This window comes from Zingiber officinale, chromosome 5A, assembly GCF_018446385.1.
Source record: "Zingiber officinale cultivar Zhangliang chromosome 5A, Zo_v1.1, whole genome shotgun sequence".
NCBI classification, from domain to species: domain Eukaryota; kingdom Viridiplantae; phylum Streptophyta; class Magnoliopsida; order Zingiberales; family Zingiberaceae; genus Zingiber; species Zingiber officinale.
This window is the reverse complement of record NC_055994.1, coordinates 79,719,134-79,791,222: the sequence shown is the minus strand read 5'-3', so window position 1 is coordinate 79,791,222 and position 72,089 is coordinate 79,719,134. Positions and strand designations below refer to the sequence as shown.

General features: G+C 39.2%; 2 protein-coding genes, 1 long non-coding RNA gene and 1 other non-coding gene across 4 annotated transcripts; all 4 read left to right on the top strand.

The window, feature by feature from the left end:
* The first annotated feature begins 1,037 nt into the window (after positions 1–1,037).
* LOC121979689 lies at positions 1,038–5,889 on the top strand. The gene is made up of 4 exons (XM_042531678.1): positions 1,038–1,125; positions 3,923–4,326; positions 4,409–4,558; positions 4,672–5,889. The coding sequence occupies exons 1-4, from the start codon at positions 1,038–1,040 to the stop codon at positions 5,887–5,889; spliced, it is 1,860 nt and encodes a 619-aa protein (XP_042387612.1).
* Positions 5,890–32,221: 26,332 nt separating this feature from the next.
* Positions 32,222–34,598, top strand: LOC121982936. The gene is made up of 2 exons (XR_006112337.1): positions 32,222–32,800; positions 32,897–34,598. It is a non-coding gene; the product is annotated as an uncharacterized LOC121982936 (long non-coding RNA).
* Positions 34,599–36,947: 2,349 nt separating this feature from the next.
* LOC121980704 (terpene synthase 10-like) lies at positions 36,948–39,427 on the top strand. Its single transcript, XM_042532868.1, has 7 exons — positions 36,948–37,249; positions 37,345–37,618; positions 37,697–38,087; positions 38,184–38,402; positions 38,489–38,627; positions 38,706–38,951; positions 39,040–39,427. The coding sequence occupies exons 1-7, from the start codon at positions 37,019–37,021 to the stop codon at positions 39,334–39,336; spliced, it is 1,797 nt and encodes a 598-aa protein (XP_042388802.1). The 5' UTR covers positions 36,948–37,018; the 3' UTR covers positions 39,337–39,427.
* A 7,433-nt stretch (positions 39,428–46,860) lies between these two features.
* Positions 46,861–46,967, top strand: LOC121983621. Its single transcript, XR_006112646.1, has one exon. It is a non-coding gene; the product is annotated as a small nucleolar RNA R71 (small nucleolar RNA).
* The last annotated feature ends 25,122 nt before the right edge of the window (positions 46,968–72,089 follow it).

The window sequence follows — 72,089 nt, the reverse complement described above, 5'->3', positions numbered from 1 at the left end:
TGCAGTGACCATCAGAAATAAGTACCCCTTACCACGGATCAAGGATTTGTTTGATCAACTCAAAGGTACATCAGTGTATTCTAGGATTGATCTGCGATACAGATATCATCAACTGAAAGTTAAAGATTCTGATGTTTAGAAGACAACATTCCCTACTAGACACGGGCATTATGAGTTTTTGGTAATGCTATTTGGTCTTACCAATGCTCTAGCGGTATTTATGGATTTGATGAACCACGTCTTCTTGGAGTATCTAGATTAGTTCGTTATCATTTTCATTAACAACATTTTGATCTACTCACGTTCCGAGGAGGAACATGCACAACATCTTCGCATAGTCTTGCAGAATCTTCGACAACATCATCTATATGTGAAGTTCAGCAAGTGTGCTTTCTGGCTATCCTCAGTTATTTTTCTGGGACACGTGGCTTATAGCAGAGGTATTTCCATAGACCCTCAAAAGATCGAGGCTATCACCAGTTGGGAGCATCCGAAATCAGTTTAGGAGATCCGTAGTTTCTTAGGATTGGTTGGATATTACAGATGGTTCATTGAGGGGTTTTCTCACATTGCTATGCCACTGACACGCCTGACCAGAAAAGGTGTGAAGTTCACGTGGTCAGAAGTCTGCAAGACTAGCTTCCAAGAACTGAAGCGGAGATTAGTGTCGGCACCAGTTCTGGTTTTGCCTTCTGGAGAGGACGGATTTGTACTCTGCACCGACGCTTCTCTATAGGGTTTGGGTGTTGTTTTGATGCAGCACGGCAGGGTAGTTTCCTATGCTTCTCGTCAGTTGAAGGAGCATGAGAAGAACTACCCAGTATATGATCTGGAGTTAGCCACCATTATTTTTGCTTTGAAGATTTGGAGACATCATTTGTATGGTATTACATTTGAGATTCTCACTAATCATAAAAGTCTCAAATATCTTTTCACTTAGAAGGAACTCAATCTCCGACAGAGGAGATGGATGGAGTTCCTGAAGGATTATGACTGTACCATTAGCTACCATCCAGGTAAAGCTAATGTGGTTGCCGATGCACTTAGTCAGAAGTCCAGAGGGCACGGACTTGATTCAGGGTTTCTCCAAGTTGGACCTTGAGGAGATGGGACAGACAGAGCAAGGTATCCTTATTACCATGGTTGCTCAGTCATTGATCAGGATGAGGATCCAAGAGGCCTAGGCCGGTGGTCAGCGCCTACAGTCCATTGGCATCTAGATAGCTTCCAGGCAGTCACTATGTGAAAAACAACTTTTTACTTCGCCACAATTTACTTCATCAATTTAAATATACGAAGTAAAAGTGTATAAGCAACTTCGCTGAAAAAATTGACGAAGTATATACAAATATAGACTTCGCAGATTTAAAAACACGGGCTTCGCTTTAAACTGAAATAAGCTATTACTTCGGAAAGTTGTTAAATACCGAAGTAGTAACGTCGTGAATAGAATTTTTAGTGTTTACTCCGAAGTAATAGTACAAGAGTTAACTTTTATTTTGAGACCACTTTTATTTCCCCCCACTTTTTTGTTTTCTTGGGTTAGGGCTTCCCTCTGCCGAAATAAGGTTGGACCTCCTCTTCCTTCCCCTTCATTTCAGTCCTCTCCGTTCCCCCTCGTTAGGGCTTCCGATTTGGAGTCTTAGGCAATAGAGACGAAGGTTTCCTCGTTAGGGCTTCCAAAATAAGGTTTGGCAACTTGAACTTTCTTACGCAGGGTTTAGGTTGCAAGTGTTTGAGATATACCGTATGTTTTCTTTCCTTCGATTTCTTTTTCTTATTCTTCTTCTTTTTCTCCTCCTTTATTTTGCAAAATCATGTTTTAGACGGTCTCCAATTTGTTGTAGGTTTGGTGTTATTCTTCCAACAAAGACAAGTGTTTGGAAATTTTTTTTTTCTTTTTTTTTCCAGTCTCTATGTTTACGAGGTCATTACCTAAAAATACGCATGCTTTCAAGTTAGAGTAAGACATGTGTTGTACTCTTACTCCTTCAAGTTGTCCCTCAAAATCTCAGTTCCACATGTATTAATTTTTCTTAAAAAAAAATACCTGCCTCCTAATGCAAGCAAGCATAGCACCAGTTGAATTTAAATATCAACTATAGAAGATGGATTGTTTTCCCATGAGATAGCAAAAACTAATGTAACTAATGTGTGTTTTTGTTTCCTTGTTCAGACAATTTGCTAAGCAACCATCAACATTCATATACAAATCAATATTGCTAGAACACTCACCTTTATAATTTCTATTTTGTCCTTGCTCTCTTGGTGACCACTACACTCCTATTCAAATCTTGATGATGAATTCCTCCTTTCTTTATATAAATATATGTAATAGTTTCAGCTTATCTTTTAAAATGTGATCAGATACTTTATCTTTGTCCTCTTGAAATGGATTGAAATAAAACAGAGATGCATCCAATTTCTATCTAATGCCTTGTGTTGTATACTCGATCCACACTAGGTATAATTTGATAAAGAGTGATTACATCTCTCTATTATTTGCTACTCTCTTTGGCATAGGATAGCTTAGCATTTTCTCCACTAGGTAGATGATGATAATAACTTTTAAATACAACATTCACTAATAGTTCAAGTAAATTCTCACCATCCTAACATAATTTGTCTTTGTGCTACCTGTTTCATCCACTATGAAGATCCTAAATACAGCATTTCAGAATCAGACAATCTCAACTATGCTATCACTTATTGAGATTAAATGTGTAACTGCTTCATCCAGCACAAATACAATATTTTAATTTAACAATTTCTAACTATGATACCACTTAAGATAAATAATTTAATAAAATTCAAAGTAAATCTTTGGCTAAAAAAAATATGAGAGTAAAAATAAAATAAAACTAAATAAAATTACTATTCACACTTTCTATAGTTACATCTCAAACCTTTCCTAACTCCTCAGGATGACAAAAAAAGTTCTAATAAAAAAACTTGTGTAAGCTCTCTGAAAATGTATCACACAACTTGTACAAATGCAACCCAGCATATCTCCTACATTCTGAAATGCTCCATCCATGAACAATTTATAACCACCATAAATTTCAAGAAATTTGGTTACAATTGGTTTAAACGAACTCAAAACTGCTTCCATCACAAATTTCAACAATCACAACAGCATGATTATGAAAAACTAACTTTAAAATCAGAAATTAAAGGGGTTTTCTTTTACTACTATCAGGCTGAATGGTCTCCGATACTGGATTGCTAACAACCCAATAGATTCAATCTATTTAAGAGCATTCATATGTCAAATGATTGAGTGTGCATGTTCGAAAAAAGACAAGTGTTTGGAAATTCAACTAGTGTCATGCTTTCGTTCTTTATATATCCACATATTGTACAAAATACGCATTATTTTTCTTCATGATGAGTAGAAAATATTGACAGCTGTTGGAATGAGTATAAAATATGGAACTGTGCTCGATATGAATTTGACTACCTTTTTGCAGTCTTACTCTAACGTTTGCTTAACATATATATAGTATCTTCAAGTTTTGATCAAAGAACACATTGAGCTAGCGGTAAATAATTTTAGCACGATAATTCTGAAGAAGTTTCTTGGGATTCTGTTGTACTATAATGGATAAATCCTAGATTTACTTAGATAGGAGGTCCAAAGAGTATGAGGAGGGTGTGGAACAATTCATTAGAAGTTGTTTGCAGAATTCACATATCGACCCCAATTTAATTCATTGTCCTTGTTGCAAATGTATGAATCTTAAAAAGGGAGTGGTTATGTGGATTCGGGAGCATCTTTACTTCAATGGTTTCAGTAAAAATTATTTGAATTGGATTTGACATGGCGAGGCTGCGGAGAAGGATAGATTAAATTTGAGTGTCAACCAAGAGTCAACTGATAATTGTCATGATGATTTTGAAACTGTTAATTTGTGTGAGGCAGCGTATGATAACCATACAGAAAATCCAGAAGCATTTATGAAGTTTTTGGAGGAAGCAGAGAAGCCACTGTATAAGGGATGCAAACGTTACACAAAGTTGAGTGCACTTGTAAAACTATACAATACCAAAGCAAGGCATGGGATGAGTGATGCTCTATTTTCAGATCTACTAGCAGATTTTGGGGACATGCTGCCAGATAACCACAATCTGCCATCGTCAATTTATGAAGCAAAGAAGACGTTGAGTTGTTTGGCTTTGAGTCATGAAAAGATTCATGCTTGTTCCAATGATTGCATCCTTTATAGGAAACAATATAAAGACTGCGTAAGCTGCCCGAAATGTGGCTTATCAAGATGGAAGCTAACCAAGAAAAATGTTGAGAAGAAAGGTGTTCCTGCCAAAGTGGTTTGGTATTTCCCTCCCATACCAAGATTTAAGCGCATGTTTAAATCTTTAGAAACTTCCAGAAATTTAACATGGCATGCAGATAGCACAAGAGTTGTTGGTCAGTTACGCCATCCAGTTGATTCACCTTCATGGAAATTGGTGGATCATATGTGGCCCGACTTTGGAAGTGAGGCAAGAAATATTCGCCTGGCACTTGCAGCCGATGGAATTAATCCTCACAGCAATCTTAGTAGTCGCTACAGTTGCTGGCCAATCATGCTGGCCACATATAATTTGCCTCCAGACATGTGCATGAAAAGGAAATTCATTATGCTAACGATGCTCATTTCAGGGCCGAAATAGCCTGGAAACGATATCGACGTCTACCTTGAGGTTCTAGTTGATGATTTGCAGCTGTTGTGGGAAGGAGTTGATGGAGTTTATGATGCTTATCGAAGGGAGGTTTTCACTCTTAAAGCAGTTCTTTTATGGACCATCAACGACTTTCCTGCATATGGTAACCTTAGTGGATGTACTACACATGGTTATTACGCATGCCCAATATATGGTGAGGATACTTATGCAAAGCACTTACAAAATGGGAAGAAAATGTCATTTGCTGGGCATAGACAATTCCTACCACGATTTCATCCATATCGGAGGCAAATAAAGGAGTTTAATGGCATGGAGGAACTTGGTGAAGCAGGTAGGCCATTATCTAGAATTAAGTTGTTTGACAAGCTTTCAGACATAACATGTGAGTTTGGAAAGAAAACAAGTGTGAAGGGGAAAATAAGGAAAAAAGCAAAGGAGAATATTGTTGAAGACATTGAAGAAGAAAAGTATGTTGGAGCTACAAATTTTAGTAAATGTTGGAAGAAGAAGTCAATTTTTTTCAATCTTCCATACTGGAAATACCTACATGTTAGGCATTGTCTCGATGTTATGCACATTGAGAAAAACGTTTTCGAGTCTCTGATTAATACTTTGATGAACATCAAGGGAAAAACCAAGGACAATGTGGTAGCTAGGTTGGACATGGTTCAGATGGGAATTAGGTCTCAATTGGCTCCTAAAATTGGTGAGAAAAGAACATATCTACCTCCTGCAGCATGCTCATTCACAAAAAATGAGAGATTACAAGTATGTAGGTCATTAATGGATATAAAAGTTCCGGAAGGTTTCTCATCAAACATGAAGAATCTTGTCTGCATGGATGAGATGAAGCTGAGTAGCTTGAAATCACATGATTCTCATGTTATAATGCAGCACTTCCTGCCAATAGTCATACGTAATTCTCTGCCAAAATATGTTAGATATGTTGTCATAAGATTATGCTTCTTCTTCAAAGATATTTGTTGCAAGATTATCGATGTAGCCAAGTTAGATAAGCTGCAATCTGACTTGATTGTTACACTCTGCTTATTGGAGCAGTATTTCCCCCCTTCTTTCTTCGATATCATGCTCCACTTAACAGTTCATCTTGTTCGTGAAGTCCAATTATGTGGACCAGTCTACTTCAGATGGATGTACCCATTTGAAAGATGCATGAAGGTGTTGAAAAGTTACGTAGGCAGTTGAAAATATCCGGAAGGTTGCATTGTTCGGAGATATGCAGCAGAAGAAGCAATTGAATTTTGTTCAGAATATCTCAATGACCTTGATCCTGTTGGGGTCCCTAAATCACTACGTGACCCAAACGCAAGCATTCCTGGATTCTCAGCAAGCAATTCATCAATCATCGTCCAACAAATTGATCTCCAACAAGCACACTTGACTGTTCTAGAAAATACAGAAGAAATATCTCCATACATTATGTAAGTGTACTACATAACTAATAATTATATGTACTTGGCAGTCCATATGTATTCATGAAAATAAAACTTTAGAAGTAAAATTCTTCAGTGAACACAAATCCTTCTTGAAGACAATGTTTCCCAAGAAACAGAAAGATGCAAGGTGGGTACAAGATGCTCATAATAAGAGGTTCATTGACTGGTTTCGTGCAAAGGTGATGTAGAAGATGCTAACATACAATATTTGTTAATCATTGTTTTGATCACACTAATTAATAGGAATGCATGTCAGGTGGCTGCTGAAATCGATAGTTGCAATGGTGGAATGACATCGTCATTGAGATGGTTGGCCCATGGACCACGTGTGCGAGTCTTAAAGTGTGATAGCTATGCCATAAATGGCAATTTATACTGTAAAGCCCGAAAAATTCCCGAATTTATTTTAGAATTATTCTACGATTTTTCTGGAATTTTTAGATATTTTTCCAGAATTTTCCGAGTAGCGGAAGCAGCAAAAATAAATAGAACCGCAAAATAGCTTAGGCGGGAATCGAACCCGAGACCTATGGTTTGCGGATAATGTTAGAAACCAGTGAACCCAGCAGGGCCGTGCTGAAAGAAAGGAGAACCAAATATATTTATATTAGAGTTGGGTTCATTAAACCACTTAATATAAATTAAGAACTTAAAGAGGGTTTGGTTTATTTTAGAGTTTGGTTCAGCACCTCCTCACCTCACGCCACTTTTCTTCTCCAAAACCCTCACCGACGCCAACCTCTCTTCCTCCCCTTTCTCTCGGCGCACCAAGGCTAGGCCCCAAAGACACCTTCCGGCGACGACTCCAACACGAAAGAGGTTCTTCTCCGTGAGAGGAACGCGAAGACGTGATCGGATCGTCGAGGAGGTCATCTCCACCGGAATTCTAGCGAATAGAATCGTAAGAAATTACGAACAAGAGGTAAGAAACCCCTCACCTGCAGTATAATAGCTTCCGATTGAGTTTTTATGATTTAGTTAGGATGTATGCAGATTTTTATCGATATCTAGGGTGTATTTAATTCTCTTCGCAGATTAGGGATTTAGTTGAACACCTCTAGATGGGACGGACACGCTTTCTCTCTTCAGATAGGAGGTTAGACGTTGTCGGGTGCCTAGAGGTGGTCTCCCTAATAGAGAGGAGAGTTAGGGCACACTAAGTGTTCGATAAAATAGCTAGTTTAGTAAAATGCACCCTATGCATCTCCAACAGCTTAGTTAGATACATTAGAAGTATCTATTCAGTATTCTCAGTTTATTACAGCTTATATGGATCAGATATCCAATGGGTGGGCTCCCACAGTCGCCTCTAGGTTTAGATAACCTAGCTCTAGGTTCAGATAACCTAGAAACAATAGAATAAGCAAGTATTAGCTATTTCAGTATTTTATTTTCGGTGGCACTGTACTGGATCAGATATCCATTGGGTTGGACTCCCACAGTCGTCCCTAGGTTTAGATAACCTAGTTAACCCTACTAAATTCGGGACTTGCAAACCCGGGTCTAGTCAGGGATGCGCGCACAGCAAGTACAGTTGCCGGGCCCAAACAGCATGATTATGTATTTTCACTTACTATGTATTAGTTTTCAAAACTCATATAAATCAGTTATGTTAGTTGAGTTTGAATTCAGTACCAGTTTAGCTTCAGTTTAGCTCTTCCTTGCTTACACATTATGATAGCTCATGTTCAGTTCTTGATTGCTATGCTTGTATAATCACATGCCATGTTTATATGTTTTAGCCTAGTCAGATTATTTCAAATAGCATGCTTTAAAAATCATATTGCATCGTCGCATATTTTTGTGAGGTAGATGGTTTCTTACTAAGCTTGTTAGCTTACAGATACTACTTTTCTTATACTGCAGATAAAGGTAAAGGAAAAGTGGACTAGCAGTGGAGGCTGGGGGTCAATGCAGATGAGGATGTGTGTGTATGGAACTGGAATCAAAGGTCCTTAGGGGACGTAGCAAATTGAGCATTAGACTCTTTAGCATTTACTTTAGCATTTTATTTATTGGTTTTGGTTTTCATGTTCTAGGCACTTTTAGTTGTGTGTTGCCATGAATTCCTAAACTATGCCATATGTTAAGTTAGATTACTAGTTTATGTCGTTAGAATGTTATTACATGTTGTTAGAATAGTTTATGATGCATTAGTTAAATGTTATGTGGGGTTTTGGCACGCGAAAGTGCTGAAATCAGAGTTCCCCGGGTGAAATTAGACTCTGATCGGTCTCCCGACCGATCAGGGCCTGGCTGTGTCACTGGATCGGTCAGCCGACCGATCCAGCCAGATACAGTATGCTACTGTATCTTCTTGGATCGGTCAGCCGACCGATCCAGTACAATACAGTAGCGAGTCCCCGGATTTCCAGGTACCTGGATCGGTCAGCCGACCGATCCAATACAACACAGTAGCGAGTCCCCGATTTCCAAGTGCCTGGATCGGTCAGCCGACCGATCCAGACATACCTGGATCGGTCGGTAGACCGATCCAGCTGGGGACAGAAGCGATGTAGCTTCGGGATCGGACAGCCGACCGATCCAGGGTCTTGTGACCATACCAGTATCAGCAGATCGGTCTGTGGATCGATCCGGAGGGTGTTACCAGTTGTAAATACCTCCCCTAGCATGTGTACAACTCCAAGGTACACCCGGAATGTTAGTGTCAGAGTTAACATTAATCAGATAATTAGCAAAACTCAAATTAGATCAGTTTTCCGCACAGTGTAGTTTAGCATTAACTGCAGCGATTCGCCTCACAGCCTAGTCAGTAGAAGGCGGGTCGTTACATATACCAAACAAAAGAGCGGGATGATGAGAAAGTTTGTCAAAACAGTGGTGTTTCTCTACTTGCCAACACGATGCTTGTTTGTAGTGCCAAAGATAAGAATCCCGTGTTAGAGAATGTGACTTTTTATGGAGTTATTGAAGAGATATGGGAACTAGACTATCATCAATTTCAAGTTCCTCTTTTCAAGTGCACATGGGTATCAAATGACAAAGGAATACAATACAATGATGAATGTGGCTTCACCTTAGTTAATCTGAACAAATGAGGCCACCAGAAGGATGAATTTGTGCTTGCAAGTCAAGTTAGACAAGTATTTTATGTTGCTGACCCACTGAACAAAGGGTGGTCAATAGTGCTTCAAGTTCCAAATAGATGTTACGAGGGAGAAGAGGATCTTTGGACCAGAATTCCCGAAGCTCGACCAATTGATAATGTTGATATTCATTGTATTCCTACACATGAAGGATACTTTAGATCTTCTAAAGAGGTTTTCTTTGTAACAAACAAGAAAAAAATGATGTTTTCCACTTTTATGTCATCTGCATTAATATTTATTATTTTTACTAGTATTATTTTTACTTGTTCGTATGTGTTAATGTTATTATTTGTATCACGTCTTCTTTTATTATATTGTCACTGCAGACTTTATATACCGTTATCTCATCATTTATTTTCCTATATGCAGGGAAAAGAACAATGCGTCCTAAAAAACAGTGAAAAATAGCAAAATATGATGAGCCACGTGTAGTTGAGGACACCGAACTACACCAAGATGCTGATGGGTTAGCAGCTGCAGAGCTACGAGGAGAGACTGAAATAGAAGAACCTCCTATTACTGGGCAGAAGAAGACTCGGGGGCCTACATCAATGTGCAGACTTATTGCTGCTGCAAGATGGGGAAAAAAGTCGACGATTGAATATGATGACATGGGACGACCTGTGTACAATGAAAATGGGAAGGCACTACAATCTTTCATAGGCTCTTTTGTTAGATCCATGGTGCCTATTAACATAAAGTCATGGCCCATTGTTCCAGAGAACATGAAACAGAAAGTGTGGGAAGAAATATCGGTGAGTATAATCCAATAATACACTTCCTTATGAGATTGCTTATGTTTTTTTTTTCATTGTGATTTTTTCAATATACAAACTGATAGCAATTACTGCTGTGTGTTATAGAATGTCTTCGACTTAGCACCTCAAAGCGAGGCGACAGTGATGAGTTCAGCAGGCCAGAAATGGAGAGACTTCAAAAACAAACTCAACAGTAGGTTTGTCTGGCCATATAGAGATAATCCTGAAAAACTGAGGTCACCACCGGAGCAGTATCAGATCCCATCTGCAATTTGGAAAACTTTTGTTGATGAGAGGCTACATCCATCTTGGGAGGTACTTGATGATATTATCATGTTATATTTAAATTATTATATGCACCAAGATTTAAATCATTTAGGGCATTTAATTAACAAAATGAAGTTCTGTACAGCAGGAATATATATAATAAGTTCATGTACAGTAGGAATATATATAATAAGTTCATCATACTCCATCCTTTTGTTTTTAAATTCTAGCCATTCTTCTAAAAATTTACTTTTTTTTACGTGACATAGGTCACTCATGAAAAACAAAAGGAACAGGCGAGCAATTGCAAGTATCATCACAAAATGTCTCGTAAGGGATACATTGGATTGGAGACTGAATTGGTAATCCATGGAACATTATATTATCCTTTTCATGTAGTACATCATGTTTTAAATGATCATTTTTTGGAATTTTAGAGGCAGAGAAAAATATTTAGGGAGGATGAGGAAGTTGATAGGTCATTCCTTTGGCGTAAGGCCCACGAAGACAAATCCGGAAACATCACAAATACAGAGGCTGCTGAAGTTGCTAAAAAAATTGTATTATTTTAGTTTTATTTCGAGTTCATTCATAATAAGTGAAAAAAGTGTCTTCATTGGATATTTAATGTTACCTCCATATTTTTAGGACGATTTGTTGGACAAAAAAAAGAGGGGAGAGTTCATATCTTCTGGAAGCAATGACGTATTAACTACTACATTAGGGAGCCAAGAGCCTTACGGAAGGGTTAGAGGTGTAGGGGGATTTGTGAAGCCCCAAGTCTACTTCAAAACTCCAAGGAAGAAGAGGGAGTTGGTGTCAAAGGCTTTGGCTGAAAACTTCAAAGAGCAAGCGGAGGAAACAAAGAGTTTGAAAGCTGAAGTTGAAAAACTGAAGGCTCTTCTTGCTCGATTTATGCCAGAAACAAGTGATCGAGTTTCTGAACGTGTAGCATCTAACAAGTCATCGCACATGGCAATTCAAATATTGGAAGATGATGTGGAAGTTTTTAAATACGACAATTCATTCAATCAGGTTTTGTATTATATTTGGTACATTAAATTTGTTTCCTAGCTTCAGATATTAAAAGATAATATCTTATTGTTCAGGGGGAAAAATGTCATTTGGCTCTGAAGAATAAGGGGAATGTGGTGGCATATGGCACGATAGTATCCGACGGAGGCCCAAATGTAATGCTGCACAATGCTCCACTTGGGGAAGGCAACTTAAAGGTGTCTGTTGATGTTGTTTTACAGGAGGAAGCAGAGCTTCCAATTCCACTTAAGTCCGGACCAACAGTAATGGTAGATGTTGTTGGAACTGTGGTTGGCTGGCCAAAAGAATTGGTGATATTTCCGACGACAAAGGTATTTTCAATTCACTTTTCTGTTGCTATAGTTATATATTTTGCTACAATTATTTAAAATTACAGAAAAAGGAGAAACCTGCACCACCATTTGCTATTTTGGAGGTTCCTGATGAGAAAAATAAATTCAAGGAAGTTGAAAGTGCTCTACCAATGCCATGCAAGTTTTTGTATTCTTTTGTTGTTAGACTGATGACTGAGGAGGAGACCATTCCTATCGAATTTGATGAAGCCATGTTTGGACGTAATGTGAGTACATCGTTGTTGAGAGAGGATGTCATGCGCTGTATGGAAATGAGAGAGATAGGGTCCAGGCAAATTTTGGTTTACATGGGGTAAGTTATGTCTTATATACAATTCTTCTCTTTGCATGAGTTCATGTCTTAAGTAACCATGTTTTTTATTACTTGAATGCAGTTACTTATACAAGTACTTGAAGGAAACACACAGGGCTGAGTATGTGTCGTTTGTGGATCCCAACAAAATATCAGCCGCTCAAGATGGCAGTACCTCTTCACAACACATTGCTAATCAGTTGAAAGCATCAAACGGAGACAGCATATGCCTTATCCCATACAACACTGGGTATATTTTTAATCCCTGCTCAATTCCTAATACATAGTAGCTTAGCTATATATTGGCAATCGTGCAGGAACCACTGGATCTTGACCGTTATAAACGAGGACAAAGATACAATTTATTTGTTGGACTCAATGGGTAATAGGAACCGAGATAATGCTTGGAAAACTACAGTGTGCAAGTATGTTTTAGATTATGTAGATTATGAATAGATTGATTAGCAAATATGAAATGAAATAAGTTCTATTTTTACAATGTAGTGGAGTGAGGACGTACCTTTGTATGAGGGGTAATCCAAAACGACCAACTTTCAAACAGTTGACGGTATGTCTTATTGAAAACATGCATTCTTGGTTCTTATATATTTGGTTTTTCACTTTGCATTAACTTTGATTCATTAGGGTAATCTCAAACAACAAGGTTGTGTTGAATGTGGATATTGTGTCATGCGGTACATGAAGGAGATTGTTGAATGTGAGGATCTACAGTTGGAGAGGAAGGTGTGTGAATTTCTTCCATTTTGAACAGGAATGCACATACTGAATCAAATCGTTCACGCCCTGCTACTGCTTTCTTCTCATGCTTTGATATGGCTTCTTTCCTTCTTTTTTTTCCTCGCCCTTAGATGATGTTTATGGTTTTATACAAAACTGTGTTATGCATAGTTCTATTAGTAGCTGGGGGAAATTAGTAACTGATTTGGGCATGGTTACCTTATAGACCTAATAAACTATTAAATTTCTGCTTGCCGATGATTTAGAATATAGAAGGCTGTCAAGGAACAACTATAATAGTCTTGCTATTAGCACTAATGTTATAAAATGCTTTTAATTAATACTAGTCATTTGCTAATAACAATGACAAAACCTTTCTAGACACGTGCTTAGTTTAAATCAAATCCAATAGAACCTTAGGCATCAAAATATAAACTATATTATGAGTTGAAATTCAGATGTTTTAAGATGAGAGACAAGGGATCATAAGTCATACCTCGATATTGAACATTATTTATGACCAAGGTGGGTAGAATACTGACATCTCCACGAGAACCATGCCCAAGCTACCATAAGAAAATGTTCAGCATATCAGCTAGGCTACTTGAAAGATCCAGTTATTTGTCCACACCGCTAATTCAGTACTTTCGTGTTGTGTGATTATTGAGCAAGTCTCATTGTACAATTTTTTGCTTTTTTGTCATAGTGCATGTGAAATTGAGAATGTAATACATTAATTTAACTGAGCATCTAATCACCATGCGATTGGAACTACTAAAACTTAAGGTTCAAAAAACTGTTGGATCATTTTTATTGCACATTTGATGAAATGTTATTGTTACTATAAGAGTGCATATAACAATACATATTTATTTGTCTTATCATGCTTTTGTTAATTTAATTCATGATTTTTTTGTCAACTTACTGTGTTTTGATTTAAAGTTTTCAGTTACAAAACATAACATGATGGTTCTTTCTAAATTGCAGTTTGCAGGTTGTGTGAAGAACTAGTACTATACGCAGACACAATATGATGAAGTGAGAATTGAATGGAGTGAATTTGTGTACTCGTATTTGAAGTGAATTGCAGGTTGTGTGAATGAACCAGTACATGTTTTTGGTTTTTTATGGCTTATTTTGATCATATTTAGGGAGATTTATTTTGTATAAACATATGCTGAAATCATGGCTTATTTTGATCAAGGCTTATGAAGTTACCTGTTGTGATGCTTAAAATTACTGAAGTCTAAAAATAATGAAGTAAAAAGAGAAAAAATACTTCACTTTATTCATAAAATCCGAAGTAAAATCTACTTATAACTTCGAAGCAATACAATTTGTTGCTGTAAAATAGTATCAACTACTTCCGTTACTACCAAAAATTTTAAAGTAGTATCTATCTATTACTTCGTTCCAGAATGAAGCTAAATGTAATTTAATCGATAATTACTTCAGGAATTAACGATATATGACGAAGTAAAAGTAATCCATTACTTCATTTTTAACCGAAGTTAAAGTAGGTATATTACTTCACAACACATACTAAACGATGAAGTCGAAAAGGATTTATTACTTCGGTGTTTTTAAAAATCGACGAAGTTATACGCACTTTTTACTTCGTAATATGTCCGAACCCTGTTGGTTGCTACTCGGAAAACCTATAGGTTCCACTGTACAAAAATTTTGTACAAAGGTCTGAACCTTTTCCTAGCTACCATGTGTTCTTTTAAATTAAATTTTGGATCACCTGCGGAACTTAACACGTTTGATCCAAAACTTAACCTATTTGTTCTTTTAGGTTTTGACTTGGATCTCCTGCGGAACTTAACACGTTCGACCCAAGTCTCCTTAAGTTACTAATTCCATTAAATATTAATTTCCATAAAAGGTTCCCAGTACTGACGTGGCGAGGCACATGGCCTTCTTGGATATGGGAGCAACCACCACCGACTAGACAAAACCTTTAATAGAAAGCTAATATTTAATTTCCTAAAATAACTTTAGGTTAACCAAAGAGAACAATCAAATCACAAGGAAAAGAAAGAAACAAAAGAACACAACTTCGAAAAAACATATTCGAAATACTAGAACGTAAGCCTCTTGTATTTGGTATTATTTCCATAAATAACTAGCATGATGCGGAAATAAAATTTACTAGTTATACCTTGTAGAAAAACCTCTTGATCTTCTACCGTATTCCTCTTCTAACCTCGGACGTTGTGTGGGCAACGATCTTCCGAGATGAGAAACCACCAATCACCTTCTTCTCCTCCTAGCTAGGTTCGCCAACAAAGAGGAAGCTTCACCAAGGAAGAAAACAAAATACTAACCAAGCTCCAAGAGATGCTAGCTTTCTCCTTCTTCTTCTTCTTCTCCGAGTAGTATCCGGCCACCACAAGAGCTCCAATAGAAGGGTAGGGTTCGGCCACCACAAGAGGAAGAGAGGGAGAGGTTGGCCGGCCACACCAAGGAACAAAAGAGGGAGAGGAATAATAGATGTTGTGTCTTGTGAAGGCACCCTCACCCCTTCTTTTATATTCCTTGGCCTAGGCAAATTAGGAAATTTAATTACAATAAATTTTCCTTAATTTCCTTGACATGATTTAATTGAGAGAAATAAAATAAAATTTCCTCAATTAATTTCAAGTGGCCGGCCATCATTGGATAACAAAAGAGGATAAGTTTTAATCAACAATTAAAACTTCCTAATTTGTTTCCGGAAATTTTAAAAAATAAAATTTCTCTTTAAAATCTCTTCATGGTTGATAAAAGGAAATTTCTATAATTTTAATTTTATCAACATGTGAATAATTTTTAAAGAAAAAATAAAACATCTCTCCAATCTACAAATAAGGAAAGAGATCTAATCTCTTTCTTTAATCTTTTGTAGATCTTTTACAAGAGTGATATTTTAATTTTAATTCTCTTTAAAATATATCTTCCACATAATAATAAAAATTAAAATTAAATTTCTTTTTAAATTTATTTGGCCGGCCCTACTTAGCTTGGGTTCAAGCTAGGGCCGGCCACCCAATCTCATACCTAGGCCGGCCCTAGCTTGATCCCAAGCTAGCTTGGCCGGCCCCTATTGGGTGGGTATAGGTGGGTATAGAACTCTATAAATAAGAGGCTACGATAGGGACCGAGAGGAGGAATTGGTTTTGGTCTCCCGATAAAATTAAGCATCCCGTGTTCGCCCCGAACACACAACTTAATTTTATCAATGATAATTCATTCCACTAGAGAACTATCATTGAACTACCGCACCAATCCCAAATTACATTTTGGGCTCCTTCTTATTATGAGTGTGTTAGTCTCCCTGTGTTTAAGATATCGAATGTCCACTAATTAAGTGAGTTACTGACAACTCATTTAATTAATGTCTAAGTCCAAGAGTAGTACCACTCAACCTTATCGTCATGTCGGACTAAGTCCACCTGCAGGGTTTAACATGACAATCCTTATGAGCTCCTCTTGGGGACATTATCAACCTAGTATCTCTAGGACACGTTTCCTTCTATAATCAACAACACACTATAAGTGATATCATTTCCCAATTTATCGGGCTTATTGATTCATCGAACTAAATCTCACCCATTGATAAATTAAAGAAATAAATATCAAATATATGTGCTTGTTATTATATTAGGATTAAGAGCACACACTTCCATAATAACCGAGGTCTTTGTTCCTCTATAAAGTCAGTATAAAAGAAACGACCTCAAATGGTCCTACACAATACACTCTGAGTGTACTAGTGTAATTATATAGTCAAGATAAACTAATACCTAATTACACTACGACCTTCTAATGGTTTGTTCCTTTCCATTCTGGTCGTGTTTATAATTTATAAGGTACGATAACATCATCTTCTATATGTGACACCACATACTATGTTATCTACAATATAAATTAAATGAACAACTACAAACAAATGTAGATAATTAGACCAAATGTGATTCTTTATTCATAATGAATGTTTACAAAGCTTAGGCTTTCAGTATACACTCCAACAATCTCCCACTTATACTAATGACTAAGCTGCCATATCTTCTACCATACATCTGATTCCCATTCCCTTCACATGCCGATCAAAAGCTTTCACCGGAAGGGCCTTAGTGAAAGGATCTGCTGATGTAATCTTGGCGACAACAACTTCTCCTCGCTTTACAATGTCTCGTATCAGATGGTACTTACGTCAGTGTGTCTACTCGCCTTATGGGCACGTGGTTCCTTCGAGTTTGCTACTGCACCACTATTATCACAATAAATTGTGATGATTTTGGACAAACCAGGAATCACATCTAAGTCCATTAAAAAGTTCCTGAGCCATACAACTTTAGCTGCCTCTGAGACTGTCACATACTCAACTTTCATGGTTGAGTCTGAAACACATTTCTTCTTAACACTCCTCCATACTATAACTCCACCTCCTAAAGTAAACACATAGCCTGATGTAGACTTATTATTGTCCCTATCTGATTGAAGTCAGAATCTGTGTAACCCACAGGGAGCAAATCATCTACTTGGTAAACCAGTATGTAATCTCTAGTCCTTCCCAGGTACTTTAATATATGCTTTACTGTTAGAGTGTATACTCAGAGCCTATCTGCTGACCATGCCCACGGCAAAACAGATATCAGGTCTCGTACATGGCATTGCATACATTAGGCTTCCTACAGCCGAAGCATAAGGAACTGCTTTCATGTCCTCTATCTCTTTTGATGTCTTTGGAGACATCTCTTTAGATAGAGCTACTCCATGTCTAAAAGGTAAGAAACCATTCTTGGAGTCTTGCATGCTAAAACGAGCAAGGATTGTATCTATATATGAAGCTTGGGATAGACACAACATTCTTTTCTTACGATCCCTTATAACTTTGATCCCAAGAATGTGTGCACATTCTCCTAAGTCCTTCATATCAAATTGTTTGGACAACCATACCCTTACGTCTGATAATACCTTGACATTGTTGCCAATTAACAAAATATCATCTACGTATAGTACAAGAAATACCACCACGTTTCCGTTACACTTCTTATGTACACAAGACTCATCTGGACTTTGAATAAATCCATATGACTGGATTACTTCATTAAACCGGATGTTCCAAGACCTTGAAGCTTGCTTCAGTCCATAAATGGACCGATTGAGCTTGCATACTAGATGCTCTTTGCCTTTTTCAATGAACCCTTCTGGTTGCTTCATATGGATGTTCTCTTCAAGACTTCCATTAAGGAAAGCTGTCTTGACATCCATTTGCCAAATCTCATAATCCATATGAGCAGCAATGGATAAGAGTATCCGGATAGACTTAAGCATGGCTACCGGTGAAAAGGTTTCCTCATAATCGATTCCCTCTTTCTGAGTGTACCCTTTCGCAACAAGCCTAGCTTTGAAGGTTTATACTTTCCCGTCATCCCTCTTTTCCTTTTGTAGATCCACTTGCATCCAACGGCTTTTACACCATCGGTGGTTCTACAAGCTCCAGACCTTATTAGAGTACATGGACTCTATTTCGAATTCATTGCAATTTGCCAAGATCTGCATCTATATCTTGGAGTGCTTCATCATATGTGGGGATCAGGTTCATGTTTACCCGGGATCAAGTCCGAAGACTCTCCCAAAAACATGAATCTTTCAGGCTGCCTCACAACCCTCCCACTACGACGAGGCATTATCTGTGGTTGTGTATCATGTGTGACACGTGTTGCAGTCTCTTGTGATACTTCATCTTGTACTGTTGGTACTGAAGTAGACATGTCCTCTCTAAGTTCTTCTAAAACAACTTTACTACTGGGCTTGTGATCCATTATATAGTCTTCTTCTAAAAACTGGGCATTGGTGCTAACAATGACCTTCTGGTCTTTAGGACTATAAAATAAACCACCTTTCGTTCCTTTGGGATATCCCACAAACACACGAACTTCTGTACGAGATTCTAACTTATCAGCATCTGGTTTCAGCACATGTGCTGGACTACCCCAAATCCGAATATGTCTTAGACTGGGTTTTCGCCCATTCCACAATTCTATGGGAGTAGAAGAAACTGATTTAGAAGGTACTAAGTTCAGAACGTATACTGCTGTTTCCAGAGCATATCCCCAAAACGAATTTGGTAATTCTGAATAACTTATCATCGATCTAACCATTTCCATAAGAGTCCTATTCCTTCGTTCTGCTACACCATTCTGTTGAGGTGTTCCAGGTGCAGACAATTGGGATTGAATCCCAGCCTCTGATAAGTAATTCCTAAACTCTCCTAAGAGGTATTCGCCACCACGATCAGATCGTAGTGTCTTGATACTTTTACCTAGTCGTTTCTCCACATCAGCCTTGTACTCTTTGAACTTATCAAAGCACTCGGACTTGCGGCGCATTAGGTAAATGTATCCATATCTTGAATAATCGTCTATGAAAGAGACAAAATATTCAAAACCTCCTCTTGCCTGGACAGACATAGGACCACACAAATCAGAGTGAACCAACTCTAACACTTCTTTGGCTCTATACCCCTTGGCCTTGAACGGCCTCTTGGTCATTTTACCTTCTAAGCAAGATTCACAAGTTGGAAAATTTTCCAACTCTAATGAACTCAAAAGTCCATCGGCTATAAGCCTCTGAATCCTACTTAAGTTAATATGACCAAGTCTTAGATGCCAAAGATATGCTTGGTTCATTTCTGAAGGTTCTTTTCTCTTATTAGAATTAGAAGATGAGTTATAAATTTCCATGTTTTGCTTTGTGGAAGAAATTGGATTTAAAATATACAAATTGCCAACTAATGCACCAGAACAGATAATCACTTTATTTCTTTTAATAACTACATCGTTACTGAAAGAAACTGAATATCCATCTATAAACAGTTTAGAAACTGAAATTAAATTCTTTCTAAAACTGGGTACATAAAGACAATTTCTTAAAACCAAATTCCTATTTCTACTAAAAGATAAGTAGACGTCTCCCACTGCAACAGCTGCCACCTTAGTAGCATTGCCCATGTAGACGGTAATTTCTCCTTCAGATAGTCGTTGGGTTTCCTGGAACCCCTGCAAGGAATTGCAGACATGATCAGTGGCTCCCGTATCTACACACCAGGTGCTGGTAGATAAAACCGCTAAACATGTTTCAACAACTAGAGTATGAGATATACCTTTGTTTTGGTTCCTACGAGGACAGTCCGGCTTCCAATGTCCTGCTTGCTTACAGATGAAGCACTTGCCCTTCGGCTTCTTCATTCCAGCTTTAAATCCCGTACTCTGAGATTTATTCACTTTCTTTGCTGAACCAGCTTGTTTCTTCTTCTTCTTTCCTTTCGGTTTAGAAGTAGAACCATTTTCAGCATAGTGAATATGAGCATTGTGACGAAATAATCCTTCTGCTGCTTGAAGTTCTGTCAGTAGTTCCGCTAATGAATAAGCCCTCTTATTCATATTATAGTTCAGGCGAAACTGCTCAAAACTTCTAGGTAGCGTTTGGAGGATCATATCGATCTGGGTTTCCCCATCAATTTCTCCTCCAAGGATCTGTATCTCGTTCAGATAAGCCATCATCTTTAGGATATGATCCTTGAGTACCCTCTTGCATGGTGGTCATTATCTTTCTCATGGCTTCTTGCCTAGAAGCCCTATCCGATGACCAAAGAGTTCCTTGAGATTGTTCATAATATCATAGGTCGTTGGTAAAATCTTGATGTTGCAATACATTTGACATTGAAGCCAAAATGTAACACCGCGCCATCTCATCTCGCTTTTACCCATTTCCTATGATATTCAATCTCCTCTTGGGTAGATTCACCGATGGGTGCATCGTGCACCGTCGATAAATTTATAGCTTTCAGTGAAGAACAATGTCCGTGTTTCTTTTCCAATCTATGTAGTTTGGTCCAGTAAGTCTATTCTGTTGAAGTATGATGGACGATGGGTTGAAAGACATCCTAAGAATCACAAATAACTTTTGGTCGAACTCTAAATTTAGAATAATATTGATTCCTCAAACAATACTATTTTAAATTAACCAACACCTCATAACACCGTGAATTTTGTATGCCACGTTAGTGTGGACGTATACAAATTCAACATTTGTAAAAGGAGGGTTTTAACCCATTAATTTTATTATCTTGTCAACCTAACTTTTTGACAAATAAAAATAATAGTTGGTATCATTTGGTCACACAAATAATAGCAGTGACTCCGTTGGGGAGGATACTATTAGATGTGTCTAAGTGTATACCATTACTTGACACTAAGTCCATTAATAAGATTATGCCCCTTCCGTTGGGGAAGATCACACGCTCTTATTTAACTTCCTATAGTTATCCAAAAATAGAAGTCTGTTCTAGTGATCCGCAAACAAGCTCATCCGTTATGGAGGAAGGCACTCAGAGCCAACGCGCAAGCTTGTTTGCATCACTTACAAACCAGTAATGGAGACCATGGGATTTATTTAAAAATCCCTCTCCCACTTAGTTATTTATAAATGAGGAATTTTAACTATGCTAGCCTACTTAAACTTGTAAACTAACATGCACACACAGTACAATTTAAAAATCCCTCTCCCACTTCTTTCTAAATTGCAGTTTGCAGGTTGTGTGAAGAACTAGTACTATACGCAGACACAATATGATGAAGTGAGAATTGAATGGAGTGAATTTGTGTACTCGTATTTGAAGTGAATTGCAGGTTGTGTGAATGAACCAGTACATGTTTTTGGTTTTTTATGGCTTATTTTGATCATATTTAGGGAGATTTATTTTGTATAAACATATGCTGAAATCATGGCTTATTTTGATCAAGGCTTATGAAGTTACCTGTTGTGATGCTTAAAATTACTGAAGTCTAAAAATAATGAAGTAAAAAGAGAAAAAATACTTCACTTTATTCATAAAATCCGAAGTAAAATCTACTTATAACTTCGAAGCAATACAATTTGTTGCTGTAAAATAGTATCAACTACTTCCGTTACTACCAAAAATTTTAAAGTAGTATCTATCTATTACTTCGTTCCAGAATGAAGCTAAATGTAATTTAATCGATAATTACTTCAGGAATTAACGATATATGACGAAGTAAAAGTAATCCATTACTTCATTTTTAACCGAAGTTAAAGTAGGTATATTACTTCACAACACATACTAAACGATGAAGTCGAAAAGGATTTATTACTTCGGTGTTTTTAAAAATCGACGAAGTTATACGCACTTTTTACTTCGTAATATGTTGGTTGCTACTCGGAAAACCTATAGGTTCCACTGTACAAAAATTTTGTACAAAGGTCTGAACCTTTTCCTAGCTACCATGTGTTCTTTTAAATTAAATTTTGGATCACCTGCGGAACTTAACACGTTTGATCCAAAACTTAACCTATTTGTTCTTTTAGGTTTTGACTTGGATCTCCTGCGGAACTTAACACGTTCGACCCAAGTCTCCTTAAGTTACTAATTCCATTAAATATTAATTTCCATAAAAGGTTCCCAGTACTGACGTGGCGAGGCACATGGCCTTCTTGGATATGGGAGCAACCACCACCGACTAGACAAAACCTTTAATAGAAAGCTAATATTTAATTTCCTAAAATAACTTTAGGTTAACCAAAGAGAACAATCAAATCACAAGGAAAAGAAAGAAACAAAAGAACACAACTTGAAAAAACAATTTGAAATACTAGAACGTAAGCCTCTTGTATTTGGTATTATTTCCATAAATAACTAGCATGATGCGGAAATAAAATTTACTAGTTATACCTTGTAGAAAACCTCTTGATCTTCTACCGTATTCCTCTTCTAACCTCGGACGTTGTGTGGGCAACGATCTTCCGAGATGAGAAACCACCAATCACCTTCTTCTCCTCCTAGCTAGGTTCGCCAACAAAGAGGAAGCTTCACCAAGGAAGAAAAACAAAATACTAACCAAGCTCCAAGAGATGCTAGCTTTCTCTCCTTCTTCTTCTTCTTCTCCAGTAGTATCCGCCACCACAAGAGCTCCAATAGAAGGGTAGGGTTCGGCCACCACAAGAGGAAGAGAGGAGAGGTTGGCCGGCCACACCAAGGAACAAAAGAAGGAGAGGAATAATAGATGTTGTGTCTTGTGAAGGCACCCTCACCCCTTCTTTTATATTCCTTGGCCTAGGCAAATTAGGAAATTTAATTACAATAAATTTTCCTTAATTTCCTTGACATGATTTAATTGAGAGAAATAAAATAAAATTTCCTCAATTAATTTCAAGTGGCCGGCCATCATTGGATAACAAAAGAGGACAAGTTTTAATCAACAATTAAAACTTCCTAATTTGTTTCCGGAAATTTTAAAAAATAAAATTTCTCTTTAAAATCTCTTCATGGTTGATAAAAGGAAATTTCTATAATTTTAATTTTATCTACATGTGAATAATTTTTAAAGAAAAAATAAAACATCTCTCCAATCTACAAATAAGGAAAGAGATCTAATCTCTTTCTTTAATCTTTGTAGATCTTTTACAAGAGTGATATTTTAATTTTAATTCTCTTTAAAATATATCTTCCACATAATAATAAAAATTAAAATTAAATTTCTTTTTTAAATTTATTTGGCCGGCCCTACTTAGCTTGGGTTCAAGCTAGGGCCGGCCACCCAATCTCATACCTAGGCCGGCCCTAGCTTGATCCCAAGCTAGCTTGGCCGGCCCCTATTGGGTGGGTATAGAAGGTGGGTATAGGTGGGTATAGAACTCTATAAATAAGAGGCTACGATAGGGACCGAGAGGAGGAATTGGTTTTGGTCTCCCGATAAAATTAAGCATCCCGTGTTCGCCCCGAACACACAACTTAATTTTATCAATGATAATTCATTCCACTAGAGAACTATCATTGAACTACCGCACCAATCCCAAATTACATTTTTGGGCTCCTTCTTATTATGAGTGTATTAGTCTCCCTGTGTTTAAGATATCGAATGTCCACTAATTAAGTGAGTTATTGACAACTCATTTAATTAATGTCTAAGTCCAAGAGTAGTACCACTCAACCTTATCGTCATGTCGGACTAAGTCCACCTGCAGGGTTTAACATGACAATCCTTATGAGCTCCTCTTGGGGACATTATCAACCTAGTATCTCTAGGACACAGTTTCCTTCTATAATCAACAACACACACTATAAGTGATATCATTTCCCAATTTATCGGGCTTATTGATTCATCGAACTAAATCTCACCCATTGATAAATTAAAGAAATAAATATCAAATATATGTGCTTGTTATTATATTAGGATTAAGAGCACACACTTCCATAATAACCGAGGTCTTTGTTCCTCTATAAAGTCAGTATAAAAGAAACGACCTCAAATGGTCCTACTCAATACACTCTGAGTGTACTAGTGTAATTATATAGTGAAGATAAACTAATACCTAATTATACTATGACCTTCTAATGGTTTGTTCCTTTCCATTCTGGTCGTGAGTTACTGTTTATAATTTATAAGGTACTGATAACATCATCTTCTGTATGTGACACCACATACTATGTTATCTACAATATAAATTAAATGAACAACTACAAACAAATGTAGATAATTAGACCAAATGTGATTCTTTATTCACAATGAATGTTTACAAAGCTTAGGCTTTCAGTATACACTCCAACAAACCCGACACCCAATACGACTTCGTTTTTTCTGGGCCTACGACTTCAGAGTTTATCCGAAGTAAAATGAATCTTTTTACTACACGCGTGTCTACTTCGGTAAAAACAGGTCTATTACTTCAGGTAATCAACGAAGTAAAAAGTCATTTTTCACATAGTGAGTAGACAGAGTTCACCCAAGATGACGAGGGTATTATTTATTTCTGAGGTAGATTATGCGTACCTCAATCTCACCTTGTTATGGAGGAGTTATTTCAAGAGGCTCATCGCTCTTGATTTGCTATCCACCCAGGCGGGACCCGCATGTATCGAGATTTGAGGAGTTCTTATTGGCGGAATGACATGAAGAAAGACATTGTGGAGTTTGTAGCTAGATGTCTAGTCTGTCAATAGATGAAGGTTGAACACTAGAGACCTACCGGTTTACTTCAGAGGATTCCTATTCCGGAGTGGAAATGGAAGCACATCACTATAGATTTTGTGGTGGGATTGCCTAGGACACGATGAGGACATGACGCGATTTGGGTCATCATTGATAGATTAACCAAATTCGCACACTTCTTAGCGATTTAGAAGACCGATTCTCTGGATCGATTAGCAGAGTTGTATTGTCGGGAGATTATTATATTGCATGGTGTTCCTTTAAGCATTATATCGGATAGAGACTCACGATTCATGTCCCGGTTTTGGCAGAGTCTGCAGTAGGCCTTGGGCACACAACTCCATTTTAATACAATATTCCATCCGTAGACAGATGGATAGTTAGAGCGGACCATCTAGACATTAGAGGACTTGCTGAGGTCTTACGTTATGGATTTCGGAGGCAGCTGGGAGGACCACCTGCCATTAGTGGAGTTCTCTTACAACAACAGCTATCATTCAGCTATACAGATGGCACCATTTAAAGCATTGTATGGTAGGCCTTGTCGGACACCCACCCTCTAGGAGGAGGCTGGGGAGACCCAGCTGCTAGGACCTCATAGAGCTCAACAGTCCGCACTATCAGATGGAGGATGTCATAGGCGCAGGACCGCCAGAAGAGTTATGCTGATCGGAGACGGAGACCCCTGGAGTTCTCTACTGGTGACCATGTATTTTTGAGAGTCTCACTCATGAAAGGGGTGAAGAGATTTGGTCTCCGAGGTAAGCTAGTTCCATGATAAATTGGGCCTTTTTAGATCTTGGAGAGGATTGGAGCAGTAGCTTACCGTCTGACGCTACCTCCGGCTTTGGCAGGCATTCACGATGTATTTTATGTGTCAATGCTGAGGAGATACGTACCCGACCCAGCACATTTTATGTTAGATATATCAGTTCCCATTCAGCCCGACGTTACCTACGAGGAGGTTCCGATACGGATTCTAGACCACAAAGAGCGCCAACTGCGGAACAAGACTATCCGACTGGTTATGTTGGACCCCGTGGGTATTTTGATGTTATCAACCAAGTTAGTTAGGTCCTGCTTTGTTATTTGATCCCTGTGTCTAAGTGTGAAGGAACTTAGGAGCGCAGGAAGTCGAGCGAAAGACGCAGCTAGCGAGAATGACGGCACGGGAAGGGAGCCGATAGGCTCGGTGCGTCCGAAGGACGAGAGAGCTGCGGAAGAGTACTCCGGTGGACGAGAAGAACGTGCACGATGTTCGAGGGACGAGAAGCCGGGACGGAAGCCTACTCGAGGAGAAGGCCAGAAATTGGGTTCGGGTGAGTCCTATTTCGGTTGGCCGAAATCACCCAAGCGATCAGAGCTTCGAAAGAAGAGGAAAAAGAGAAGCTGGAAACTATTTATACCATGCAGTATTTATACCATGCAGTCCAAGGCGCCTTAGACGAGTCCGAGGCACCTCAGATCAGTCTTAGGAGCCTCCATCACCTTAAAGGTGCCTCAGACCAGTCCGAGGCGCCTTCAAGGGCATTGGAGGTGCCTCAGACCCAGTCTTCGTGACCGTTTACAATCGGATAGAGCTTTATCCGATTAAACTGCTTGGAGGCGCCTTCAACACTCGGGATAAGATTTCCAGAAGCTATATAAAGGCCCCTGGAGCTAGGAAAATAATCAATCAACTCTGTAACAACTTCCTAGCAACTTTTGTGCTCTCTTATTGTGTAAAAGACTTCTCCGCCTTCATAGAAGGAGATTTTTCTAGTGCGCTTTCCCACCGCCTTGGATTAACAACCCCATGGGTTGTAACCAAGTTAATTTCTAGTCTCCCTTTTATTTCTTGTTATTTATTTTATTATTGTTACTATCTTTTTGAGTTGAAAGTCTTGAGGAGGGTATACCTTGTTTTGCAGGCAATTCACCCCCCTCTTGCCGGCCCCGCTGCACCAACAAGTGGTATCAGAGCAAGAACACCTCAGAAGGACTAACTGCCGACTGAAGCAACAAAACGATGGCTGAAGCTAACATCTATCCACCAACATTTGAGGGGGAGTTTGCTTTCTAGAAGCAACGAATGGAGGTATATCTTAACACAGACTCTGATATTTTTTTAATAATAAAATTTGGTTATGAAGCACCAAAGACAACGAATGGAGAAGACATCGAACAATACCTCTGGACCAATAAGCAACGTGATGAGTTTATGGCAAACGCTCGGGCTAAATTTCACCTTCTAAGTACATACTACCAGATGAAGAGCTTGATAGGGTTGGCGACTACTAAAGTGCAAAAGAACTTTGGGAAAAGTTCTTAAAGCTCCACGAAGAACCAAGAGAAGCTGACTCCTCGATGGATACTGAACCGTCAGAAGACTCCGAGATCGAGGAAACTACCGAATCAGCCCCAATAGCCGAATTTCATCTCGAGGACACAAAAAGCTCATCCCAGATGAGCATCGATGAAGGGGGAGAGTCTTCGGAAGAAGACAACTCAACAGGGGGAGAATCAACGACCGACAAGGTAAGTCAGGTATGGTCTCCACCTCCTGATCAATTGGTTAAGTCAATCAAAACGTTGCTGCAAGATTTTTGTGAATTACAAAATATTTTGTCAAAAGAATTTTGCAAATTAGCAACATCATCGAAAGATTTTTTCGAATTAGAAAATATAGTGTCAAAAGATTTTTGCAAATCAGAATATTCTTGTCAATTAGAAAAATTATTAACTAATAGTGAGTTAAAAGAAACAACCTATCAATTAAAGGATTTTGACAAACTAACAATAGAAAAGATACTACAATTTTATGAATGTTCAAATTTCCCTACTTTAGATTTGAGTAATTATGATAAACTAAAATGGAAATTTAAATATCATAGTTAGAGCATTTTGATCTAAATTAAAACTTTTTTAGCGCTTTCAGCGAGTAAATTAAACATTAAAATTTCTTTATGAGGCTTTGTCTAAGGAAGTGGTTGTTGCTGCAATAACCAACAAGGCCTAGTGCCTTGCCACGATCTGGAAGTCAAAATATTGGAATAAAAATGTTTAATTAACTTTCTGATAAAGCATTAAAAATAAGATTAAATAATGATTTAGATGTTGGAGTGTATACTAAAAGCCTAGCTTTTGTATAAACATTTATAAGAATCACATTGGTCAAGTGTCTACATTTATATATATCAAATGTAGATGTTCAATTAATTTATATTGTAGATAACATAGTGTGTGGTGTCATATAAAGAAGATCATGTTATTGGTTCTTTATAAATTATAAACAGTAGCTCACGGCCAAGATGGAAAGGAACAAACCATTGGAAGGTGGTAGTGTAATTAGGTGTTAGTTTATCTTAACTTTATAATTACACTAGTACACTTAGAGTGTATTGAGTAGGACCATTAGAGGTCGTTTCTTTTTATACTGACTTTAGAAAGGAACAAAGACCTCAGTTATTATGGAAGTGTGTGCTCTTAATCCTAATATAATAACAAGCACATATATTTGATATTTATTTCTTTAATTTATCAATGGGTGAGATTTAGTTCGATAAATCAATAAGCCTGATAAGTTGGGAAATGATATCACTTATAGTGTGTGTTGTTGATTATAGAAGGAAACTGTGTCCTAGTGATCTAGGTTGATAATGTCCCCAAGAGGAGCTCATAAGGATTGTCATATTAAACCCTGCAGGTGGACTTAGTCCGACATGACGATAAGGTTGAGTGGTACTACTCTTGGACTAAGATATTAATTAAATGAGTTGTCAGTAACTCACTTAATTAGTGGACATCCGACATCTTAAACACAGGGAGACTAACACACTCATAATAAGAAGGAGCCCAAAAATGTAATTTGGGATTGGTGCGGTAGTTCAATAATAGTTCTTTAGTAGAATGAATTATTATTGATGGAATTAAGTTGTGTGTTCGGGGCGAACACGGGAAGCTTAATTTCATCGGGAGACCAAAGCCAATTCCTCCTCTCGGTCCCTATCGTAGCCTCTTGTATATAGAGATTTATACCCACCACATACCCACCTTCTTACCCACTCTTTGGTAGCCGGCCAAGCTAGCTTGGAACCCAAGCTAGGGTCGGCCAAGACCCAAAGGTTGAGCCAAGTTAATTGGTCGGCCATAGCTTGGAGCCCAAGTTGATTGGCCGGCCATATTAAAAGGGAATTTATTTTTAATTAAAATTATTTCTTATGTGGATATCATGGTTTTAAAAGAGAGTTTAAAATTTAAATCTTTCCTTTTATAGCTTTCTACAAAAGATTAAGAAAAGATTTGAAATCTTTCCTTATTTGTAGATTGAAAGGAAATTTTAATTTTGAGAAAACTTTTCTTTTTAACCATGTTCATGATTTAAAAGAGAGTTTAAAAATTAAATATTCTCTTTTATAAGTTTCTACAAAAGATTAAGAAAAGATTTGATATCTTTCCTTATTTGTAGATTGAAAGGAGATTTTAATTTTTAGAGATAATTTTACTTTTTGGAAATTATCCACATGTTTAAAAGAAAGATTTTAATTTATAAAATTTCCTTTTTATAACCCACCATGAAGGGAAAAATTATTGGAGAAATTTTTTATAAATTTCTGGAAACAAATTAGGAAGTTTTAATTTTTATTTTAATTAAAACTCTTCTTGTTTTGGGGAAATAAGTGGCCGGCCATTGATATTAAGAAAAGAAAATTATTTTTAATTAAATAATTTTTTCTTTTTCATGGCAAAGGAATTAAGGAAGTTTTTATTAAAATTTCCTTATTTGCCAAGACCAAGGAATATAAAAGAGGGGGTAAAGGTGCCTTCATGAAGAACAACTCTATTCTTTTCTTCCTCTCTTTTTCTCCTTGGTGTGGCCGACCCTTAGAGGTTCTCCCTCTCCTCTTCTCTTCTTCTCTAGTGGCCGGTTTTATCCCCTCTTGGAGCTCTTGATGGTGGTCGATTCAAGCTAGGAGAAGAAAGAGAGAAAGGAGGTTTTTTGTTTCTTGCATCCATTAGAGCTTGGTGGTGGTGGTCGGACCTCTACTTCACATGGAGAATTCTTGGTGGCCGAATCTAGCTTGAAGAAGAAGGAGCTTGGTGGTTCTCGTCTCGGAAGATCGTTGCCCACACAACGTCCGAGATAAGAAGAGGAATACGGTAGAAGATCAAGAGGTTATTTTGCTTACAAAGAAAGTTATAACTAGTAATTGTTTTTCGCATCATACTAGTTTTCTTTGTATAGTTATTTATGGAAATACCAAACACAAGAGGCATATGATTCTAGAGTTTTCGAAATAGTTTTTTCGAGTTTGTGTTTTCTTCTTTTTCGAATTTGTGATTCAATTGTTCTTTTTGGTTAACCTAGAGTTATTTAAGGAAATAAATATTAGCTTTCCTTAAAAGGCTTTGCCTAGGCAGTGGTGGTTGCTCCCATATCCAAGAAGGCCACGTGCCTCGTCATGCAGTCCTGGAAGCCAATTTTAGAAATTAATATTTATGGAATTAATAACTTAGGTAGATTTGAATCAATAGTGTTAAATTCCGCTTGCGATTCAAATCTAAACCATTAAGAACAAATAAGTTAAATTTGGAATCAATGATGTTAAGTTTCGTTTGCGATTCCTAATTTAACTTCTAAAGAACACAATAGGTTATTTAAGGAAAGGTTCGACACTTGTACAAAAAAATTTTGTACAGTGGAACCGGTACAATTTTCTTAGGACTAACCAACATTAGAAAGTTTCTTTTAAAAACATTTTGGAAATTCCTTAAAAAATCTTTTAGAATATGTTAAAATCTTGTTTTAAAGGGGGAGAGATAGGCCTAAGTTGAATATTCTAAAGAAATCTTATAGAATATGTTTTCAAAAGACTTAGAAAATGTTTCAAAAGACTTAGAATTGTGAACATGTTTTAGACCCCGTTGTTGCTGTGATCAAAGGGGGAGAGATAGACACAAGTTAAGGGGGAGTTAGAAATATTTTAAAATTCTGTTTTGAATTTTTGTAAAATGATATTCTGTTCAAAAATTGGTATTAGATCTAAGCTAAATCTTATGTTGCAATTTATTTTAATTGCAAATTTATGCTTAAAAAGTTAGTTTAGTAATTTCTTCAAAATTACTACTTGTCTGTTTAACCTAACTTGAACTTGGGTTGATGCACATCAAAAAGGGGGAGATTGTTGGACCCCGTGGGTATTTTAATGTGATCAACCAAGTTAGTTAGGTCCTACTTTGTTATTTGATCTCTGTGTTTAAGTGTGCAGGAACTTAGGAGCGTAGGAAGTCGAGCGAAAGACGCAACTAACGAGAAGGACAACACGGGAAGGGAGCCGACCGGCTCGGTGCGTCCAAAGGACGAGAGAGCTACGGAATAGTACTCCAGTGGGCGAGAAGAACGTGTGCGGTGTTCGAGGCATGAGAAGCCGGGATAGAAGCCTGCTTGAGGAGAAGGCCAGAAATTAGGTTTGGGTGAGCCCTATTTCAGTTGGCCGAAATTACCCAAGCGATCGGAGCTTCGGAAGAAGAGGAAAAAGAGAAGCTGGAAACTATTTATACCATATAGTATTTATACCATGCAGTTCGAGGCACCTCCATCACCTTGAAGGCGCCTTGGACCAGTCCGAGGCTCCTTCAAGGGCATTGAAGGCACCTCAGACCCAGTTTTCGTGACCGTTTGCAATCGGATAGAGCTTTATCCGATCAAACTGCTTGGAGGCGCCCTCAACCCTCTTGGAGGCGCCTCCAATACTCGGAATAAGATTTCCAGGAGCTATATAAAGGCTCCTGGAGCTAGGAAAATAATCGATCAACTTTATAACAACTTCCTAGCAACTTCTATGCTCTCTTATTGTGTAAAAGGCTTCTCCGCTTTCAGAGAAGGAGACTTTTCTAGTGTGATTTCCCACCGCCTTGGATTAACAACCCTCTGGGTTATAACCAAGTTAATTTTTAGTCTACCTTTTATTTCTTGTTATTTCTTTTATTATTGTTGCTATCTTTTTGAGTTGAAAGTCTTGATGAGGGTATACATTGTTTTGCAGGCAATTCACCCCCCTCTTGCTGGCCCCGCTGCACCAACAGGTTAAAGTCGGATGGCAGTTTCATTCTAACGAGGAGGCTACCTGGGAGATCGAGGATACGATCCAAACTCGATAGCCCCATCTTTTTACTTGAGGTATGTGGGTTAGAGTTCCGTTTAGCATTTATTTAATTGTCTATCGCTAGCACTTGCTGTTGATAAATAACAAAATTTGGGGACTAAATTTTTATTAGTGAGGGAGAATGTAAAATATGGTACCCAAATAATAATTAAATAATAAGGTTGTTTGATAAATAATCTTATTAGAATTTTTAGAAATTTTTAGGAATTTTCTGTAAATTTTTCAGAGCTCGTATGACGGGTTTAAGGGGATGCATTTATAGGCTTGGGAAAAGTTTGTTTGGAATATCCAAAGATGGGAGTTGATTGAGGAATTTAACCTAGGATTTAATTAAAATGCCTAATTTTTTTTTCTCCCCATGCACCGAATCCCTCTCCTCCTGATCCCCTTCTCTTCTCCTCTTCTTCTAATTCTCCCCTAACCTGACGCCGACCTCCACTTCGTCTTTCCCAACCAATGGTGCCATCTCGCGACGCTTCTTCTCCCTTCGTACAAAAGCCATCGCCCAAGGAAGAGCCTCGAGTCCTCTCCCTTACCTCATCCCTTTTCTCTCGCCGGCAACCCGATTCCCTTCTTTACCCTGATCTGCTTCAATGCCAACAACTACGAGCCTTCCAATTGTTGATGTTGTCAGCCCTCGATGCCACTGGCCATGAGAGATTTGTTGCTACCTTCCGCTCCCGATGCTCTCGGTTTCTCCTTGCCTCATACTGTCGCCCGTGCCCTAACTCTCTGAATCGCCGCTCCGTACAAGTCATCTTCGGCCAAGAGAGGGGGATCTGAGCCCTATCTTGGCTGGAGTAGGTTGTGATCGGCTTCTAGAAGGTTACTTCATCCTACTAGTCAGATACCGAGTTATCACCGTCGAGCCTCTCTTCGCCGATTTCAACAATCGCGTGACCTAAGCTCTATCGGAGAGGGAACTGCTGATTCTAAGATTAGGTAAGGCATTTCGGCTTTTGGATTCTAGATTCGTAGAGAGTTAGGTTTCAATTTCAATAGAGGATGTTGCCTAACCAAGATAGGTGTTCCTGGCAGTGGCATCTATGTAGCGTCGACCACGAATCTCTGGCAGCAAGTGCTTCCGACTGGAATTTCCAGCAGCAACATTTCCTGGTCGTGGGTCAACAGGGGCAACTTCGTATTGAGGTAAGGTGTAGAGAATTTGATCCTTGCTATAGCTTACACCTGGAATTGAAGCTAGGAAATATTAGTTATGATTGATCCAAGTAGATGATTCATGCTTAGCCTAGTCTAATTTGATTATGGAATGGTTAAGATTTGGCTAAACCTAATTTAATCAAATGGGGTGGATGAGTTAATCGATGATCAGTTAAGGTTGATTAATAATGAGGGTTTCTTGATTGAAATAGGAATTTGATTTAGTCATTGGATACTAATGAGAGTGGATTGATTTTATGCTTGTTGTTATAGGACTTTGAGTTACGACGAGTGTCTCGACATGAGATCTATCCGATACGATCTTTGTTTTGAGGCGGGTACTTTGACTTATCTCTTTTGATATTGTCATTTTGATATGCGTAGTTGGCTATATCTAGTAGTAATAGTTATGTTTATATCTATTTGGTATGTCATTACTTGATACCTGTAGTATGTCCATATCTCTTGATTCTTGTTATGTTTACTTATGTAGTGACATAAAATGCATTACCGGATACAGGTCTAGTTACTAGATATACTTGGCATGTGTACCTAGTTTATTACCTGGCATATGTACCTTGGTTTATTACTTGGCATGTGTACCTAGATTTATAGTACCTAGGTCATTGTTATGGACTTAGTTTTCCTTTTGGTACACATTATGTGGAGGTTGATATTTTTAGGAGTTACATGCTTAGTGTCATGCATCATATTGCATGATTGCATGTTGAGCGATTGTCGGCTCCATTGTTGTTGAGCATATCGCTAGTTACATGATCTGCACACACAACCACTCATGGGTTAGTAGTATATTAGGTAGAGTGTGTGCAGTTTACTCTGTCAGGGCTCCATTGGTCCGCTCATGGGTAGCGATGACTGTAGTGTGGTAGCGGATAGAGATCCCTCCTCTTGACTATGACACAAGGAGATGAGAGCTTAGGCTCCTCCACTATGTTTGGGGTAGGAGGATAAGTGTACTCCAACAACATCCTATCCACTCCATCACTCAGGAGTAATGATGGCAGAGTCAGCAGTTGTCATAGCTCTACCCACTCGACCTCACCATTGCGTGTGAGGTGGTTGACTGGCGTCAAGGGTGACCATGTCATTTGCATCATATGCATGGATTGCATTTATTGCTTGTGATTGCTGTATTTTGGATGCTGCATTTTATGTGGTTGCATATGATTGACATATATACAGGAGACATGAGGTATTTGGTCTGACGACCCTTATATTTGGATAAGAGGTCCTGGTGAGTACAGCTTCTCCCCTTGTTCATTTCTCGCATTTCCTGTTATAGATTAGGAGACTGTACTGCATGATTATTATTGATAGATATATCTTGCTATACATGTCTGCTCGATACCCGCTGAGTTCTTGAACTCACTCCGTTGATTATTTTCTATTTCAGGTTGAAGCCATCAGGAGGTTCCAGTTGCTAGTCCTCACTTCGTGTCGTGATGATTTTTTTTCTATGTTTGGTCTTTTGTTTCTTGTTATGCATGTGATATACAAACTTGTGATGTGTGTTTCTGGCACTCGTAGATCTTATATCGAGATTTTGGTATGCTGCTCATGTTTTCCGTTGCGATAATTTTCCGTTGTGGGTTGTGTTTTTTTCGTTGTAGTAGAGTAGGTTTTATATTAAACTGCGTGGTTGAAATTTGTTGTATTGTCAGCCTGAGGTTGTACCATTATAACTGCGTGGAATGCTTATTTAAATTATTGCTTATATTCCGGCCGTGTTGGCCGATGATTGAGAAGCCCTAAGGGCTATGTACTTAGGTTTCATATTGTCACCGGTACAGGGGAGATGCTGCTGAATTTTCCTCTAGCAAGGACTCCTCTGGAGCGTGACAACTGTTCATCTACTCAACTCGATCACTGATTTGACCGACGAAGGATCTACCTTAGGGACCCCTTTTCTAATGTGGTCGCTAATATTCCTTTTGACATGCAGAACCGCTGGAAGTCAACTTTTTCTAAATCGAACTTTCAAACGGTCAATATGAGAGCCTTTTCTCCGCATGATAACTTAGTTGGAAATATATTTTTGTAGAATAATGGCAAGAAGAGTATAGAAGAAAAAGATTTTAATGGAGAATTGAGTTGCTCGATACTTTCTTCTATATCAAATGAGAGTTACAAATCAGACATATATAGACTCTCATTACCGCATTACATTATTAATGATAATATTCTCGCAAACCATCATATTTGTCTTATAATGCTAATCTTCTTGAATATATAATATGTTGGACCCCGTGATAGTTTTGATGTGATCAACCAAGTTAGTTAGGTCCTGCTGTATTTGATCCCTATGTCTGAGTGTGTAGGAGCTTAGGAGCACAGAAAGTCGAGCGGAAGATGCAACTAGCGAGAAGGACGGCACGGGAAGGGAGCCGACGGGCTCGGTGCGTCCGAAGGACGAGAGAGTTGCGGAAGAGTACTCCGGTGGGCGTGAAGAGCGTGTGCAGCGTTCGAGGGACGTGAAGTCGGGACGAAAGGCTGCTCGAGGAGAAGGCCGGGAATTGGGTTCGGGTGAGCCCTATTCTGGTTGGCCGCAATCACCCAAAAGAACGGAACATCGGAAGCTGAAGAAACCAAGCTGAAAATTGGAGCTGCCAGCTTGGAGGCGCCTTCAGATTTGACCGTTTGCGTTGCGGATAAAGTTTTATCTGCTGACCGAGCTGGAAGCGCCTTGAACCTTGTTGGAGGCGCCTTGGACCCTCGGGATAGACTTTCCAGGAGCTATATAAAGCCCCCTGGAGCTAGGAATGAAACAACAACTCAAGCAATCAATCTGTACTCAATTCCTAGCAATTAAATGAGCGTTCTAAGTGTAAAAAGGCTTCTCCGCCTACAGTAAAGGAGATTCTGATAGTAGAGCTTTTCATCGCCCTGGATTAACAACCTTCTTGATTGTAACCAGGTTAAATTCTGTTTCTGTTTCTTTTTCTGTCTCCTTAATTTAGTTGTTATTTTATTGCTGATTTAAATTCTGAGTTGAAATCCGAGGAGGGTATAGTTTGTTTTTGTTTTCAGCAACTCACCCCCCTCTTGCCGATCTCTGCTGCACCAATATAATAGGTATATCTTTGAAAATTAACAATGAATCCTTAATTTTTCTCCGAAGTATTAAGGAAATCAACATCGTAACCACCACAATATTATTTTATTAGTTATGTGCGCATTTTAAAATAAAAAATAAAAACTCATGTCATATATGCAGCAATTGTGGAGGCATATAGTACATTGGCTAATTAATTTCTGCAAAGGCAGCGCCTTGGCCTTTAATTACAATGTCGCTTGATCAAGTTGATTCGCATCTGGTTGGTATGTTCTATTTTCATCATCCTCATTTATTTTATACTTTTACTGATAGGGATGTAAATGAATTAAATCGTTCGTGAGCTATTCAAAGTTTGATTTGATAAAAATTCATTTGAGCTTGTTTAATGAGGCTCGTTAAGATAAATAAATCAAGCTCAAGCTTCGCAATATTCGACTCGTTAACTCGTGAACACGTTCGTTAAGCTCATTAAGCAACTTTTAAATAAAAATAATAATAATTTTGATATTGAATTTATAGATTTTACACTCTACTTAATAAAAATATAAATAAATATATTAAATTTATTTATTAGAATAAAATTATAAATTTTAATAATAATTTGTAATAACTATTATTAAATTTGTAATAATATTTGAAAACCATATAAATTAAACTATAAAAAGAATGATCGAGCCATTTGTTTACATCAATTTTTACTCCTATGGAATTTCTGCATGGCGTCTTCAAACTGCCATTTTTAATTAAAAAATAAATTTCACTTCACGTGCTAAAAGTTTAATATTTTTAATGAGTTCTGTAGGATAAAGCCAGGCTTAATTGCGCTATATATATACACACGCTGCACTTGTTCTTCTCATTCCATTCCACCAAATTGGAGTTAAGATTCAAGTTATATTGATCGTAAACAAGAGCGAGCGTAAATGGCTACTCGTCCAGCAATGTCTATCTGCGGTCCCATGATATCCGTCTTCCCTCGCCGCCCGATGATCGTCGCTGACGTCGAGCAGTGTGACCGACGGTCGTTCGGGCGAACTCTGCAGGTCCGATCATGCAGTGCCACTAGTCATGTAGCTCCGTTGCGGAGGTCGGGGAATTATCAGCCAAGCATATGGACGGACGAGCGTCTGCAATCCCTCACGAGCACCTCCACGGTATGTGAGTGTATATACAGTCGTCGTCGTCGTCGGTCTTCTAAATTTTTGTTTGTAACCTTTAATTGTTTTGTTTTGTTTTGTTTTGTGCATAGGTGCAACAAGAAGAGAAACGCGAGAGAATAAAAGTACTGAAGGAACAGACCAGGAATCTAATACGCGAGAAGCAGCGAGTTGCAGAGCAGCTTCAACTGATCGACCACCTGCAACAGCTCGGAGTGGCTTACCACTTCAAAGACGAGATTGCAGACGTTTTAAGTTGTCTTCACGCTTCTTTAGACCACGTGAGCTGGCAGCTGAAGGATGATCTGCATGCCACAGCGCTGCTCTTCAGGCTCCTCAGAGCAAATGGCTTCTCTGTTTCACAAGGTTAATTATCAAATCACTTGACCCCACTTTATCAACCAATCACTTCACAGTTCTGATCATGCAAAATTAATTACTTAGATTTGCTCGAGACATTTAGAGACGAGAAGGGAAACTTCGAAGCTCGCTGTGACTGTGAGAACCAGATCAGAGGGCTTCTGAGTCTGTACGAAGCTTCCTACTTCGAGAAGGAAGGAGAGACTTTGCTGCAGGAAGCCATGGATTTCGCGACCGAGCAGCTGAAAGGATTCATGGAGGAGGGATCTGTTCCTGAGGCTGGCGGTCTCAGAGAACAGGTGGCCCATGCGCTGCAGATTCCTCTGAATTGGCGGTTGGAGAGAGTGCAGCACAGGTGGTTCATTGAAGCATGCCGTCGCGACGACACCATCAATCCTATCCTGCTGGAGTTTGCTAAGCTCGACTTCAATCTGGTTCAGGACATGTACAAGAGTGAACTCAGAGAGCTCTCCAGGTAAACTAACTGCAGCTAATCAAACTTTCATTGTTACACTTTCGATGTTTTTATAATAACAATTTTAAAACTTAATTAATTAGTTTTTACATGTAGATGGTGGTCAGGGCTCGGGCTTTCAGAGAAGCTGCCATTTTGCAGAGACAGATTAACTGAGAGCTATTTGTGGGCAGTTGGTTTCACTTATGAACCAGATAGCTGGAGATGCAGAATGATCGAAACAAAGATAATCAATTTTATTACACTGATAGATGATATTTACGATGTTTATGGAACTTTGGATGAACTCCAGCTCTTCACTGATGTCGTCGACAGGTGACATTCATGCACCACCATCATCAAGTGACGTGTGTTTTATCACGACTATCGATCTAATTAAGATGGAGTGAGTTTTGTCGCAGATGGGATTTAACTGCTATGGACAAGCTTCCGGAGTACATGAAACTAAGTTTCTTTGCACTCTTCAACATGGTGCACGAAGAAGCCTACCGTGTGATGAAGGAGAAAAGCTTGGACATTGTACCTGACTTAAAGAGAGCAGTAAATTATAAACACTTTATTTCAATTTTCTTCTGTCTTTCTTTGTTGTTGAATGAGTTATTGATATTTAATTTTCAGTGGGGAAATCAATGCAAATCATACCTTGAGGAAGCAAAATGGTTCCACCATGGCCAAACTCCCAATCTCCAAGAGTACTTGAAGAATGGTTGGGTGTCAATCTCTAATCCGATCCTTCTATTTAATGCTTACTGTGCGGGAAGAGACTTAACTGGAGAGGCCTTGAAAAGTTACCCCAGTTACTATGCGATAACACGCTCCTCCGGCACGCTCTTTCGTCTTTACGACGATATGGGCACTTCCACGGTATATACATACGAATACACATTAATTGTATCTAGTCGAAGTAATGAAATTCATTGGAATCAAACAACATTTACTTTACTTACTACAGCATGAGATAGAAAGAGGTGACGTGGCGAAATGTATTCAATGCTACATGCACGACAAAGGTGTCTCGGAGGAAGTGGCACGTAGGAAGATAAGAGAATTGATGAGGAAATATTGGAGAGAATTGAATGGATCTCTTAGTTGGAATTCTCCATTAGAGGAGTACTTCAAGAATATAGCCGTCAACATCCCTCGCTCTGCAAACTTCTTTTATGGGAATGGGGATGGCTTTGGCAAGGAGTTGGAGGGAGAAACTAAGTCTCAAATCACCTTGCTGTTACTCGAACCTGTCCAAATTTAGAATGAATTCATATAAATTGTACCCCTTAGAGGGGACTATAAAGTATCATTGATATTAAATAAACGAAAAGTTTTCCATCGTTGTATTGTTACTTATATGGACTTCCTGATGATGCCAACTTCAACAAATTTGGCAAACACTTAAAGCTCCATTCAAAAACTCCATTAAGACACTGCAAGAAAAAAGTAAAATAGTGATATATGAATTATTAGTAAAGAAATATAATTTCACGGCTAAACAACATTATTAATTAGAGGCGAAATATCATATTGTAAAGTTTGGTATACACCGCCGCAATCTTCTTCTCCTTTGACGACTTCGGTGAATCTTTCTTGTTTTCGGCAAATCATCCTTCTCTCTGGTGATTACTTCTTTTCCCTGGCGTCGCGACACACTTCTCTCCTCTGCACTCATTTTGACACTGAGCAAAATATGTATATTATTCTGGAGCGTGAAGTTGTAGAGAGATTAACAAGAAAACAAGAGAAAAATAACACACAAAAAAAAAAGAATAGCCTAAATTAAGCTTAAACCTATTATGAAATCAAAAGTGCAAAGAAAAAGAGATGTAGCCATAATGTGGCTTAAATAAAACTAATTAATTCAATATCAAAAATAATTTATCCTAAACATCATCTAAGTATAGGTTTATATAGCTTTCAAAACTCTAAAACAAAATGTTAAACAGAAAAAATAACCAACTCGACTTATTACTTTAGATTTAGGATAAATTAACTAACAAGACTTATTCTCTAACATTTAGGACAAATTAACTAACAAGACTTGATTCTTTAAGACTGAGCATAAAATTAAATATAATTAAGAAAAAAATAAACTAAACTTAATTAACGGATAACTACTTAAAAAAAACTCAATTTAAATCCCCTCCTAAGTGTCTTAGGGTTGAAGAAAACTCGTCTTCAAGTTTTGGGTGGGTGTATTTGGCTCAAGAGCATAATGACTTAGGTGTTTTACATTAAAAACATTAGAAGTTTTTAAATAACTAGAAAGTCGCGACATGTAGGGATTGTCATTAATCTTTTCTAGTGTCTTACAGTCTAGTCTTCCAATCTTTGAGCTTGTTATATTCCCCAACAGGGAAATGATCACGAGTTAATACAACTTAAATCATATCACGAACGTCAAAAAAAACCTGACGTCAATGTCGATCTGCCCTGATCTTGTACTCGGTGTTGCTTTCCAGAATAGTCCGCTTAGCCTACTCATGAATGACTCGAAGATGCTTGACCATCTCCTCATCCTTGGGGTTAGCTTATCCTGGACGCAAAATAGGGAATAAATCCAGTATGCCAAATGGTTTCATCCATAAACAACTTCGAAATGACTCAAACTAGTGGTCTTATTCTTTGATCTGTTGTATGTGAATTTTTCTTGAGGTAAAACCAGATCTCATTGCTTTGGTTTAGTTCATGTGAGACATCTCAAAAGATTTCCTAAGCTCTGGTTCATTACCTCGGTCTGACCATTCATTTGAGGGTGATAAGCACTGCTGAAGTTTAGCTTCGTCCCTAGCTTTCCCCATAAAGTCTTCTAAAATTTGACTGACAAATTTAGGATCACATTTTAAAGTAATAGTTTGAGAAATACCGTATAAACGCACAATCTCTTTGAATAAGAGAGTGATAATCTGAACAACATCCATGATTTTTCTACACCCCACAAAGTGAGCTATTTTGGAGAATCGGTCCACCACAACTAGAATAGATTCTGCCATCCGTTGTGTGCACTTATGGTTGCGTAACAATTTTTTAGCTAATTCTACGTGAGATCTATACGGTCATGTGCTAGAAAAGCTATTGGGATGGCACGACCGTGTGGATCCACACAGCCATGTCATCCTCCTCCTCTGGTAAAGCTACACGGCCTGCCTGCACCACACGACCAAGGTCATTTTCCTCCTTACTTCTTTGGCATGGCCGTGTGGCTCATATGGCCAGTGTTGTCTTCCTTACTTTGTTGATGGGATTGACCACGAACATCATTTCCTCTCCACATTTGATTCCTGTAAGTAGAAAATACACCAGAGTAGATCTCTGAATAAAGAAGAATAATTATGTTGAAAGTAAGACTAAGAGTATTAAAGTGAATACATAAAGCAAGAGTAAAATATATGAATGTGCATCAAAATATGCTAAATAAGTGTATATAATCTACGCACATGATACCCTCATACTTAAACCTTTGCTTGTCCTCAAGGAAAATGCCGCAATCTAAACTCATGTGCTCTATAATGCATCATAATCCCTAGCGCACTTTCCTAACTCTATCTACAAGTTTCATTGATAAGCATGATCGTGGAAATAACTCAAGTATGGCCTAAGCATAAGTTTCTTGTGCACAATTCAATAAGTGCCCCAAACTTTTCAAGTCAATCTTTGTCTTAGTCAAGTCGTCATCTAATCAAGTTCCTAATATTCCCGGTGATATGCACTTACCTGCCACACACTTGGTTCATATTCCTCAATCAACCCAAGGTCTCAAAGACATGTTTGATATCAAGAGAAATATAGAAGTCATTTCCCTAGTAATCTAACTCGGTCTCAAAGGGGTAACTTGCTTATTTCCACTTACGACAACTGTTTTTTATATCCCTTATTCATTTTTTTAGTTAGTGATTGCAAGATGCACCACTTGAACACAAATACATATAAGCACAAATGTTGGGATATTTTAATTTTTTTCAAATGAGCTTACATGACTCGAGCATCATCCAGTAACCAAGGTATAGTTTGAGAAATCACCATAGGAACTAAGTACCAAACAAATAGGATAAATCATGACTATTCCAATGATATCAACTATTCAACCTCAAGTAAAGTGATAATAGAATCCTTAAGGTTAAGCCAAAACTCAAATTTGCTTCCATACAATACTTAGGTCATATCATGCTACTTAAGATAGAGGAAAGAGGTACACTAAAGATACTAGCATTATATCCAAAACATCATGAATTAAGATATAAACGTGTAAATAATTTTACTTGTAGACAAGTCAGCAGAAGTGAGGAATGATATTCTCAATATGCCACATATTTCAAAAAACAGTCAAGTGACAGTAAAAATCAAATCTAGCAAGCAAAACAAGGAAAAATGCAAGACATAAGCAAAAACTGAATGCAAGCAAAGCAAAACAAAATGCAGAACAACTGAAAATGTAAAAGAAAAACTGAAAATGTAAAAAAAAATGCCAAAATTTTAGGCTGCAAACAACCCCCCCCCCCCCCCCCCCACTTAAACTTTTCATCATCTCGATGAAATCAATATCGGGGCGGTCGAGGGGGGGGGGACGGGGAAATGGAGGTCTACACGGTCGACCAACAGGAAAACTAGGAAAACCAGGAGTTTGGCTCAGGATCCTATGATATTCATAGAGGGCGTCAACTTGTTGACGCGTAACGGTCATGCCTTCTATGAACTCTCTCATTCTGGCTTGATCTGTATCATAATCCTGGACAAATTCAGCCACCTGACCCTGAAAGTTCCTCGTGAACTGAAAATGATCTTGTACCTCTCTATACTGGTCATTAGACAAGGTGAAGCAGCCCTCCAACATTACTCGTTGGGCCTCTTGCTTCTCATGAAGTGCATCTAGAGAGGTACGGAAATAAGAAAAATCAAATCTGGAATGACCCGTACCATAGGAAAAAGAGTACCTAGTAGGTTCTGGATATCTGAATGGTTGCGGGTGTTCAAATGACGAGGGCTCAAGGTGAGGCTCAGTGTCTCCGGACAAGGAAGGGACATTCTCGGGATCTAAATCAGTGATCACCCAATTAGCGGGGTTACGAACAGAGGTCCGCTCGGGATAAGGAAGGAGTAATGGAAACCTATATTTCTTAGGAAAGGCAAAACCATTCTCATCCCAGTAAATCATCTTCATGGCAAGACATGCATTGATATCGATCATGTTATTGCCATGAATGATTTCTAACTCGTCTAGATCACAACCCAGGTTTATAGCTATTTGGGTAATCAATCCACCAAAGACAATCAATCCCGAGGATGTTTTCCCGGCCTCACTAGGTTTTGTAAAAAATGAAAACCAAAATCAAAGTCAACCTTATGTAACATAGCTCCATAGAGCATAAAATTCCACTTTCCTTACAACTTCATCGCTTTCCTCTCTACCAAAAATAATTTTACTCATAACTTAGTGTAAGTATCTAAAGATGGAGTTTTGCATATGGGAAGCTTTAGCTCTAGAAGGCTCATAAGTTTGATCCAATCCGATGATTGAATTCTAAATATTATTCCAATTAAATCTAGGGTCAAACCTGCGAGAGTCACTAGTCGACAAACCAAAACAACTGTTGAAGTCACTAAATGTCCACTGAATTTCTTGATTCATTAATCTAAAATAATTTTGCCAACATAATCATCTTCATTTGAATAGTAGACATCTAATGAGCTCAAGAATTCAAGTATAATTCAGGGGTATATAGGAAGATGTGTGTACATAATATCGTCTCAATCTAGAGAACTAATCACCCAATCTACATCATCTCTAATTCCTAAAATGTTCAAAACAGTTGGGTCCATGTGACATGTACACACAACCTTCCTTGTGACAAGAATATCAAATCTAGCTTTATGATCCTCATTTCTAAAAATGATATTAATTCATTATCATTACCTTCGTCGCGTGCCCTCCGTTTGCCTTTCCCCTTTATGACTTTCTCTTTGCCCTTTTCCTTTGATGGATCCTTTTCTTGACTTGAACCACCACTTCCTTTTCAAAGCTTCTTCAAAAGGTTAGACATGTTATCAAGTTCCAAGAGGGAAAAGTGTTGTTTAATTGGAGAAGTGAGATCTTGAGAGAATAGATCTTGAGAAATAGGATCTTAGGGAAGGAAGTTGTAAATCTTGAGGGTATGAGAGATGAATTACTGTTTAGATCTAGATTTGGATGTGGTTTATGAGAAAGAATGATTGAGAGATCTAGATCTGAGAGGTTAAGAAGGAAGGTTGAAGATGAGAAAGGGTTGGAGAGAAAATTTGGCTTGGGGGTGTGGCCGACACGGCCTTGGCACGGTCGTGTCTTATAGACATGGCCAGGTCGAGATACTCCACACAGGCGTGTAGATCTACACAGCCCAAGTAGTCCTCTTTTCGATCAGAATCACACGGTCGTGCCAAATGGCACGGGCAATGTCATCTCCTCCTCAGCTGGGCCCACATGGCCGGTGTGTGTCACACGGCCGTGTTCATTTTCTTCTCTATCTTGCTCACACGGACGTGTGTGTCACATGGCCTCCTTCTTCTCCTCCTCTAGAATTTTCATACGATCGTGTGAAATCACACGACCTTGTCCTTCTTCTTCTCGGGTGAACTCACACGACCAGTGTGAGTCACATGGCCTTGTTCTCCTCCACCTCTGTAAGTGTCACACGGCCATGTATGGTACACGACCGAGCTCTGTTAAATCTAGTATTACTAAATTTCCTCCTTTTCAATTTCTCCAATGCTTCCATGCCCATGAAAAAAATCATGGCCAGCTTATGGAAGTAATGTACATCCTGAAAATAATAAACAAAAATAATTTTAAAACATTAACTAATGAAAAAGAAAGTTACAATTGAATCTTACTAAAAGAACCCTTGGATGGCCTCCCAAGAAGCGCTTGTTTAAGGTCATTAGCTCGACCTCGTTTCTGTTTTCACAGTTATACCCAAAGGGACATAGATTTCTCTAGGGTTGAGTGTGCTTCTTCTTCCCTCATCTTGCCCTCGGAGGGCAGATGTACTTCTCAATTTTTATTTGGAGTCTTCTCTCACCATTTGTCGGATCATGTTCCTTATCCGGTAACCTCCCATGAGGATGGAATTTCCAATCCTCTAATTTGTAAGCATCTGCCCCGCTGCAAATGCTCACTAAGAAAGAAGAGGCATGGTTAGAAGAATTAGATAGATCATACTCTAATCTTTTCTTACTGGTTACCAATGAAAGTTTATGATTTTTTCACGTCGATTATAGCTCCAGCTGTTGCAAGAAAAGGTCTTCCCAGTATAATTGGAATCTTCGGGTCTTCTTCCATGTCAAGCACAACAAACTCTGTGGGAATAATGTTCTCACCCACTTCTATTAGCACATCTTCAACAATACTCATAGGGTACCTGCAAGTATGATCAGCTAATTACAGTATCATAATAGTAAGTTTAAAGTTTTTAAGACCTACCTTATTACAAATTGAGTATGGAATAAGGCTAACACTTGCCCACAAATCACAAAAATCTTTTCTATAAATTCAAATCCTATAGTGCAAGGAATCTAAAAGCTTCCTGGGTCTTGGAGCTTCGGGGAAGTGTTCTTCTCAAATAAAGCGCTACATTCTTCAGTAAGAGCTATTGTCTCGATCTCTCCTTTTCTTCTTTTGCTGGACATAATATCCTTCAAAAATTTAGCAAACTTCGGTATTTGTTGAATGACATCTATTAGATGGACCTCAACACAAATATCTTTAACCTTATCAAGAAATCTGCCAAATTCTTCATCCTTCTTCAACATGACTAATCTTTGAGGAAAAGGAATTACTTGGCTTTGAGAGTAGTGTGGAAGAGTCTCTTCGACCTTCTTGGTATTCTCCTCATCATCTTGAATATGAACTGGTTCAAGTGTTGGAGGAGAGAGCTCTTCTTGAATTTTCATCTCTTTTGGAGCAGTCACTTGAGGATCCCCCAAGGTTCATCCGCTCCTAAGCTCAATTCTGTTGCAGTGTTCCATTGGATTTACATCAAGTTTTCCAGGAAATTGTCCTAATGTTTGTGAAGATGAAGAAGCTATCTGGGAAATTTGGTTATCTTGCATTTTAAGGTGTTTCTCTGAATTATCCATTCTCTGATTTAACAACTTGATTTCTTGCTTCAATTCATTTTGACCAGAAATGACTTCTTCAAGCATTTTCTCCAATTTAGAAAATTGATAGTCTTGAGAAGGTTATTATTGTTGAAAGTTTTGTTGCCCAGGTTGGTAGCTCGGTCTAGCCCCTGTGGATGGTCATTGATCTTGATTATTATGATAAGAGAAGTTTGGATGATTTTTTCAACCAGGATTGTATGTGTTGGAGTATGGATTGTTCTGTTTTTTATTATAACTCATGATAGCATCACATTGCTCAAGTTGATTGATATGTGCAGAGACCCAATGGGCACGAGTCTTGAGCATAATCTGTGCTTCCACATGTTTCACAAACACACACTATGTCGTTGACCGTGCTAGAATTTGTTCCCATATTTTTCAGTTTTTTAGTAAGGAATCCAGTTTTGAAGGCATCAAAGTAATTGCATCTACATCAAATTTTCCTTATACTTTAACTGGGTTTGGATAAGAATAGCCTCCACTTCTTTCTGTTGTCCATTAATGATGGTTTTGTGCTACACTTTCAATAATACTATCAGCTTTATCTAGGCTTTTGTTCATAAGTGTCCCTCCAGCTACAAAATCTAGAGACACCTTTGTATAATAGTTGATGTCGTTATAAAACGTATGGAGAACTAACCATTTTTTCAATCCATGATATGGGTATTGTCTGAGCATATTGTTGTATCTATCTCATGCTTCAAATAATGATTCAAAGTCTGACTGTCTGAAGCTTGCTATTAAATTTCTCATATAAGCAGTTTTGCTTAGAGGATAGAATTTGTCCAAAAATTGTTGCTCACATTATTCCCAAGTGGATATACTATTTGCAAGCAAAGAATTTAGCCACTGTTTGGCTCTGTCTCTCAAAGAAAACTCAAATAATAATAATCACACTGCTTCTGCTATAACACCATTCATTTTCATCGTACCACAAATTTCATAGAAAACTTCAAGATGTTGATTAGGATCTTCGTTTGGTCTGCCTCCAAACTAATTCTGTTGTACCATAGTGATTATTGCAGGCTTGATTTCAAAATTATTGGCTTCAACAACTGGCCTTGTGATTCTAGAACGAAGTCCTCTTGCATAGGGTGCTGCATAATCTTTCAGTGGTTTGTTTGCCATATTTGAGTGTTCTTGTTCTTCTAGATGTTTTTGGGAGGTTTTTCTTTTATGAAAGATTCTATTATTTCAAGATCAAAAGGTAACAAATCACCTGCAAGGTTAGATCCTCACATATAAAGAATAAGATTACAAGTCACAAAATTTTCTCTTAACTTGAAAGGCAAAAAAACAACTAAACTGAAATTCTGAAAATATAAAATATAGAATTTGAATTGCAACAAGACAAATTGCAGAAAAAGTAATCAAAAATAAAAGATAAGATTGTGAAAATAGACTTTCTAAGACTAGTTACGACTATGTAAAAGAAAAGAAAAGAAAAGTTTAGTCTAATTCAAATGATTATCTCTAATGTTATAGACGCAGTCCCCGGCAACGTCACCAAAAACTTGTTACGCAACTACAAATGCACGGTTTCATCGTCAGTAATAAAAAGATATCGATCCCACAGGGACTGATTATAAGCACAAGAGATGTCTCACATAGAATTAGCTAAACAATCAACAAGGTAAGGAATGAACTAAGTAGCAACTAGAAATGGAACTAGGAAAGTAAATGAAGTATATGGTTTGGTGAGTGTTTAAGACTTCGGTTTCATTGTGATATTCATTGATGTAGCATGGTTCTCCAATTCATATCATCAATTGACATGCATTTGTAGGAAGTTGTCAGTTTTCTCTTGTAGAAGACAACTGGCAAGCGACTTTGATCTACACCTCTAGCGATTAAATGATTATGATCTCTATGAAGTCCGTTAGTAGGACAGCCTGTCACTAACGTCCCTTGGTTATACAACACAAAAACACAACACCACTGAATTCACCTAAACGTGTAGGAACTAAATGTATTCAACTATCCCACCTCCTTGTAGAGACTAGCTTCACCTTTCAAGGTGATCCCCTAAACGTCCGTTAGCGGGCAGCCTATCACAAACGCCCCCCAGTCATATGATCTAGGGTATCCCTCTACGGGATCCAAAAGCCTCATAAATATTCAATCAAACATGGTAATGAGATCCAAACACAAGCATCCACACAAGATCAAATAGATACAAAACACCTCAACATCATCTAAATAGAAAATTGTCATATCCATGAGATTCATACATCAAATCACACCACAATTACTCCCTTAATCCTAGAATAATAAATCTACTCTATAATACAAAGATAGAGATCCAAAGACAAAGAGATTATAAACATTCCAATCCCTAACGAGAAGAGAGAATAGAAATACTTATCTAGAGATGATGAGTGATCTTTGGAACCAATCCTTAGCTTCTGGAGTCGATGTGGAGGTGGAGATGGCTTAGGATCGCTGGAACAAAGCTGAAGAGGATGAAGAACAACCCTAAGTTTAATCTCCCCAAAAGGGAGAGCCTCCTCCCTTTGAAAGGGGAAGAACCCCCTTATATAGAGTAGGGCACGGGCACCACACGGCCCGTGCCATGGTCGTGTGGCTTTCACACGGCCTCACAAGTCTTGCTCTCAGCCAAGGTGACACAGCCGTATAGATCTACACGGTCGTGTGATGCTATAACTCTGGATGGCTTACATGGTCGTGTGGCTCACAGGGCCAGGCCATTCTTGGCTTCTAAAAACCTTGCACGATCATGTGGCACACATTGCCTGAGCTTGCTTTCACTCTAGAATCATTGCATAACCGTGTAGATCCACACGACTGTGTCCTGGAAAAGCTGCTGGGATGGCATGATCGTGTGGATCCATACGGCCATGTCATCCTCCTCCTCTGGTAAAGCTACACGGTCTGCCTGCACCACATGACCAATGCCATTTTCCTCCTTGCTTCTTTGGCATGGTCGTGTGGCTCATATGGCCAGTGTTATCTACCTTCCTTTGTTGACAGGATCAACCATGAACATCATTTCCTCTCCACATTCGACTCCTATAAGTTGAAAATACACAAGAACATATCTCCAAACAAAGAAGAGTAATTATGCTGAAAGTAAGACTAAGAGTATGAAAGTGCATAGACAAAGCATGCATAAAATATATGAATGTGCGTCAAAACATGATAAATAAGTGTATATAATCTACGCACATCAGCTAGCTACCATTTGGTCCTTAAAGAAAGTAACATAATCATCAGGAGGAAGATGAGGACGAGCATCGTGCCCAGGAATTTTGATATGATAATCCTTAAAGATTTAGTATTGGAGGCGAATAGCGGCTCTATCAGCATTGTCGAAAGAGGAACGAGAATAAACATACCAGGGGGAAAACGACTATTCAGTCATGAAAGAGCACAGAAATAACTAGGGGGCAAGTGACTTACTAAGATCTTAAGGAAGTGGCGTGGTGGAGGGAGGTCGCGAAAAACGAAGGAGCGTGGGGTGTTTGAGAAGGTAAAGAAGAAGAATCATTGGGGAGTGAGTTGAAGAAGACGAAATGTTGAGACTAAGGAGTGTTTACGATTTTTAGGATGAAGCATCTAATAATAATTACCGTTGGATCGAAATAATTTATGCGTGGAGGATTGTTGATTTATCAAGAAAAAATAGCTTTAAGTCACTTGCAGAGGAGTATGTAAGTGGTTGTTTCAGGAAACGGAAGATAATACCACATGGCACTCATCCAAAAATGGGCATTTATGATGGACACGACAGGCCAAATCATTCTTACGCTAATATGTCAGATCTTCGTGCGTCCTTAGCATTTTCTTTTCATTAGAGGACCAATTACCAATGAGAGGATTTTGAAAAAATTGTTGTTCTCTAGGCATGACTGAGGAAGAAATGAAAATATAAATAATAGACTAGATAAATAAGTATTGGGTGTTCATTTGTGAACTTGAGAAAATTTTCAAGCATGCGAACAAAACTAGAATTTGGGTCTAGTCAGTCGGCTATACCTCCTTCGACTAGACTTGAAGGAGAGGCTAGTGATATGGATTATGGTGAGCAAATCCTTTAGGTAATAGGGAAGCCAAAGTCAAGAGGATGGGGTAACACCTAAACCTGGTCGAGCATAAGGCTCTTTTCATATGCACAGATGGGAAAGACTGGTCAGGCCCAGAGATGTTTAGCCTTATCTAATCTATAGTGTATGATCGGTTGAGCATTAACCGACTGAATACAATGCTCTCTACATGCCCCGAATAGACATAAATCTGCCCGGGACAAAAGGCATCCAGCCTTGTAACTTCTTTGATAAATAATCAGCCGAGCGAGGGCTGAACAAACATAAGGGTGCATGTGTGTGTTCAACCGGGCAAGGCCCGATCGAGCTTAGAAGTATTCAGCCTTATAAAGCTTCTTGCATACGTTCAGCTGAGCGAAGACTGAACGAGTGTAAAGGTGTTTGTATGCACTCGACCGGGTAGAGAATGATCGAGCCTAAAGGTACTCAGCCTTATAAAGTTTCTAGCATACGTTCAATCAAGTGAAGATCGAACGAGCGCAAGGGTGCTTGTATGCACTCGACCGGGCAAACTGCGATCGAGCCTAAAGGAACTCAATCTTATAAAGTTTCTAGCATATTATCAGCCGAGCGAAGACCAAATGAGCATAAAGGTGCTTATATGCACTCGACCGGACAAAGTCCGATCCAGCCTAAAGACACTCAGCCTTTTAAAGTTTCTAGCATATGTTCGGCCGAATGACGACTGAATGAGTGTAAGGGTGCTTAATGCGCTCGTCCGGGCAAAACCCGATCGAGTCTAAAGACACTCAACCTTATAAAGTTTTTAGCATACAATTGGCCGAGCGAAGGCCAAACAAACACAAGGGTACTTTTATATGCTCGATCGGGCAAAGCCCGATCCAGCTTAAAGTCACTCAGCCTTATAAAGCTTTTAGCATACAACTGGCTTAACGACTGACCAGGATTATATTCAACAGAAGGTATTTTTAATGCATAATTGACCAAGATATATTCAACAGAGGGTATTCTTAATACATGACTGGCTGAGATATATTCAACAGATTGTGTTCTCATGATACGACTGGCTTAATGACTGGTCGGTATATATTTAGTAGACAAGCAGTCGACAACTTCATGACAGCCTGACAAACTTGTCGGAAAATATTCTCTTGAAGCTTCTTCATTCATTAATTAGTTACAGCGATGTACTCTTTTGCATATGTCATCATATCAAGGATTCAAGTCATAAGCGACAAAGAGGGTACATCTGGGGTAGAAAAAAAATTCTCAGAGGATTATTGCATGAAGTTTAGGTTGCACTTTTCTTGTCTTCTAATAAACTCTAACAAACCGGGGACCACCTCACGATTACGGAGATTATGTGAGGTGGTATAAAAAGGGGAATCCTCTCTGGTGGCAAGGTACGTAAACACAAGCACTTACATCCGGAGTTCCACTTTCTTGTATTTTTTGTTACTATTCTTCGTCTGCATTTGAGCAAGGAGACTGACTTGAGCGTCGAAAGGCCTAGCCAGGGATTCCCACCCCATTCTCAGGACACTAAAACTTTGTTGGATCATCTGAGTGTGTGCAAGATCATCAAAGAGTTCCTTTAGATCTTGAGAGGTTCACCGTTCTTCATTCACTGAAGCCAGTGCACCATCTCATCACCTTCAGACAGGATCAATTGGTAACTTTAATTATGTTGTAAACTTCTCATACTACTATTTTTAAAGGGAAGTGTAGGCTATTAAACTGTCTCTATCTTGTGTTCGATTACCTCTTCCAACAGTTTCTGAAGGGGTGTTTAGTGGATTTCCCATCGATAGATCTGTGAGACCTAGGTTTTGGAGTAAAAGTCACCGAAGGCTCTGAACCAAGTAAAACCGACTGAGTTTCCTTGTGTATTATTTTTCTTTAATCTTTCCGCTGTGTAATTCTATTTAACTCGTGATATTCGATGAACGTGATTCACCCCCCCCCCCCTCGATCTTCTCACAATCCAACAGTTATAAGTGAACATGATCTCACAACTAAGTCTTAGACTCTCAGGTTGTTCGGCCGAGTTATAAGTGATCTTTCTCTCACGACTAATTTCTGGACTCTCTATCATTCGGTCGAGTTATAAGTGAGCTTGCTCTCACGATTAAGTCCTAAACTCTCGTGTCGTTCGATCGAGTTATAAGTGAGCTTTCTCTCACGATCAAGTCCCAGACTCTCACTCTGATCAAATGAGTTATGAGTTAGTTTTCTCTCACGACTAAGTCTCAGACTCTTATATTATTTAGCTGAGTTATAAGTGAGCTTACTCTCATGACCAAATCCTAGGCTCTCACGTCATTCTGCTGAATTATAAGTGAGCTTGATCTCACGACTAAGTCTCAAACTCTCATGTTGTTCGACTAAGTTATAAGTGAGCTTACTCTCATGCCCAAGTCCTAAACTCTTGTGTCATACAGTCGAGTTATAAGTGAGTTTGCTCTTACGATCAAGTCACAGGCTCTTGTGTCATTCGTCCGAGTTATAAGTGAGCTTCCTTTCATGCCTAAGTCTTAGATTCTCATGACGTTCAGATAAGTTATAAGTGAACTTGCTCTCCTACCCAAGTCTCAGACTCTCATGTCGTTCAGCCAAGTTATAAGTGAGCGTACTCTCACGACTATATTTGAAGAATCGGTTGCTAGTTAAGGCTCTTCGAGCCTGCAAATTATGAAGTTACCCGAGTAGATGTTCGCCTAAGTATCACTAAAATAAGCTAGAATATACGAGTGAAGGGACGGGGAAAATGCTAAGGGATAAAAATATTGAAGAACTCCAAACAAGGAGAAATATATACAACTAAGCACCAAAAGTTATTGAATTTAAACAAATATCACGAAACATCTTGAAAGAAATACTATGCAAAATTTAGAAAGGCATCCTCTGGGATGATCTTCTGACGCCAGATGAAATTTTTGGGAATGTTAACCATCAGATAGTGTTCCTCCCTCAATTGTTTAATGGCCCCCTCTTCTCCGTAGTCTAATATTTTGGTGGTTCTGTCGATGAGCATTTGATTGAAGTTTTTTAAGCATAAATACTCCACTCTAAAGGCCTCTAGCCGATCGGGCTTGCCCTCCTTATAGCTAGCCAGCTCAGCCTTCAACGCCTCCAGCTCGGCCTTCAACACCTCCAGCTCGACCATAAGTTCCTCTAACTCAGCATCTTTTGCCTTAAGGGCATGTTGTTGCTCCTCGAACTGAATCTCCTTGGCGACTTGCTCAGCCGCTTGGCTAGCTTGTTTGGCAAGAAGTTTGCCCTATACTTCTTCCAATTTCTTGGTCAGGCCCGTGCCTCCTTGTTCTTGATATCTAAGTCTTTTATGACCCTGAGCTTTTGAGTGTCGGTCGACTAAAGGTGTGAATTAAAAGTTTGTACTTGTTTTTGAAGCCTCTTGAGTTGCACAGCCTAATCATGATTTTTATCTTTTTTTTACTGTGAGAGCCCGCTCGACCCCCAATAGTAGCTCCGATTGGCAATCCAACTCTTTCTTTAGTTGAGCTACCTCTATTGATAGTTGCTTGGTCGAACCTTGTGATGTACTTTCTCCCCCAACTAAGCCTTGCAGAATCTTGTGATCATGGCTCAGCTTGTCTAATTTTTGGCATAACACTTGGCCATCCACTCAAAATGATCAGAATAAATAAAAGGGTTAGCTAAAGTATACAAGAAAAGAGAATATATAAGTATAAAATAAGTTTACCCTAGTGATATCTTGGCTAAATCGATCGACTAACTCCTCGGGTGAGCTTGATGTCACTCGGATTTTGGAGTGTTCCCAAGTTTGAGGCAAGGGGCCTTGGATCTTTATTTTATGTTCTGATGCAAGTGGCTCAGTCGAGTGAGTACTAATTCATTTGTGAGAAGGTAACCTAAGGGGGGTCGTAACCCACCTATGTTTACCCTGTTTGGTTAGTTTAGAGCTGGATTGGATATGGTCTTCGACTTGGAAAAGGTAATTGAGTGTATTGTCGAAATGGGTAGGGACATTTCGATCAGAGGTGGCAGCAAGAACGAGATAGGTTGTGTTAGAATGGCTTCAATCGACAGTTCGAAGAGCGAGGGCATCCATTCAGATGAAGCTGGAGTAGGCTAACTAGCTGCCAATTCAGGAACTGCAAAAGTTGAACTCTCTCCTTACTCAGAAAGTGCTTGTGTGACAAAGGCTTGTTGTAAAGAGGTGGTCGATCGGACGGGTGTGGCTGATCAACATCTTTTACAGCTTTGATAGTGGATCGGACGGTTGGACGCCTAATCCCTAAATATTGATGAATAATTCAAGATGAGCAGCACTCTCTAGAGCTAAGACTTATTTATCACTTGGAGATAGTGTTGGGGTTGCAAGGTTGCAAACATAGTCCCACATTGAAAACGCATGTTAAAGATCATGGGTTTATAAGAAAAAATTTATCTCCATTGGCATGAGGTCTTTTGGGGAGAGCCCAAGAGCAAAATCATGAGGGCTTAGGCCTAAAGTGGACAATATCATACCATTGTGGAGATATCTAAATTCTTTTCAATCCTACAATTGATATCAGAGCCCTGTAGCTTTAAATGTACTTAATCATTTTTTTAGCACTTTTAAAATTTTTATTTTCTCTTATTCTTTCTTAATTCTTTTTATAACACTACTAATCCCAAGACGAGAGTCTTGAAAATTTACTTATTTTATTGTTTGATACAAGGATGTTGAACTCTTACCAAGAAGGGTATAACACCGTCCGACCTCCACTATTCAAAGGGGAGAACTTCAGTTATTGAAAGAACAGAATGGGGTGTTAATGTAAAATACTGGAAAAATGACGAATATTAATAAGGGAATTTTCCAGAATTTTTGGATATTTTTCGGGAATTTTTCGGAGCTCGTATGGACGAGTTAGCGGGGACCGGAACGGGGCCCAGAAAAGTCTATTTGGGCTATCCGATTTAAGTGAGGAATTGTTCCTTTAATAAATTCTTTTATTAAATATTTCTTATTTCTTTTTTCTCTCTTATATCGCCGAATTCCTTAAGCCCGACCCGCACCTCATCTCTTCCCCGACGCCGCCGACTACTCCAAGCCCTAACCGCTGCCCTCTCCGCCGCCGAAGCCTTCACCCCTCGGTGCCCTAGCCACCCGACGCCGAGCCACTGCCGTCGGCGACGCACAGAGCAGGGCCGGTCAGCTTCCTCCTTTCTCCCAAGTCCGATTTCTCTGTGCCTTCTTCCTCTCTGCCGCGTCTTGGCACAGCGCCGATCGCCTCTCCCTCCGCCCGGAGCAGCGCTGCCGCCGGCCTTCCTCAGCCCTAGAGCTTTCCCTCCGATCGTCGAGCAGAGCTTCTGCCCTAGCCGAGCGCCTTCGATTACTGCCGCCGGCACCTCTTTCATTCCGAGCAGTGCAGATTTGATCTAGGGCTCGAGTTCGGTGGCACATCTCTCCCCTTTTGTCAATTCAGTCACGTACGTTTACTGTGATAGTGCTGAATTGGGATTACCGGTGGCCGGATTTGGAGGTAGATTTTCCTTGTATATTTGGATTTAGTAGTAGGGTGTTATCCTTGCTAAATCTGCCAACCAAACTGAGTTGTGCAGGGATATCGTCACTTCCGGCCAGATTCGAGGAAAAACTGTAGCTTGTTGCTGGAATCAATACTGTCCCACTGTTTCTTGGTGAGTTTTGGATAGAAGTAAGAGCATTGTTATTAGAATAAATATAGATTACATGGTTAGGTATCAAGTTCATGTATTAATCTGACACAATTTGATTGTAGATAATTGGAGATACCTAATCCATTGTAGTTGTGGAAAGGGTTAGGGTTAGTGAGTTAACTCTAATTGAATAATGAAATTATGATTTGGTTTAGTTAATGAAGGCATGATAGAATTAACTAAATTAAATATGGACACAGGACTTTGACGCGAGACGAGTATCTCGGAGTCAGGATTTGGACCATTTTATCGGAGGCGGGTACTTTTGACTTTTGTTGTCTTTGATATGCTTAGTAATGGAATTAACATGTTTCATTAATTATGGTTCTTATCTATTCCGGTTAATCACTACCCAAATCTTGGTATATGTTTGATTGATTGATTTATTTTGCATTCCATGTATGTACCTGATTCCACATGCTCATGGGTAGTGATATAACCATATTTTTACCATGTCAGGACCTAGGTTGGATACCTTATATGATCAGATACCTTGATATGATTCATTTGCTTTGGTGCACATTATGATATGTCCAGAGATTGGTTTAGTATATTACTATGTTTAGTGACATGCACCATTCGCATGATTGCATGCTGAGTGATTGATTGCTCCATTATTGTCGAGCACATTGCCAGTTTCATCACTGTTCGGTGCTCCGTTGTGACGCTCATGGGTAGCGAGATATAGCGTGGTAGCACGTCAGTTTGACTCTTCCGGTGCTCCGTTGATCCGCTCAGGGGTAGTGTGACGCATGTAGCACGTTAGAGATTCCTCCCGTCACATTTGGGAGTTGAGAGCATTGCGCTCCCCCATTTATGATTTGGGGTAGAGTACGTATGTACTCCGACAAGATCCCGTCCACTCGATCACTCATCGAGTAGTGTTCGAGTGCACGGTTGTCACACCCTACCCACTCGGTCCCACTTGTGTTGTGAGTTGACTGGCGTCGGGGTGACCATGACATTGGCATCATATGCATGATGCATTTCTGTTGTGTTTGTGTTTGTTGCACTTATATGCGCATTGCTTGGATACCTTGATTGACATGCATCAGGTCTTCTATATAATGTTTGTCCTTTTACCGGGTCCTGGTTAGTACAGATTCTCTCCTGTCTTCTTCGGTTTGTAGTTACCTTTATCTTTATCAGGAGACTGTACGCATGATTAGTGCTAGGTGTTATTTCTTTACTTTGCATATCAATTGTACCTGCTGAGTGTTGGACTCACCCCGCCTCCATTGTTGTTATTTTCAGGTTGATGCTGTCAGGAGGGAGTTCCAGTCGCTAGTCCCCACAGCACGTAGTGCTAGTCCTCTGCTGGGTTGAGTTGTTATTTTATTTACTGTTTTTATTCCAGCCGCCTGTGGCTGAGGTATTTATGTATGTAGAAAGTTTCAGATTGTCCGTCGTACAGGGGAGATGCTGCCGAAATTTCTTCGGACAGGGACTCCTCTGGGGCGTGACAATTTAGTGGTATCAGAGCACAGTTATACGATCTTTTGTTTCGTATTTTGGATTTTCGGGATTTATCTGATACCAATTTATTGGTATCAGAGCAGGTTATGGATACCTGCTTTTGGTTTCTGGAGATTTATCGGATACCGGTTGTTGGTATTCTGGATATTTGGGTTAGCCAGGTTTGCGAGTCAAACTTGGCATTATCGGATTTTCGATATGGTTATGTTTCGGATTTCTGTTTCGGATTTATTTGGATTTCCGACGATATGTACGTTCGGAATTTTGAGGTCAAATTGGGGACTGGACAGCGACGGAACATCTCCAGACAGCAAATAGGTATGTTGTTATTTTATGTTGGTTATATTGGTATTGATATCTGTAATTTAATTTAACAGATATGAGACGATCTACTCGTATTGCTGCGAGACGTGGTGCTGGACGACCACGTGCGAGGACCACGGGATCTCTGGATATGCCAGAGAGGCCCACTGTTAGGGACAGACTCAGGATGCAGCGGGAGCATCGGGCTCTCAAATCCCGATAGCTCCTGTAGAGATACCTACTTTGGACACACCGACGGTATCCACTCCTACCTTATTTACAGTACCATCAGGGGTACCATTGGTGTACCCGACATTTGCTCCCGCGCAGCCTACGACGTATTCAGTGTCACCACCACTTGGATCTACGGTGTATCCTATACCAGTGGCACCTGTGCCCCCAGTGCCTACAGTAGCAGCTGCTGCACCACATGCGGTACCTTTTCCTACCGTACCTCCAGTTGCCACCACTTTTATTCCCCAGGCAGTACCACCGACGGCCTATGCTCCGGTATATACAGCAGCACCGGGAGTTCTTCCTCCGGTTTATTCCGCGGTACCACCTGTAGTATCAGCTCCAGTGTTTCCATCAGTTCCTGCAGCCGTCCCGACACAGATCACTGATATTGTCGCTGCACGAGCTAGGATTCCAGCACTGGCCGAGTCGATGAAGACTCGTTTCACTCTTTTCCGCGGAGATCTCGATCCGAGTATGGCTTTGTCGTGGATAGAGACTATGGAGCAGACTTTCTTCTATATGGCTTGCTCCGAGTGGGAGAAAGCAGAGCTGGCTGCCTATCATTTACGGGATGAAGCAAATGCCTGGTGGATTTCTCAGCGTTCTATTATTGGTGAGCGCAACGTCACATGGACCAGGTTCAGAGAGGCTTTTGAGAGCCGTTTCTTTCCACTGTCCTATCAGATGGCTCGCCGACAGGATTTTATGAGTCTGAGGCAGAATAATCGCTCAGTGACCGAGTATAATACTGAATTCCACCGGTTGGCTCAATTTTGTCCAGAGTTAGTTGCGGAGGACAGAACTCGCATGATGCAGTTTATACAGGGATTGGATGGTTATCTGCATGTACAGCTTGCCGGATTAGGGATTACATCTTACTCTGATGCATTGAATCGAGCTTTGATGATAGAGTTAGCTCGGCAGACAGCATATCCGGACAGGAAAAGAAAGCATACGGGTCAGACTTCAGGGCAGGTCCAGCAGTCACAGACGGTCAGGTCAGGGTACTTCTGGGGCGTCTCGTAGGCCTCAGAAATCAGGGCGGTCTTCTTCAGGACGTTCCCGGTTTTCTCAGCAGAACCGGCAACCACCTTCCGGTGATACTCAGTGTTTCCGATGTGGTTCCAGAGACCACATCACTTCAGCCTGCACTCTGGAACAGTCAGTTTGCTTTTATTGCAAACTGCCTGGACACCAGAGCCGAGATTGTCAGCTGAAGGCTCAGCACACGGCTTCCGGAGGGCAGTCTAGTCAGTCGGTGTCTCGACGAGGAGGCGGAGATTCACACCCTCACGTAGGAGCAGCCCTCCGCAGCAAAGATTTGGCATGCTTGGGCAGAGTACTCAGGCTTCAGAGCACCCGAGTTATGCACGGGACCTTATTATCCGACTCGGCGATGTCGACTCGATCCCGGTACCGCATGATCGCCACCATCCTCTCGCCTTCGCTCATTATCCAGACCGCCTCGGTGGCGAGCTTACCGGCAATATTTCCTCCTCCTCCTCCTTGCAGACTGGACGAGTTCATGCTATTACCAGAGAGGATGCCGGCCGACGGATCCGTTTTCCGCGGTACGATTTTCATTTATGCATTTACTGCTGATATTTTGATTGATACTGGTAGTTCGCATTCTTTTATATCCCGTACCTTTATGCGGGAGATTGGTAGATTACCTACTGTTAGGTTGCGGCGATTGACTGTCTCTTTACCGTCCGGTGATACTTTAGACGTCACCCAGGAGATCAGAGGTTGCCCGTTAGACTTTGGCAACATGGTACTTACGGTAGATCTTCTAGTATTGGAGATGGTCGAGTTTGATATCATTCTTGGCATGGATTGGCTGTCAATATATCATGCTACCGTTGATTGCCAGACGAGGGTGGTCACCTTCCGGCCTCCGAACCAACCCTCGTGGAGTTTCGCTGGCATCAGAGACGACGGCATCTCGATTATTTCGGCGATTCAGGCGCAGAAGTTGCTGTCTCACGGCTGTCATGGTTTTCTGTTATCGTTGATCAGTACTGAGGACAGTAGTAGTTCGCAGCTCTCCGACGTTCCTGTTGTCCGGGAGTACCCAGATGTATTTCCAGAGGAGCTGCCAGGTTTGCCTCCCAGAAGGCCAGTGGAGTTCGCTATTGAGCTGATTCCGGGAACCGCGCCGACATCGAAAGCTCCGTATCGTATGGCACCAAAAGAGTTGAACGAGCTGAAGGTTCAACTCCAGGAGCTTTTAGACAGAGGATTCATTCGCCCTAGCGTTTCACCATGGGGTTCTCCAGTTCTATTTGTCAAGAAGAAAGACGGCACCATGAGGTTATGTATTGACTACAAATTGATGACCATCGAAATAAATATCCATTACCACGGATCGAGGATTTGTTTGATCAGCTCGAGGTACTTCAATGTATTCTAAGATTGATCTGCGATCCGGATATCATCACCGAGAGTCGAGATTACGATATCCGGAAGACTTTCCGTACGGATCGGTCATTATGAGTTTTGGTAATGCCATTTGGGCTTACCAATGCTCCAATGGTGTTTATGGATTTGATGAACCGCATCTTTCGAGTATCTGGATCAGTTTGTTATCGTTTTCATTGATGACATATTGGTCTACTCGCTTCGGAGGAGCATGCGCAGCATCTTCGCACGATCTTGGAGATTCTTCGACGACATCACCGTCGCCAAGTTCAAGAAGTGTACATTCGCTATCCTCGGTTGGGTTTTGGGACACGTGGTTTCTAGCGAGGTATTTCAGTTGATCCTCGGAAGATCGAGGTTATCACCGTTGGGAGCAGCCAAATCAGTCCGCAGATTCTTGGGATTGGCTGGATATTACCGACGTTTTGTTGAGGGTTTCTCGCGTATTGCTATGCCACTGACACGTCTTACCCGGAAAGGCGTGAAATTCATATGGTCCGAGGATTGCGAGACCAGCTTTCAGGAGCTGAAGCGGAGATTAGTGTCGGCTCCAGTTTTGGTTTTACCTTCTGGAGAGGATGGATTTGTACTTTACACCGACGCGTCTCTACAGGGTTTGGGCGCTGTTCTGATGCAGCACGGCAGAGTAGTCTCTTATGCTTCTCGTCAGTTGAAGGAGCATGAGAAGAACTACCCAGTTCATGACTTGGAGTTAGCTGCCATCATCTTTGCTCTGAAGTTATGGCGACATCATTTATACGGTATCACATTTGAGATTCTCACTGATCATAAGAGTCTCAAATACATTTTTACTCAGAAGGAGCTTAATCTCCGACAGAGGAGATGGATGGAGTTCCTGAAGGACTACGATTGTACCATTAGCTACCACCCGGGGAAAGCTAATGTGGTTGCAGATGCACTCAGCAGGAAGTCCAGAGGGACTTTGGCTTGCCACCGGACTTCAGTCACAGACTTGATTCAGAGTTTCTCGGAGTTAGATCTTGAGGAGCAGGGACCGACAGAGCAGGGTATTCTTGTTACCATGGTTGCTCAGTCGTCGATCAGGACGAGGATCCGAGAGGCACAGGCCAGTGATCAGCATTTGCAGTTTATTAGCAGTCAGATAGCTTTCGGGTAGCAGACCGAGTTTACACGAGACGAGGAGGGTGTTATATTCTTCCGAGGCAGATTATGCGTACCTCAGTCTCATCCGGTCTTACAGGAGCTATTACAGGAGGCACACCGTTCTCGATTTGCGATCCATCCAGGTGGGACCCGTATGTATCGAGACTTGAGGCGTTCCTATTGGTGGAACGGCATGAAGAAAGACATCGCGGATTTCGTAGCTAGGTGTCTTGTTTGTCAGCAGGTGAAGGCTGAGCACCAGAGACCTGCAGGGTTACTTCAGCGGATTCCTATTCCTGAGTGGAAGTGGGATCACATTACCATGGACTTTGTGGTAGGGTTGCCGAGGACACGACGAGGCCATGACGCGATTTGGGTAATCGTTGATCGATTAACCAAATCCGCGCACTTCTTAGCGATTCGGAGGACTGATCCCCTGGATCGATTGGCAGATCTGTATTGCCGAGAGATTATCAGATTACATGGTGTTCCATTGAGTATCATTTCGGATAGAGATCCACGGTTTACGTCTCGTTTCTGGCAGAGTCTGCAGCAGGCCTTGGGCACACAGCTCCGTTTCAGTACAGCTTTCCATCCACAGACAGATGGACGAGCGGACCATTCAGACTTTAGAGGACCTGCTGAGGTCATGTGTTATGGATTTCGGAGGCAGTTGGGAGGACCATCTGCCGTTGGTAGAGTTTGCCTACAACAACAGCTTCCATTCGGCTATCCAGATGGCACCGTTTGAGGCGTTGTATGGTAGACCTTGTCGGACACCCGTCCTTTGGGATGAGGTTGGAGAGACCCAGTTGTTGGGACCTCATAGAGTTCAGCAGGATGCAGAGTTGGTCCGTACTATCAGACGGAGGATGTCAGAGGCGCAGGATCGCCAGAAGAGTTATGCTGATCGGAGACGCAGACCACTAGAGTTCTCTGTGGGCGACCATGTATTTCTGCGAGTTTCACCCACGAAAGGGGTGAAGAGATTTGGCCTCAGAGGTAAGCTAGCTCCGCGGTATATTGGTCCTTTCGAGATATTGGAGAGGATCGGAGCAGTAGCTTACCGACTGGCACTACCACCGTCCCTGTCAGGCGTTCACGATGTATTTCATGTATCCATGCTGAGGAGATATGTACCCGATCCGATGCATGTGTTGGCAGATATTCCAGTTCCTGTCCAGCCTGACATTGCATATAAGGAGGTTCCGGTACGGATACTCGACCGGAAAGAGCGTCAGTTGCGGAACAAGACTATCCGACTGGTTAAAGTCGGATGGCAGCATCATTCGGACGAGGAGGCTACTTGGGAGCTCGAAGATACTATCCGAGCTCGATATCCCCATCTTTTCACTTGAGGTATGTGATTTATTTACCGTTCAGCATTTATACTCTATGTATGTTGTTTGTACTTGCTGATGGTAGATATTGAAATTTGGGGACCAAATTTTTATTAGTGGGGGAGAATGTAAAATACTGGAAAAATGACGAATATTAATAAGGGAATTTTCCAGAATTTTTGGATATTTTTCGGGAATTTTTCGGAGCTCGTATGGACGAGTTAGCGGGGACCGGAACGGGGCCCAGAAAAGTCTATTTGGGCTATCCGATTTAAGTGAGGAATTGTTCCTTTAATAAATTCTTTTATTAAATATTTCTTATTTCTTTTTTCTCTCTTATATCGCCGAATTCCTTAAGCCCGACCCGCACCTCATCTCTTCCCCGACGCCGCCGACTACTCCAAGCCCTAACCGCTGCCCTCTCCGCCGCCGAAGCCTTCACCCCTCGGTGCCCTAGCCACCCGACGCCGAGCCACTGCCGTCGGCGACGCACCGCCGCCGCCTCCACAATCGCCGCCGTCGCCTCTTGCTGCGGAGTTCTCAGCGCTGCCGCCGGCCTTCCTCAGCCCTAGAGCTTTCCCTCCGATCGTCGAGCAGAGCTTCTGCCCTAGCCGAGCGCCTTCGATTACTGCCGCCGGCACCTCTTTCATTCCGAGCAGTGCAGATTTGATCTAGGGCTCGAGTTCGGTGGCACATCTCTCCCCTTTTGTCAATTCAGTCACGTACGTTTACTGTGATAGTGCTGAATTGGGATTACCGGTGGCCGGATTTGGAGGTAGATTTTCCTTGTATATTTGGATTTAGTAGTAGGGTGTTATCCTTGCTAAATCTGCCAACCAAACTGAGTTGTGCAAGGATATCGTCACTTCCGGCCAGATTCGAGGAAAAACTGTAGCTTGTTGCTGGAATCAATACTGTCCCACTGTTTCTTGGTGAGTTTTGGATAGAAGTAAGAGCATTGTTATTAGAATAAATATAGATTACATGGTTAGGTATCAAGTTCATGTATTAATCTGACACAATTTGATTGTAGATAATTGGAGATACCTAATCCATTGTAGTTGTGGAAAGGGTTAGGGTTAGTGAGTTAACTCTAATTGAATAATGAAATTATGATTTGGTTTAGTTAATGAAGGCATGATAGAATTAACTAAATTAAATATGGACACAGGACTTTGACGCGAGACGAGTATCTCGGAGTCAGGATTTGGACCATTTTATCGGAGGCGGGTACTTTTGACTTTTGTTGTCTTTGATATGCTTAGTGATGGAATTAACATGTTTCATTAATTATGGTTCTTATCTATTCCGGTTAATCACTACCCAAATCTTGGTATATGTTTGATTGATTGATTTATTTTGCATTCCATGTATGTACCTGATTCCACATGCTCATGGGTAGTGATATAACCATATTTTTACCATGTCAGGACCTAGGTTGGATACCTTATATGATCAGATACCTTGATATGATTCATTTGCTTTGGTGCACATTATGATATGTCCAGAGATTGGTTTAGTATATTACTATGTTTAGTGACATGCACCATTCGCATGATTGCATGCTGAGTGATTGATTGCTCCATTATTGTCGAGCACATTGCCAGTTTCATCACTGTTCGGTGCTCCGTTGTGACGCTCATGGGTAGCGAGATATAGCGTGGTAGCACGTCAGTTTGACTCTTCCGGTGCTCCGTTGATCCGCTCAGGGGTAGTGTGACGCAGCGTGTAGCACGTTAGAGATTCCTCCCCGTCACAGTGTACCGGGAGTTGAGAGCATTGCGCTCCCCCATTTATGATTTGGGGTAGGAGTACGTATGTACTCCGACAGCATCCCGTCCACTCGATCACTCATCAGGAGTAGTGTTGCTGAGTGCACGGTTGTCACAGCCCTACCCACTCGGTCCCACTGACTGGCGTCAGGGGTGACCATGACATTGGCATCATATGCATGATGCATTTACTGTTTGTGTTTGTGTTTGTTGCACTTATATGCTGCACATTGCTTGGATACCTTGATTGACATGCATACAGGTCTTCTATACCTTTCGGACTGTTTGTCCTTTTACCGGGTCCTGGTTAGTACAGATTCTCTCCTGTCTTCTTCGGTTTGTAGTTACCTTTATCTTTATCAGGAGACTGTACGCATGATTAGTGCTAGGTGTTATTTCTTTACTTTGCATATCAATTGTACCTGCTGAGTGTTGGACTCACCCCGCCTCCATTGTTGTTATTTTCAGGTTGATGCTGTCAGGAGGGAGTTCCAGTCGCTAGTCCCCACAGCACGTAGTGCTAGTCCTCTGCTGGGTTGAGTTGTTATTTTATTTACTGTTTTTATTCCAGCCGCCTGTGGCTGAGGTATTTATGTATGTAGAAAGTTTCAGATTGTCCGTCGTACAGGGGAGATGCTGCCGAAATTTCTTCGGACAGGGGACTCCTCTGGGGCGTGACAGGTGTTATCTTAAATTTGACATTGAGCTGTGGTTTATAATACTAAAAAGCTACACACCTATAATAAAAGATGGAGTGCCACTAGAACTAGAAGTCTGGACTCCCCCAATGATCAAGAAGGCACAGCTAAATTACAGGGCGATCAACACCATTCAGTGCGGGCTCACAATGGAGGAGTTGAACTGAGTCGGCCCCTACGACAACGCTAAAGAAGTGTGGGACTGCCTGGTAAAGCTACACGAAGGGACCGATGAGTCTAAGGTAAATAAAAGAGACCTACTTCTAAATAATTTATTTAATATTAAAATTCTCCCTAGAGAGACGGCTTTGCAACTAAACGCTCGATTAAAGGACATCCTCAACGGTCCCTATTTGATCAGACACAACCTGGAGAACCGCGATACAATAACATACGCACTAAATGGTTTCCCGCGGAATACTTTATGGGCATCAATAGTAGATGCTTACAAAGTTTCTAAGAATCTTTCAATTCTTAAACTAGATGAGTTATTCTGCGAATTAGAATTACACGAACAATCTAACATGAGCCAAGTCAAGAAAGGAGTCACTTTGTAAGCAGGTCCAAGCAAGGAAATCAAATCAAGAACAAAGATAGAATCAGAAAGTGAGTCAGATTCTGATTCAACAAATGAAATAGAACTGGTCAACATGGTCCGGAGATTGCTAACAAAAAAGAAAGTCAAAAGAAGCATCAAAAGGACACTGACCAACCAAGCGCAAAATAAATCAGAAATGATTTGTTACGGATGCAACAAGAAGGGGTATTTCAAAAATGAATGCCTAAACTGGAAGGAAGAAAGACCCAAGTCGACAAGAAAGAAGAAACCCCTCCAAGCGACATGGGACGAGACATCTTCCGACGAATCCAATACGAAAAAACTAAAGTACTCAAGCCATCTTGAATTTATGGCAAGAAACGAAGACTCCGAACCCGAGGAAGAATACAAGTTCGAAACCGACATTGAGTCTGAGATCGACATCAAGTCCAAGAGAAGCCACGGATCTGCATCCGTCTCCGAAGGTCCAAATATGGTAACAATTTATTCAAAGTCAAATTTGCTTAAAGTAGTTAAATATTTATTTAAAAAATTATCAAAATTTGAAGAACAAAATAACTTGCTACTTAAGAAATAGACCATCTTAAGAAGTAAGTTAACTTGAGTAACTCGATTAACTAAGTTCAAGTCGGAACTTCAATTCAAGTTGCAAAACTTGAGGAAGAAAACTCTAACTTGAAAGGTCAAGTCGAGTGACTTAAGAAAATGTTGGAAAAGTTCAAACTGGGATCCAAGTGTCTAAACATGGTACTTGGATCGCAACGAGCCATATACAACAAATCAGGACTTGGCTATAAACCAAATAAAACAAATAAACCAAATAAAACAAATAAACCATATTTATCCTTAATTAGTCAAAATGTTAAAAGTCAAGTCCAAGCATGGGTTCCAATAAAACATTTAACCAAACAAACTAAACCAAATCTCTATTTGATCCCTAAGAGTCAAATTCACTACTTTGACTATATCTAAGCTATGACTCAGGGGGAGCAAATAGAAAAGTGGTTTAACCAACTTGATCAATCTACTATACATAATTAGGATTAGGTTTATTTCTTTTTTTTTTTTTTTTTTTTTTTTTGCTTAGAATGGTTAGTTAAAAAGGTTTACCAAACCCTATAATATAGCATCGAAATGGATTGGGATGATAGTACGTCAAAGAAGATTTGTCGAAGGCATGTCTAAGCTAAATCTTATGTATTCTACCTGGTGCACTAGATTTAGTGGATCTGATCGAAGCTATCCCAGACAAACATGGACTAATTAGACCAAAACCTAGTATTAAGTTTTTTAGATAGGACTATTTTGGAAAGCATTCAGCAAGTGGTATACCGTTGACGCTACTGAACTGAAAACTTATCCTTAAAAAGTCTGCTTGATTAACTCAAAGCTAAGTTTGTGTAACGCCCCGACTCGGGCGGGCCCCACCCGAATCGAACCGAGAACGCTACCTGAATTGCCCATCGGGTTGACGACTAGCTCCACAGACCACCGGAGGTCCTTTTAGCGTGTTTTGTCCTCACTCGCACGCACCCTGGAAAACTTCCCAGGAGGTCACCCATCCTCAGATTTCTCCAAGCCAAGCACGCTTAACTTTGGAGTTCTTTGAGTTTGGGCTTCCGAAAAGGAAGGTGCACCTTGGTGATATGGATAGTACCATCTAACCTTTTAAGCCATACTTAACCAGAATCTTTAGAACCGGGGTATTACAATCACCCCCACTTAAAGACACAACGTCCTCGTTGTGTAACCACGAATCACACCACAGACAAATCCCAGAATCTCCCTCGCTAGGTGGTGCCCTGGGTGCTCCTGCCACAGGCGCACTCACGGTCGCAAGGTTGCTCTGATACCATCTGTAACGCCCCGACTCGGGCGGGCCCCACCCGAATCGAACCGGGAACGCTACCTGAATTGCCCATCGGGTTGACGACTAGCTCCACAGACCACCGGAGGTCCTTTCAGCGTGTTTTGTCCTCACTCGCACGCACCCTGGAAAACTTCCCAGGAGGTCACCCATCCTCAGATTTCTCCAAGCCAAGCACGCTTAACTTTGGAGTTCTTTGAGTTTGGGCTTCCGAAAAGGAAGGTGCACCTTGGTGATATGGATAGTATCATCTAACCTTTTAAGCCATACTTAACCAGAATCTTTAGAACCGGGGTATTACAGTTTGAATCTAACATGGGTTCAATAATCTTTTTCAAAATTTTAATTCAAATTCAATTAAATTAAATTAACATTCAAATTTAACTTTAATTAAAATTTAATTTAATTAATAATAAAAACACAAATACAATCATTAGAATTATTTAAATATTTAAAAATAATAATAAAAAATTTAATTATTTTAAAAACTTAACTAAAAATTATTTATTTTAAAACTTAATTACAATTATTTTTAAAAAACTTATTTTAAAACTTAATTAAAATTATTTATTTTAAAAATTAATTAAAATTATTTTAACACTTAATTAAATTATTTAATTAAGTTTTAATTAAATTATTTATTTTAAAACTTAATTAAAATTATATTAACACATAATTAAATTATTTATTTTAAAAATTAATTAAAATTATTTATTTTAAAACTTAATTAAAATTATTTTAAAACTTAATTAAAATTATTTATTTTAAAACTTAATTAAAATTATTATTTTAAAACTTAATTAAAATTATTTTAAAACCTAATTAAAATTATTATAACACTTAATTAAATTATTTTAAAAAACTTAATTAAAATTATTTTAAAAACTTAATTAAAATTATTATTAAAACTTAATTAAAATTTAAAAAAAAATAATTAAAATTATTTTCAACTTAATTTTAAAATTTTTTCAAACTTAATTAAAATCATTTTTAAAACTCAACGAAAATTATTAAAATTTAATTAAAAATTACCCTAAAATTTTAACTTAAAAACACGTAACTTAAAATTGTTTTTAAACTTAATTAATATTATCTTAAAATACTACCTAACAACTAAACTCATAAATTTGCATATCGTTTAACCAAAACCTAGTATTAAGTTTTTTGGATAAGACTAGTTTGGAAAATATTCAGCAAGTGGTTCACCATTGACACACAAGAAGGTCATATGTCTCGCCACAGAACTGAAAACTTATCCGAAGTTTACTTGATTAACCCCAAGCTAAGTTTAAATATAACATGAGTTTAATAACCTTTTTTAAAAATTTAATTCAAATTCAAATTCAAATTCAATTAAATTAAATTAACATTCAAATTAACTTTAATTAAAATATAATTTAATTAATAATAAAAATACAAATACAATCATTAGAATTATTAAATTATTTAAAAAATAATAATAAAAAACTTAAATATTTTAAAAACATAATTAAAAGTATTTATTTTAAAACTTAATTAAAATTATTTTTTAAAAAATTATTTTAAAACTTAATTAAAATTATTTATTTTAAAAATTAATTGAAATTATTTTAACACTTAATTAAATTATTAATTTTAAAACTTAATTAAAATTATTTTAACACTTAATTAAATTATTTATTTTAGAACTTAATTAAAATTATTTTAACACTTAATTAAATTACTTATTTTAAAACTTAATTAAAATTATTTATTTTAAAATTTAATTAAAATTATTTATTTTAAAACTTAATTAAAATTATTTTAAAACTTAATTAAAATTATTATAACACTTAATTAAATTATTTTAAAAAACTTAATTAAAATTATTATTAAAACTTAATTAAATTTTTTTAAAAAAATTAATTAAAATTATTTTTAAACTTATTTTTAAAAGTATTTCAAACTTCATTAAAATCACTTTTAAAACTCAACGAAAATTATTAAAATTTAATTAAAAATTACCCTAAAATTTTAACTTAAAAACATGTAACTTAAAATTGTTTTTAAACTTAATTAATATTATCTTAAAATACTACCTAACAACTAAACTCATAAATTTGAATATCCTTTAACCAAAACCTAGTATTAAATTTTTTAGACAGGACTATTTTGGAAAGTATTCAGCAAGTGGTCCACTGCTGACACACAAGAAGGTCATATGCCTCGCCACTGAACTGAAAACTTATCCTTAGGAAGTCATAACTGGAGATTAGGCAAAGTGAAAGTCCTGTGAGTGAAGTCAGGCCCTAGTGAGTGAAACTAGGTGGTGGAAGTCCTGGTGAGTGAAGTCATGCCCTAGTGAGTGAAGCTAGATGGTGGAAATCCTGATGAGTGAAGCTGGGCCCTAGTGAGTGAAGCTAGTATTGGGATGTATACTATAAGCCTAACTTTTGTATGAACATCTATTTTGAAATATTTTGATATGAGAATCACTTTGGTCAAATGTTTACATTTTATATTTATATATATGTCAATGCAGTTGTCCATTTAATTTATATTTTAGATAACATAGTGTGTGGTGCCACACGGAAGATCATATTATCGATTCCTTATAAATTATAAATAGTAGCTCACAACCAAGATGGATTGGGACAAACCAGTGGAACGGTTGTAGTGTAATTTGATATTAGTCCGTCTTGACTATAAAATTATACTAGTACACTATGTGTGTATTGAGCAGGACCGTTTGAGGTTGTTTGATTTGTACTGACTACATAAAAGAACATAACCTCTATTATTATGAATGTGCGTCCTCTTAATCCCTATATAATAACAAGCACGTATACTTAGTATTTATTTTTTTAACTTATCAATGGGTGAGATTTATTCGTTAAATCAATAGGCCCGATGAGTTGAGAAATAGTACTTTTTATATGGTGTATTGTTGATTATAGAAGGAATCTGTATCCTAATTATTTAGGCTGATGATGTCCCCTTGAGGAGCTAATAAGGATTATCATGTAAACCCTGCAGATGGACTTAGTCCGACATGATAATAAAGTTGAGTGGTACTACTTTTGGAATCGGATGTTAATTAATTGGGTTGTCAGCAACTCAATTAATTAACGGATATACAATATCTTAAACACAGGGAGATTAACGCACTCATGATAAGAAGGAGCTCATATTATAATATGGGATTGGTGCGGTAGTTCAATAATAACCCTTTAGTGGTATGGGTTATTATTGATAGACTTGAGTTGAGTGTTCAGGCCAAACACAGAAAGCCCAAGCCCATCAGGAGACCTAAACCAATTCCTCCTCTAGGTCTCTTTTGTAGCCTCTATATAAAGCCTCACATCCACCCATCCAAGTAGTGATTGTGGTTTTTGGTTAGCCTCTTCCTTTCCTAGGGTCGGCGGCACCTCTTCATTTCCTAGGGTCGGCGGCACCTCCTCCCCTTGCTAGGGTCGACGCCTCCTCCTTTCTAGGATCGGCGCCTCCTCTTGCTTTCCTTTTGTGGGTGGTGGCTTGAAGAAGAAGAAGAAGAGGAGAAGGTGCCCCATCCTAGCTATTCTCTTGGTGGTCGGCGGTTTGGAAACAACGAAGGGAAGGGTGTTTGTTATCTTGGTGGATCGTTGCACACACGGTGTCCAAGAAGAGGAGAGAAATACAACAGAAGATCAAGAGGTCTTTAGCTACAAAGGAAAAGGTACAACTAGTTCTTTGATTCCGCTACGTAATTATTTTTATTTTCTTCGTGTCGATTTTGGATATCGATTTTGAATACCAACACAAGAGGCCAGTGATCTTGTACTTCAATCAAGGTGTGTTTTGATCATTCAAGAACTTGCTTGATTGATCAAACACATGTTTGATCGAACGTGCGGGTTGCTAGGAATAGTTTTGTACTTGTACAATTTTTTTGTACGAAAAATTTAAACAGAATGGAATTCCAGTGCCCTTTAAGTGGTATCAGAGGATGGTTTCTGGTTCTGTGTGATTGGTTTTCTGTTAAATTATACACTGCTCATACATAAGTTTAGGTCGGATAATAGTAGGATGTGTTAGATAGATTAACTCTGTGCTTGTAGGCATCATAGATCCAACTATTATGGCTTTTTGTGTGCTTGTGTGTGATTTGAACCCTCAGGCATGTCGAGGTTGTTGTGCGTGCATGATTGTAATAATTAAATACGATCGATTTTCGTATTATTATTGTTGTTGTTTTATATTCTGTTCGATCTACATTACATGTAAATTTGTTTGTGGAATATAGGATCGATCAATGTAAAATTTTTTTTTTTTTTTTGCGGCTTGTATCCTTACTATGCGTGGTGCTATTTTGAGGACCAAAGGTGCAGCGGAGAAGGAACCGAGATAGA

Coding starts and splice junctions, on each gene's coding strand:
- LOC121979689 (XM_042531678.1), top strand. CDS start 1,038: ATGCACTTAGTCAGAAGTCCAGAGGGCACGGACTTGATTCAGGGTTTC. Junction 1,126..3,922: donor GATGGGACAGACAGAGCAAG/GTATCCTTATTA, acceptor TGTGTGAGGCAG/CGTATGATAACCATACAGAA. Junction 4,559..4,671: donor TAATCCTCACAGCAATCTTA/GTAGTCGCTACA, acceptor GGGCCGAAATAG/CCTGGAAACGATATCGACGT.
- LOC121980704 (XM_042532868.1), top strand. CDS start 37,019: ATGGCTACTCGTCCAGCAATGTCTATCTGCGGTCCCATGATATCCGTC. Junction 38,088..38,183: donor GAACTCAGAGAGCTCTCCAG/GTAAACTAACTG, acceptor TTTTACATGTAG/ATGGTGGTCAGGGCTCGGGC. Junction 38,403..38,488: donor TTCACTGATGTCGTCGACAG/GTGACATTCATG, acceptor GTTTTGTCGCAG/ATGGGATTTAACTGCTATGG.